Raw genomic sequence first — 72,089 nt, forward strand, 5'->3', positions numbered from 1 at the left:
TAATCTCTTCATTTTATTTTACCATACACAAAACCGCCATAACATTTTTACCTAACCCTCAATGTTTATGGCCCGACGTCTATTACATAGTTCATTTAAAAATATCAAGATAGAGAAAGGTTGAGTAGTTGACTCATTTAGGCTCTAGGTTTTGATATTAAGGTTACAATGAAAAAGATGCTTAAGGCCCAACAATAAGGGAACTAAAGGCACATAGCAAAAGGTAAGCTTATAGGCTTTAGGCTAGTTTAAACAATGCCTAAGGTTTTTCCCGAATTATTCACAACACTAATTCTATCAAGCATACATATATCTAAACGAATAGTTAACAATTCAAATAATTTATCTACAAGGATCCATATGCTTCATTCATCTTATGGTACACTTTATATATTTTCATTTAAGGTTATTACCTCTAATCTATTATACAAATTAACTAATCGAACAAACTAGTCCACAATTAAGAACATCAAATTATCTAGTATTAGTCAAAATTTACATGCTTGGCAATTCAACATACTTACAACCCATGGCCTATTGCCCAATTATTGTCTAAGAACCATGCAAAAACAACAAAATAAATAAAAAAGGAAAATGTTTTTGAAATATTTTGATTTTTTTTAAATTGTGCAAAAATAGAAAATATGCAAACAAAACACAAAAAGTGAAAATCTATATACACCCACCACACTTAAGTTACACATTGGAGACAATGTGTCCAAACTAAAGATAAAGTTTAAGGATACTCCTTTTATCCAATGTAAGTACTGCAAAATGGTGGAGTAGTCCTCAAACTTCGACTCTGAATGTTGTGTAACTCTCGATGGATAGACCTACATAGAAAAACAAAACAAAGACACCAAAAGTAAAATAATCAAAATATAAAATAAAAATAAATAAGAAAGAACACAAATAAAATTGTTGAAATCCTCAATAATTGGGGCAATCTGTATCACCATCATAAGAGAACTTCCATAAGGTAATTGACACTGAATCGACATTTGTTCTTTATCATCGAGAAAATGACCTCCCTCTTCGATTGAAGACATTGCTTTTGTCTTCTCTTTGATCGTCGAGAAATCCACATCACGAGCCACTTCTCTCCAAAGCCTAACCAACTCCAAAACTCGTTCTAGGGTACTATAGCCTAGAGCATTACAAACTCGATGTAGTAATAAGTTGTAGATATTGGTTTTACTTCTCATTTCGAACTGAAGTAGATATGCTTTTTATGTTTGCTGGTTGGTTCTTCTTTAACAATACTCGAAAAGTGTGTCGGCTCCTCCTTACCTTCACTTAATTCCCGATTTAGCTCTTCATCTACAGGTAACTCTACTCCTAGTCCTAATTCTACTCTTACATTAACCAGAGTGAAGACCCATTCTTCATTTCTCATGATCTCATCACAATCGCCAACTCCAAAATTTTGTTGAACATCCATGTTTAACTCATCATGCTTAATAATGGTGGAGTGGCCCTCATCCTCGAGCTCAGAAATATCATGCTCGACCTCTTCCATCGAGTTCTAATTGTGGCATGATGTTGGAAGACTTTTAATATTTGCTTCATCGTCTTGGATATAGAGGACATATCAGATTGAATCGAAGACATGATCTCATCCCACTTTACAACTCGTGTAGCAAGGGATGGGTCTTCCATGTACTCATCACTCTCCATATTACTTGCGAATAGTAATATGAAGAATATGAAACTTGTATCAGATAATTATTCGACCACCCTTGATTGTAGCTACCCATCTTGGTTGCATATCCATACAAACCATAAGACTGCTCGTATGAATATTGTTGCCATCCACAACCGCCATCATAAATCCAATGGTTTGTTGAATCTCCAGTTGTTTAACCCGATTGATCTTCATAATTGTATTGGTCTCCTGGCCACCTATATTCACTGTTATTTAAACATGATTAAACTAAATCTTCAACAAGGAAAATGAAAATAAAACAATATATGAAGAAATAAAACATAATATCTAATTTCCTTGTCTTTCGACTAATATTGCCTTAAAGGAAACTAACTTGACTACACACTTACACCGTTGCAATCCTTATCAATGGCGCCAATAAATTGACCGTGTTTGCATAAAACAAACAATTTTATAAAGCAAATTTAAACTATGGTTTTATAGCAAGTATATAGGTCAAATGTAATACTTATAGTTCTGATGGAACATGAAGTATAACAAGGGATCGAACCGAAAGGATTGCCAAGTGGGTAAATGTTCTTGTCAAGTTAATTACAAGTTAAGCAAGTACTAATCTAATCGAGTCAGAAACTATTAGTGGAAGTCCAAATAATATTTATAATCTAAAATAATTAAGTTAAACTTTCTTCTTATTTTTTTAGATAATGTAAATGATTAAATGATGGTCGATTGATTAGTTGAGTGCTAATTAGACTAATGAACCTATATCGACTATACTGGTTGCCACTTTTAGTTAGGAATCTCCTCTCAGTATCATCCTAGACTAAAAGATACTACCTAATATTACTGCTCAGTCTCACCTAGGCATATAAATCACCTCCCGGTCTCACTACTTGACACAATCATATCGAACTATCTAAGGAAAAACTCTACTCTTGGTCTCGTTTATATAGGTTTTTCACTAGAGGCGTCAATTCTAGCTTATTAAGCATTTCAGTATAATCGAACAACCAATTAATCAATAATAGACATTAACTTAAACTAACAAACAACTAATCAACAAACCATCTAACAATTTAGCACATCAAAAAGCTTAACATCCAAATAGACATTTCATCGAATAGTTAATAAGCAGAATATAGAGATAAGGATAATAAATGTTTATTTACATGGCAAACCAATGACACCTAAAAGCTTCATCAATATTCATTTACAAAGTCTTTTTCAAGAAAGAAGAAAGAAAACTACAAGAATAAAATCTACTCTAAAAAGAACAGAGAAAATCTAAACTAAAAATGGAAAGAGAAAGAAAAGAAAATCTAACCCTAAAACTATGGAAAATTAAAGGAAACTATCTGCTAACAAAATATGAAATGAAAGGCTTATAAATTTGTATTTATAGCCTACTAACATTTAACCTAAAAATGACCATTTTGCCCTTATGTGAAAAAGAGACTTAAGATTGTTTGGACATAAAATTGGCCTTGCAATTTTTTCACCTGTTAGGCAGCGGTATCGTGATACCCACAACAGTTTTAAGATTGGAAGTCTTAGGGGTCTCAGTATCGTGACACCTATGGTCTGATATCGCGGTACCACTATAGATGGACTTATTCTCCATTAGGGATATCACGACTTTCACATCTTCATAACTTATTTTAACCAATCTAACAAAATTACTAATATGTAGCATTACACTACCATTTCACATTCATTGGATCATCAAACTTTAATATCTTTTTTCATCTCAATTTATAATAATAATTTCTCAATTCTGCAACATAATTTCATCAACCAATCATCAATTCACATATGTGATAGTATATAACCCATCACAATTGAATTCAATTGCATAATTATAGCAATATATCATATTTTCAAAACTATTCAATTTAGTCCTTATCATAAACAACTAATGCAGATCAATTCAATTCAGCTCGTTCTATCATATCCAACCTACATTATGTTTTTACCATGTAGTGCAATCCGTAAATACAACAGTTGACAAGGTTTGGGTTATAGAAATACAAACAGTAATCTTTGAGCTATTTATCGATGACTTTATCTTTTCCTTTCCGTTTTGAGGAATCTGGATTGAAGTTAGCTACGAATTAACATAAATGAACCAAATCAACAATACGCAATCATTTTCACATCCAATTGCTAATTTAAGAAAAAAATTTCATTTTATTCAATTTCGTCCCTAAAATTGAGACTAACATAAATTTTAAATTTAACCTCCAATTTTATACTAATTTCACTCTAAGCCCAATTTGACTTCCTATTTCTAATTCCCTCTACAAATTTTGAAATTTGTGCAATATAGTCCCTATTGAACAAAATCATGAATTAACTTTACAATTTAGGTCTTTTTCAATACTAAACTCAAAATATATCAAATTAAAACTTCAACTATATAATAATGGTAACATCGTCAAAATTTAAGATTACCAAAAAATACGACATAGGTCAACTAACTTAAGCTTCTAAGATTCTAAAAGCTTAAAAAATACAAGAAAATGAGTAATTTGAGCATACCAATTGAAGCTTGAAATTTTGGAACCCCAAATCATTTGTGTCCTTTCTCCCTAATTTGTTTCGAAGCTTTGAAGATGAAAAAGGAAATAATACTTTTTCTTTCATTTTAGAATTTTTAATTACTTAAGTTTTATAGTATAAACATACATATATACTTTCTTAACCGACCATATATATAATCTAGGTAAAGTTAATTTTTAAGCCCTTTGCATTAAGTTCTAATTATATATCCTTAATAATTCACACTTTTATAACTAATGCGATTTAGCCCCTAAACCTTAATCAGTAACTAATTAGACAATATTACTCAATTGAAATTCAATTCACTTCTAATATAATTCTGTAAATATTTAATAAAAATATTTATGGTCTTGGTTTAAAAAAATTGGGTTCCAAAACCCGACTTTCCAACCCCACTAACTTTCGGGTCGTTACAATTCTCCCCATTTTTAAGATATTTCATCCTCAAAATTTATCTGGAAAGAGGTGGGGTACTAAGATTTCATTTCCGAATCAATTAATTTGTTGACCATCATTTCTTATCGGTCCTTAGACTTGTTTAACTAGATCACATAGTCTTTCACATTTTATCGATATTCATATATCGAAATTTACATTTGAGTTAACAATCACTATATCAACCTAATTCAAATTTTATTTAACCTATTCACAAGTTATAACTTTATTAATCTTGCTCGGACTCAAGCCAGATACCTAGATCAACCAACTTGTATGCCAACCTAGCATCGTAATGCATCATCGGGTAAAATCAAAACAATCATACTGACACATAAATGCATCTTCAGATGAATAAACACAATTATATTGGCTCATATAGTGCATCATTGGATATACCGAAGCAACTATATTGGCACACACAGTGCATCATCGGATATCAACAGGTCCAGATTTTAGGTGTTACTTCCCAAGTACTTAGAAAAATTTTCAAAGGAAGATAACTTGTACTGTTGACTGAAAACATATTTCGTAGTATTTTACCTAAGGTATTTGTTAATAAAGAAACAAAGAAAAGTATTTAAAAATAAGATAGATTAGACTTGTCATAAATTTTTTACAATGCATAAGTTTATTGAAAACAGTCACGATAAAGCGTAGACCTAGTATACGCCAAATCTTGAGACATTCCTTATTTACATAATATCCTAACTCGTCGTTTCTATGGCTTGGTCTCTCCTGGCGTACTCACCTTTAGCAACAACTTAAACTCAAACAAACATTTATAAGTTCATACTAAATTAGTGAGCTTTAATATAGAATACCTTGGAATCTACTTTGTTGTATTTCCCCTTTCAAAGATTTGATTCCATCACTGTTTGGGTGGATACGTTTAGAATCTCGAACTTGCACTTATATGCCAACTACTAAATTTAACGTATTGGTTCTCACTTAACTATTTGGCCGACTTTAGATCTTTCCTAACAATAGAATAGTATCTTTTTTCTCTTTGAACAAAAAAATTACATTTCGAAAGAATATCTCTTCAGAGCCCACTTCATATAGACCATCTCTTTACACAGACACTTATTCTAAAACGGTGGTTCACTGACATTATTCACTGGCAGATACTTACACATTTGGCGGATTCCCACGATGAGTTAAATACCATCAGTTTACCAAACAAATCATATTCTAGTTTAACCCAATACATGCTTAGACTGGCAATAAACTATCCAAATCAAAATAATTACACCCATCTTTGTTACAGATCACAAGAAAACCCAGGATGACTAACAACTCAGATTCTGTAAGGTTCCAGAAGGAAATATGATACTAGTCAAATATGAAGGATATTAGATACTCAGGTTTCAACACTATGTTACTCGAACGAAATCAGGTTGACAAATGCGTATATCTTTCATGACTACAAATACACCCATAATGTAGACTAACAAATTACCATGGCAGATACCCTCTTTCAACATGCAAATGCACACTTCTTTTCAAGAGACTTCTCTTAAGACTTATTTGATTACATCATGAAACTAATTTAACCAAATTAACTTTAGATGTATCATAATCTTATCATATACTTATCTATCAAAGAATTCTCAGAACTTATCCTGAATTTACCACAAGTGTGGATAACCACATTCTATCATATATCTATCACCGGATATGCCAATAAGATTATATAGAACTTACCAAAAAGCCTTAGCAAATCACACCACAATGAAAAACATACAAAATCATGTCTTTACTGTCCCGATGGACTTTCACAAAAGGTGCCATGGGTTTCTCCCCTACGGACTTATACATAACTTCATGACTTGATCTGCTAGTTTAATCCTATTACTGAAGGCATCACCATGAATATTCATACAATCATATATTGCCATGGGTGTCAGCCACGTGGACTTACACATTCTCATTTCGTGATCTGCCAGTCCAGCCTTCATCTTGCTAGAGGCTACACCATGAGTATTTTCATATCATACATTGCTATGGGTCACAACCACATAGTCCTACACTTATTTTCATATCATGATTTGCCATTATAGTTAGCAATATATTTGCCCTACCAGAGGCATCACAAGGGACGTTTTATCCTGAATTTACTTAACCAGATTTGTTCGCGCATAGCTGATCGACTTGTACATTCCTATATCAGACTTTACCTGCTTACTTACCAATCACTTTCTATTCATATAGTAGTTTCATAGTTCATACATAATATCAGCACACACACATAACATCTTTACTATGCTTCACTCACTTACTTGTTATTTGAAGTGTTATCATGATATATAAATCTTTAACTGAACAATTAACATGTAGGAGTTAGAATTGAGACTCACCTGACACTCACCTAAACTGTAGCTCGAACTTCAGACTTGAACATCTATCTAGATCCAACAGCAACAACTACTTAAAGAACACAGATTCACCATTAAAACCCATTTACATGCAAGGCCTTGTATTCATGACTTACTGTTCATATAACTCCTAACAACATTACTCTTCCAAAAATTTAACATGTAGAGCTATATTACTTACCATGAGGTGGACTAACCACTGATTAAATCAAGAACCTTAGCTTCTAGCTTGATGAGGAAATGATAACATTTAGATTTAAGAAAAAGAAGCAAAGAAATAATATTGAAGGAAGAATAAACTTTCTCATAAACCCTTCTCACCCACATATATATAATCAAATTCTATTGTTGGAACTAAACAAGTTTCACTTGAACCCAGATTTTTTTCCTTCTTAATGGCCTACAAATTTCCAGAAAAACATACATGAGGATCCTACATAATTGATATTTGACCAGTCAATCCAGTTGACCCCTAACAAGATCACTTGACAAAACCAAAATAACATAGTACTCAGGGAGCTGGGCATACTATGCATATTGCAGTAACTCACCCGACTATTGCAGTAACTCACCCGACTAATACTTCACTTGGTATATCCTTCTCTTATATAATAGAATAAGAATAACCTAAAACATTTATTCACCTCTACACCATATTCTGATTCGTCAGAAGATTGTAAAGTGGTGGATTTTACTATGCCAAACAAATAACTTCACAACTCTACGTCTTCAACTCAGATTCGCCAGACTCAGGGTGTGACATATCAAAACAACTTACTGGCATACACAGTGCATCATCAGATATACCGAAGTAACTATACTAGCACACGCAGTGCATCATCAAATATACCGAAACAACTATACTAGCACACACAGCGCACCATCGAATATATCAAAGGCACATAGTGTATCAACAGATATATTGAAGTAACTGTACTGGCACACATAGTGCATCATTAGATATACCGCAGTAACTATACTAGCACACACAGTGCATCATCAGATATACTAAAGTAACTATACTAGCACATACAGTGCATCATCGAATATACCAAAGTAACTATACTTGAACATACAATGTATTATCAGATATACGGAAGTAACTATATTGCCACTTGCAGTGCATTATCGAATATACTGTAACAGCCCATACTCAGTCCGATTGCCAAACCTGAGCTATGGAAAGCCACATTAGCCACCTAAACAACTCTCCTTTAAAACCAACCTATCCTCCAACATACCACAATTAAAAGTATGTAATATGTCTAGTTTGTAGCAGAATGTTATAAAGGTATTTACCATCAAAACTTAAAAAAAATAGCTCGCATACAAATAATAGTTAGCATACTTATGGGGTTTCACTTGCATAATGGTTTAAGGGTACACACATATATATATACATGTGAGTAAAATATGCACAAACTTATGAAAACCCATCTTACGAACTCACTTCACAAGCTTTAGGGTTCTTAACGGCAGAATTGTATGAACTTGTTTCGCTTAACAACTATTTTGTAGAAGCATAAAAATGTAGGGAAAGGAACTAATAGCACGTGAACTCTAATTTTTTGCAACATAATGCACTTTGTGGTGCACAACAGTACATCTATCTAACATATGGGTTTGCACCTCTGCATAGCTCGCAACTTCCAAGTCTCTTAAGGGGTAAGTTAGCTAAACGGGGAAGGTCTCATAAGCTACCTCTGAGAGCTAAGGTTTTGTAAACTTGGTTCGCAAGGTTTCTAAAACTCAAAGGCATTATGGATTCGCAGATAGCAGTTCGCCGATCATTGGGTTCACACTTTTGGTGAAGTTCAACTCCTTTCACTTCGCAGTAACCTTGGTGAACTCTATAAGTTTAAAATATTTGTGCTATACCTTTTGGAAAAGTCAAGATTTAGAAATTACTGATTAGTTGTGAGATCATCAATTGAGAAGGCATCAATCAAACTTGAATTAAAATTTTATGCTTGGAATACATAGGTATTTATAAAATAATATTGGTTCACAAATAAAATATATAAACAAATATAAGGAAACATTAAGGAAACTACAAAGTCCTAAGACAAGTAGAGAAGTCATTAGAGATTTCTCTAAGCCCAAATAGAAAACCTCATTACCTTAAATCTAGGGTTCTCTTGTATCACCTTAACAGTAGTTGTGCTTCACCTAGATCACTTGCCTCTTCGCCGCTCACTCTACGATCTATAATATGTAGTGTTTAGAAAAGAGTGTGTGAGTTCTTTCGAACTTAGTGAATACACAGGAAACAGTAACCACAATGCAGTACAAAACATAAGTTAAATAGAAACATAGGCATGGTTCTTGAATTGTGAATAGGGTTCGCAATACTTGTGTGAAGTCTATTTTGAATACACTTACCGGTAGAAAGCTGGTAAAATTTTAAAATTTCAAAGCACAATCAACATGTCCCATAAGGATAGCACAAGGTTAAACACTCTCTAAGACACCAACATGTCCCATTGAATGGAACCTAGCTCGACAGTCCTTTATCTCTCCAACTTGCCCCACAGCCTCAATGCCCAAAACATAAAACATAAAGGGGAGTACTCACAATCCTATTGCATGCCATTATATCCAAAAGATTCAGAAGGTTATCTTGTCAAAACATTTAATTAACACAAAGCTCAAAAATCACTAGGAGCTCGCAAAACATGAAATCATGTAGAGCTTACCATATAAAGCTCCCATAAAAACACATATAAAAATACACTCATTAAAAAATTTATATAAAAGACTTACTCTTGGAACTTAGGTGAAACCCCTAAGCTCCTGATTAACATTATGGTTTGCACATACAAGTGGCGATCCCTGAACACTCACCAGTTTCTCTGAAACTTTAGACATGCTTTGATTTTCCTTTATATCCGCCTGTAGACAATTTTGTTGGGTTTGAAATAGACATACATAAGTTACAAATAGTACATTCAAAACACACACACATAAACATAAGCGAAACTAGGTTCGTACATACTAGTCTTTTAGCGAACCTAGTTTCCTTTGTTGCAAACCTTTTTGAACATCAACAGCAAAACATAATCTTACCTTGAATTCCAAATAGGTAGTTCCTGGGTTCTTAGAACTTTGTAACAAAATAATAGATGATGAATTTGATAGAATTCAAAATGTTAGATTTTCTAATGGAAAGATTTATAGGCACTAAATGTTTTAGTGGTCTTAGGATACTCTAGTTCTAATAGAAGTAGGAAATAGGTACGTGCATAAATGGTGATATAATATATGTTGTCTTCCTAGTTCTAGTATAACTCTACTTTACACACATGGCCAAAATTGGTGACCCCAATTCGCCAACCTTCTGACAGACTCTAGTTTACCAGATCTACTGTCGAATCCAAGTTCACCAATCACAATGGAGATCTCAGCTTGCTCGGCCCAAACCAATATTTTCAATTTGTCTAACCCACTGGCAACCTATACTCACCAATCTTTTGGTGAACACGATCTCACCATGTCTCCTGGCAAACTCCAACTTTCCAAGCCTACTAGCGTACTTCAGCTAGCCTGACCTGCTAGCGTACACCAGCTCGCCAATTCTATTGGCTAACCCCAATTCACCAAGGTCAAACTTCTAGACCCTATTGTGGGATGCTACATATACTAAAGTAACTATACTTGAACATACAATGCATCATCAGATACACCGAAGTAACTATACTGGCACACACAATGCATCATTGGATATACCGAAGTAACTATACTAGAACATACAATGCATCATCGGATATACCAAAGTAACTATACCACCACACATAGTGCATCATCAGATATATTGAAGTAACTGTACTGGCACAAATAGTTCATCATCAGATATATTGATATAACTATATTGATACATACAGTGCATCATCGTATATACCGAAGTATAACCTGGATATTAATAGCATAACCAATTTCAAATTTTCTAATGAATTCAACCCACATTCTATAAATCTCAGATCATCATTCCAATACCACATATCAATTAAATTGTATTATTTTCAATTTTATTTATTTCAGTTTGATTCTCAATATTCATTGCTCATTATCACAATTTAATTTATACGCTGCTTATGAACTCATTTAATTCACCATCATGTGAATAACGTAATTTTTTAAACAAGTAAATTGAACTTAAATCTTTAAAATACGTACCAAATCCTCATTCTATGGATTCAACCATAATGTTTCCATGACCTATTTTTGTCGAAAAAGATATTTGGGTAGTAGCAAGAATATTACTAACATTTCTTGGACAATTTCGAGCAATATGCTTTAAAGGTTAGCATGGAAAACATGCTCCCATTTTCTTCCAACATCCACTTCTGTGTTTTCTACCACAAAGTTCACAGTTAGGAATAGTTATGTCCTTTTTCGACTTCTTAATATTACCAATAGATACTGATGGGTTTTTAATTTGATCTTTCTAATAGTCTATATCCAGTAGAATCGATTTCCCAGAACCTCGAGACTCCCTAGATCGTTTAAGCAAAGGTTGTGAGCCTATAGTCCCTACTCTCTTCCCAAATGCTCGAAGAGGTTCGTCTATCTTATCTATGCCCAAGGCTTGTTCAACCATTTTCACTCGTTCAACTAGATCGACAAACTCTTTTATTTTGTGCAAGACCAACTGAACTCGAAGCTCATCTCGTATTCCCCGGATAAATATCTTACAACTTTCTTCTTCAATCAGAACAAGTTCTAGAGTGTACTTACTGAGTCAAAAAAATTCGTGTTCATAATCAATTATTGCCATCTCACCATGCTTCAGAAATAGGAACTCTTGATTTCTATCTACAAGGTACAATTCACCAACATACTTTTTTTCTAGAATTCAGACTGAAATAAATCTCAATCAATCTGATGAGCGAGCACATGTCGAATAACTGTTTTCCACCAAGTATATGCTTCTCGTTTTAGAAGAGAAATGACACATAACACATTCGCGAGGCGTTCATTATAACTAACCGCCTTCAGACGTACTAACGTCCAGAGTGTGAATACTACAATAAAATATAGAAAGACAAGACAGTATTGGCAAGTATACGAGTTGAGTTGTAATATAGTTTTACAACGAAGTAGGTGAATACTCTAAGGATCATATCCAGGGGAGGTGAGTGCCAGATCAATTCTAACCTAAACACTAAAATATCTAATTAATACTTTTAAATAAATTATAGTACAAAAAATATGAAATAAAGGATTTTTGGGGTTTTATAATAATAGTAATAAAAATAAATTAACATAAAAAGATAAAACTTAAGAGATTAAAAAGAGAGAATAAATCAAATCTGATTATGGTTGATTAGCTCGTTTTGGTAACCACCATCAACTGTTGTTTTAGGTTCCTCATTAATCAACTAGTCACTACCCTAATAGGATCTTCCAACCTTCCACTAACATCACGACTCAGCAAAAGCTACTTATATTTCAACCTCACAGTTCAGACTAGTTTGGGGTTAAGGTGTTCAAGGATGGGCAATACAAATTTTGGGTTAATTCCAACCTTGATGACTTCTCGGGGTTGTCAGGCATAGGGTTTCTTTCACATTCTTCCTTTCCCTAACAATTGATTTGTTGACTAACCTTATAAAACAGTTAACAGATCATATACTCGCTAATCCCTCATAGAGGGATTATTCCTCATGGCTTCCATAGACAATATATAATCGATGTAAAGAGAAAGCATGCTAATTAAATCGACAAGATAGAGTAAATAAAAGAGCCTGATTGGATTTTAATTAAGCACGAATCCACAGATTTTGAATGCTTTGATAATTCAAATATATTGAAATCAACAAGAACAACGGAAAGGAATCTAAAACCTAATAACGAAAGAAAACTAAACTAAATTTTATACAGAGAATTTAGGCTAAATGGAATGATGTCCATAACAGGTGACAAATGAATTTATAGCCTTCAGGTGGTCGTCGTCCTTAACCCTGGGTTAGCTGACATTCTTGAGCTTAAATTTTAATTGTGCAAACCAAAACTCCCTTGCTTCGTGTGTTCTTTCTGTCACAAAGTCGTTGTCGCAACACACCAGGACCTGTGTTGCGACATAGCAATCAATATACTCCTCTACAACTTTCTTTAGGGGTAGGTCACTAGACCCTTAGTTTGTTTCACGACATCGAAGGTAGTCTTAAGTTTTCTCGATTATGTTCCCTATGTTGCAACATTGAGTCAACCATGTTTCGACATAGTGACCAATATCTGTTCAGTGCACCTTCTAATGGTCTCCTGCACACTCACAAAGTGCGTTAGCTCACCCTTAGGCCTCATTCAGCCACTAAGGTCAATAAAAGACTCAATTTGCACATTTTATTGAATGTAAATAAAAATATGAAAACTTAACTAAAACATAACAAAAATGCTTGTATTCAAGCTACTTAAATGCGAAAACTAGTTTAATCTGCTACACCAAATTATGGTAGATCAAACTCCTTCACATTTAAGTCGTTACTTGTCCTTAAGCAACATAAAAAAATGACAAATAAGATGACGACCCTTGAGAAAATATGATACAAGTATTGACTTCAGAGCATATGACTTAGACATTTTATGGTTACTAACAATTTCAGCATGATGAACAGTTGATTTACCACCTTTGATTTCAAACATCTAAGTTCAGTATGTTACACAATATACGAGTATTAAGGGTCTTACCTATAGGAATCCATTAAAAAATCATACAAGTACTTTGATTATCCGAGCAGAATATAAATAGTCATTTATGCATATGTTTAGTATGATATCGATTCATTTATTAGGGTATTTAGGTCACATAGTAATTTTGTCTTGTAACATTTTACGGCTTAGGATAGGCATGTAAATAAAAAAAAGTAAGCATAAAAAGGGTTACAACCACGAAAATAGTTTGGCACATTGTATTAATCCCCATTCTTCCCCCCTTAGTGACCCTTACCTGCTCACCGCCTTATTTCTCCTATTCCATGTATAGGAAATCATAGCATGACATAGTAACTATAGCTAGCCTACGAGTTTTTGTAAACTAATGAATGAGTTTCTCTATATTTTATGACTTTTTGAATTTTTCTTTTTCAACTCATCTCACTCATGAATACCTTTTTTTTCAAGAACTTTTTCTATTCAATACTTTTGCTTTTCAGATTTTTGTTTTTTTTTTCCACTTTCAGGCTAACCTATAATTCTCGTATCACACTAATCTTTCCTATTTCACTCTATTTTTGCAAACTCTGCCTTAATGCATCTACTTAACCCACAATACATATGGCTAGATATCTATAATCGTGCGGTGTATGACTAAAAAAAAGGCAAATACAAATTAACATTTTTAGGCTTGAGGTTTGTAATGAGGTTCATCAAGAAGTGTCAAAAGGCTCAAAAATCGGTACAAAAGGTGAATATTAATAGGCTAGCTTTTTGGCTCGGGATGTGTTCCAAACAATGCCTTAGGTCATCCCTAGATACCTCAATATGCACAAAATTAACCAACCAAACAAACTCAAATTCAACCATTTATCATTCATACTAGCATGGTCATTTCCTTGTATTTTCAATATCATTTGGTATAGGTGATTGCTTAATACGTATTTACAGTGTAACATATAAAAATTTAGTAGTCTAATGCTCAAAAATCTAAAACCACCTACCATCATGCAAAATTTATTCATAAACATAAGCAACCAGTGTACATGCTTCTAACTAATCACTTCTACAAGCTCAAGCACACCAAAAGATAAGAAAAATAAAAAAATAAAAAACAAATTTCCTATGTTACCCCCTACACATTTTAGTTAACACATTTTCTTCAATGTGTAACCCATAAGAAGATAAGGAAAGAAGTTACTTGATTAATCGTGATCGCTCTAATTGATAATGGTGGGTGTTTCCTCCTTTAATCATGTATAGGTCAAATTGTTTGTGTCTTTTTTGTGTTGGGTTCCTTCATAGAAAATCAAATGCAAGACAAACACTAAAAAATTTACTTCTATCCTACTCTTTCAAAGTTAAGTTTAAAATAATTCAAGAATTAATATGAGTCTTTTAAAAAAGAAAAATTAAAAAATTCAATCCTCCTAGGAATCATCGAGGGGATGAAAACGTCTCTAGTCCATAGGGGATTTCCCCTTTCCTTTGACATAAGTTCGGTGGGAGCTCCAACCTATTAAAAGTGCATAGTGAGTTGGGCTTTGTATGACAGGCCCTTTTGGTGTAGAAAATTATGGCTAAAATGCCACTTCGTATTCGTCCTTCATTCCAGGGTACTCTTGAGCGACACCTTTCTCCTTAAGATTAACCCTATCATCCTAATGATTCAAAGTCAGCCTGAACATATCTTAGGGATAATTTGGAGGGCATAACCTATTGATTCCTTTGAATTATTGAAGTATTGGTCCTATCTCCTGCATCCATTTAATCAATCTGTCAAGATTTGCATCTATGTCTCCAAGAGCTCCCTTTCTAACATTTGATTGATCTTTCTGTATGATTGATCTTTCTAATATTTTATAACATCTTCCATGTCAGTATTTTAAAATTTCTCTAGATCCATATTATCAATAAAATCTTTTTCATAGAATGGGATGTTATAAAATTCACAGATATCACTAGGGGAGATTGGAACGTCCTCCCATCGTAATTAACATAATTTATTATCACATTATAGACTTGCTTAATCGCCTGATCCTTAAGTGACGCGTAAAATTCTTGGACCACAGGTAGGTTTGCATTATTCATGGGAACAACACAAAATTGCACCCATTTATGGTAACAGACCAAAGCCCGTATTTCTTTATTGTGAATCACTGAGGCTTCAAACCCTCATTCCTAAATTAGTGGTCTCTCTTGTAACTCAAGGAAATATTTTTCCATATTAGTATTATGAAATCGCGAAGAGTCTTAAACATTTAATGTTTTTTAGACCATAGCTCGCTTGTTCTTTCTAGGAGGCATCCTTACTAATATTTATAAGCAAGATAATCAAGATATTTAATATAAAAGTAAGAGAGGATTGAGAATACTTAAACTTCAACTATTGTAAAACTCAGTTATGCTTTCTCTTGTTATTGTGGATGACAACTCCCTCAAATGTAGCTTCTCTGAATCTGGAATAAAGTATTGAGATTTAGGGGTTTTGAGGAGAAAATATATTTTGAGGGGCGTTTAGAGGGGGTTTGATATCAGAATGAAGTTAGATTGTATTAGAATGGTATTTTTATGTTTAGAAGGATGTTTTTCAGGGTTAAAAATTAGGTATAATAGAGGTTATTTTGTCGAGTTGCATAACCGGGTTGGTTGACCCTACAAAAATTTGCAACGATGTTGCAACACGGGGGTTCGATGCCACAACATCCCAACAGATTCTCATATCGCAACATCGGGGTTTGATGTCGTGACACACCCTGAAGTTTTGAAATTCTGAGAAAGTATCTTCTTTGTCACAACATTAGTGATGTCGTGACATTAGGTTGATTTTTGAACTTCTTTATTAATGCCCACGATGTTGCGACATAGAATTTTCTGTGCCACATCGTTGACCTTGTTTCCCAAATTTTTTATCTTCAGAGTGTTTCAAACGTTTGTTAGACCTGTCTGTGACCTTCCTATAGTACATTAACAACTTAGTTATAGAAGTATACCATTAGTATAGTTAGTAATAATCAAACGGTGGTAAAATGTTAGGTCTTGATGGTGGACTCATCCGTCAACTAAGTCGATAGGCACCGGGGTGATCCTTGTGAATTGTCTCTATCTGTATTAGTCCAACACCCATCATGTCATTCTATTAGTTTGCGGTTGTCTCTTCCTCTAAATTTACCTTTTCGACCTACTTTAATGACCTGAAACTCTTTTCGCAAGTCATAACTATTAGTGATTTTCAAAGCCACATACCCACACAGCTGCTTTAATTTGTGTTTAGCATTCGTGCTCTGGAAAGAAGTTGAGGGTTGTGGTTCACAATTGTTGTCTATAGTGTTTATATCCTTTTCATTGATCAAGTATGGCTTTTCAAAAGTACTATTTGAAGTGATTCGAAGAGGGACAGGGAAAAAATATTGTATTACGCTACTGAAGTTCTACTTCAGTGGGCTATTAAATCCATCCATCGGCTTACAAATAATTCCCTTTGATGATTGTCGTAAAACTCAAACACTCCTTAACGACCTAAGCTCGATGCTTATATACATCGATCGTTGAATTTGATTAAACCCTGATATATGATCGTAAGTTCTGTCAATATTTATTTTCCCACTCTTTTCAACATCTGGAAAATTCATGGATCTATAAGCTTCTATGGTGCTTGATTTAGAACTAAGAATATGAATAGGATGTTCAATTCAGGCTTATCCTTTAGGGCTGCTGGTTTGTCTTTTTTTTTTCTATGCACTTTTGAATTCACAGACATTCATTTATTAACTCAGTCCTAGCTATTATTGTCTCTGTTGGTGGGTCTATATTATACTATTCTTGTAGTTCAACTTTGTCAACATTACCCGAGATTTCTGGGGCGATGAGTTCCATGTTTATTTGATTCTTCTTTTCACTATCCAGTTCTTCCACTACCTCTACATCTGCTCTTCCTAAAAGTGCATTTCATTCATCTAAATATTCTTTTGATTTCTAAAATATATATGATGGTCACTAAACTAACTATAAATACGATAAAGATAGGTGCACCTATCAAACAATAGTATAGTTATGGTGAGTAAGGAACATCGTATCCACGAGGACTAAAAGTACTAGTAATTAACGTCTACTTATTACTTAGCTGACAAATTGGAGTGATTATGTTTTAATCTAAAATTACTAAACTAATTTAACTAAGAACACAACAGAGAATGAAATAGGAAAATAATCGAAGATAACCTATGAGATAGTCAATACCTAAGAAAGAATCCACCTAGACTTCACCTATTATTATGAATCTGAATTAAATAATTTATTCACTTGTTACTTGATCCGTAGAAATCCCTAAATTATTTTAATATCTCTTTCAAAAGTAAGAACAATTGACTCTAGGTTGATTAATTGAAATCTCTTTCTAATTAAAACCCCTATCATCGCATTAAATAAATCTATGGATTCCCCTATTAGATTTGACTCTAATCCGGTAGATTTATGTCATCATGTTTCTAGGATTGCATGCAACTCCACTCAATTATGCTAGATCTACTCTTAAACAGTGCCTTTGGCTCCATTGAATTAAGCACATTAAACATGAATTAATATCTCAAAAATATTAAAACAAGAAATAAGCATACATAATTGAGAATAAGAATCAAGTATTTATTGCGAAAAACATAAATGAAATAATAGGATTCATCATAGGTTTCATCTCCACTAGGTATCTACGGGATTAGTTCATAATCCTGAATGAAAACATCTCAAAGTTAGAAAAACCACAAGACATAATGAAACTCAATAAAACTTTGAAAGAAATTAAAATGAGATCTTCAATCTTAATGGAGATCTGCTTCCAAGTTGACTCTGATAGTGTTCTTCGAGTGTTTTCTTCGATCTTCTCTAATTACCCCCTTATGTCTTCTTCTAATGGGTATTTATAGACCTTAGAATGCTCAAAAAGCCTAAAAATTGGGTTTTTCTATGTATTTGGGAAGTAGGGTGTGAAATCGACACGGGCTGGCCATGGTGTGTGGTCAGCACGTGTGGAAATGCCCAGGCCATGTGGATCCTAAAAATAACTCTATTTGTCTGTTTTTGGCTCGTTTTTTGCTCCTTTTGCTCCCATATGCTCTCCTAACTATAGAAACATGAATTGAAAGGATTAGAAATATCAAATTCACTAATTTGCATAATTAATCATCCAAAAATGCTTTAAGAATGAGATTAAAATATGTTACTTTTATAGCTTATCAAATATCCCCACACTTAAGCGTTTGCTTGTCTTAAAGCAAAATCCTCAACTCACTTTAAAGTTAATCTTTCTCATCTTATAATTCTAATCAATAATGTTTCAAAATAATTCGTAAATAATCATACATTGACAATTCAACTAAAAGAGCATTAAAAATTCAAACAATCCAAGTTGAAAATTTTTAAAGCACGAAAACATAGGTATTTCTCCTTATCTAAGTGATTACCTTTAATTCAAAATTGACAACAGTCAACATCCTCACTAAAGATTTACTCAAATCACTCAAAGTGTTTAAGGTTGAAGAATAAGCACTCAATGGTCAAACAAGAAAAGTCATTACCATAGGCTTGCATGAAAATCAAATCTCCACCACTATAAAATGATATGATAAACAAATCAAAAGGTATTTAAGAGGTTGTAATGGGTCTTAGGTTAAGGTTGTGGAGAAAGACCAAAATATTTGTTTAAAATAAAGATCGAATCGATATATTACCAAACTATAAAAAATAAAAGAAATGTTGAATTAAAGACAGTTACATCGAGAACTATTCAAGAATGGAAACGAGCTTATTTTCAAAATATGAATTTAATTGTTCAAGTTCAATCAATAAGACTAATTAATAATCAATATTTTTTTTGATCTCTTATTTTTTTTCTTTTTTTTAGCAATAATAAATAATTCAACAAATCAAACAAAAGAGCATAGTTAGGCAACTAACCAAATCAAATCTTGACAAAAAGGGAGTCAATAAGAGGAGAAAAATTCTCAATGAACCAAAATGAGTTATGGGTTAACAGTAATGCAAAAATTAAGAAATGGTGTGTTAAGGGCAATAGGGTTTACTAATGGTTAATTACAAAGGTAGGCTTTTTATTGCATAAGTGGGTTAAAAACTAAGTGCCTTTATCATCTCAGTAGATCAAATCAAAGGTGTGGTCTCGACATGTATAATCGAAGCAAGTTCTACAATAACAAATCAAATTGACATACTCATAACCAATAATAAAATGAGCAATAAAAATGTATGCTCTAAAGGCTCAAAATCTTACAAAAAATCATGGTTTTTGATGTCAAACTTGTAAATTTAAAACTTCAAGATAATACCTTAATTCAGGTAAACAACCTAAAATTTTTAATTCTGAAAATAAAGTTATCATGCTTTATTCTCTAATGTCTTAAAGTTTAAACCAACCAATGCACAAATATCTACAAATTAATCAAAAACACATCAACAAAAATCCCAAATTGAAATAAATTCATTCTAATGGAAGTAGGAGAAAATTACTTAAGCACGAGAATAATTCAGGGATTTTCTAATAGTCATATAAATAACCTCCCCACACTTAATATGTACATTGTCCTCAATGTACAAACAAATATAATCACAGTGTATGTAGAATATCATAAGAGAGGGAGAAAACTAAAATTGCTTTGAATATTGGATGAAATCGCCAGAATGGTGAAAAGTGGAAATGTAGACAATTGAAAGTGAAGTGTAAGACTCTGTGCAAACTAAGAAGAAAATAAACACAAATAATGAAGAAGATTAAAAGATTACAACTAAATTAGAAACAACCATACAAATAAAAATAAAAACATAGTTCAAAAGATAATAAATTAAATAAGTCTAAGAAAATAAATAAAGCAACTAAAAAAAATAAAATGAAAATGAAAATGAAGAAAAAAATAAACTAAATGATACCAATAAAATTAAAGGTAATTATAAGAATAATAGTAAAAGATAATACTAAAAATAATAGAAATAGAAGAAATATTAAAAAAATTAAAATTTAAGTATAAGAATAATAATAAAATAATAAAAAAGAAAATAGATCAGTAAAATAAAAATAAATAATATAACAAATCATAATAAATAAAAAAAATAAAATAAAGAAAAGGGTAAAAGGGGAAGACTGACGGAAGACAGTGGCCGGAGTTACAGGGAGGCGATGTCGTGCGTGGGTGAGGGCGGGGTTGGTTGACTATGGAGAGAAGGGATAAGAGATGGGTGATGGGGGAAAGGGGGTGTCTTGTTTGGGGAAGAAGAAAAAGACAAATTGAGAAAGAAATTTTAGGGTTTGGCCGACATGGCCGTGTGACACGAGCGTGCGGAGTATTTTCAGCCCCTATGCAATTAAAATTAAGCCTAGTCTTCACACAGCCTCGGACACGCCTGTGTGTCCAAGCCATGTGGCACATACGGTCGTGTGTCAAGCCGTGTGTGATTTCCTTCGCTTCTCTCATGCCCGTATGGCTCAGTCGTGTGTGATTTTCTTCACTTTTCCAACACCCATGTGAGATCCCACATGCCTGTGTGGCTCGGCTGTGTCTCCTACACATGTAACTTTCTAACTTGGAATAAAATTGAAAAATTAACTCCACGATTCACACGGCCTAGGACATGCCCGTGTGGTCAGGCCGTGTAGACCATTTTAGGCGATGTAACCGTCGAATTTTTGAAAATTTATGTCCCAGTATCCACACGGCCAAGGACACGCCCATGTGTCCAGGTCGTGTGGGTCATATGGCCATGCTGCCAGGCTGTGTAACTCACTATCAAACCCCTTATTGTGCACACAGCCTGGGACACGCCCATGTGTCTAGGTCATGTGGGTCAAAAAACACATTTTTTTTAGATTTTAAATTAGCATGCAATGGAATTAAAAGAATTAGAAAAATTTAAACATTCGGGTTTCCTCCCGAGAAGCACTTATTTAAAGCCTAAGCTTGACTTACCTTATATTCGCATGGTTACGGTGGTTCGCAGAGCCGGGGCTTCTCTTTCTCGTTATTAATTATATGATCAAAATAAGGCTTAAGTCGAGTAATATTTACCTTAAATGTGCTAAATTCAAAATGAGTTACCTTGACTGTACTGTATGGGAAGACGTTCAGTACTGTAAAAGGGTTTGATACGTTTGTATCAAGCTCCAAAGTGGCAATTCATGAGATCTATTTTGTCTAGCAGTACCTTGTACCCAACCTTAAATCGGTTCATCACATTCATATGCTCATCATCGCGTTGCTTTGGCTCTTCATCATGTATTCTCGGTTTCTCCTTGACATGTGTTTGCCATTCATCTAGTTCATCTATTTGTAACATCCATTCATCATAAATCAATATGTTTCTGTTGCATGGACTAAAATGTGGCTCCATTATGTTTTTTTGAGAGGTTTCTTGCAAAGAAGGTTGAGTCATATGGTTACTAACATTAACAGTACTTGAAAAATCATCTCGATCACTAGATGTTCTAACAGAATCACGAGCTTGAAGAGTAATCGTTTCGTCACCTACACGAAGTACTAATTCACTCATACCAACATTCATAATAGTTCTAGCAGTTGCTAAAAAAGGCCGACCTAGAATCAGATGTACGTCACTATCCTCATCCATGTCTAAAACAACAAAATCAACTAGGAATATGAATTTATCAATTTTTACAAGTACATATTCAATAATACCCCTAGGAAATCTAATGGTTCTATCCGCTAATTGAATACTCATCCTAGTTTGTTTGGGTTTCCCAAGACCTAATTGCTTAAATGTTTTAAATGTCATGACATTAATACTAGCCTCTAAATCAGCTGATACGAACTCACTTACGGAATGTAATTGAGTCGTTTGTTTGCCCAATCGTAAATTAAGTACTTTTCATTTTGGTTTAACAAAAGGCTAAATTTAAATAAAATAGTTAAATAAGCAACATATAAAAATAAAGATAGTTTGATGGAAAGGTGGATAAAAAGACTTAAAACAAGAATGAACCCTTAATAGCGATTAAGGACACGAATCTTATAAGTTTTAAGGTGAAAATGGTTTGATGAAAACGGACCGTGGCCCACTATCTAATGAGATAGGAACCAAACGGTATCAAGATGAACGCCACACTCGAATGAGTGATAAGTTTAGAAAAGAAACAAGTTTGACACCACTAGCTTAGCTAGATAAGTCAAGTTGAATCCTAAAGAAAAACGAGAGTGAATAATTCACAAAGTTATATTTCATATATGTCAAAAAATCTGTCCACAATGTTTTGTACAAGCTGTTTATATAGGCATCAAAATGACTACTCAAATTCGGCACCTAAGTGTTCACATAACAATTAAAATATTCACACTTGAAGCATTAAAATTGGTCCTTGAATTTGGCAGATTCATACTCAAACCGACTGGTCACTTTCGTCCCCCTTGGTGAGGTTCATGCACTAGTTGAATAGTTGTTTCTTCCCCCTTGGTACGTTCATGCATGCTCAGCCAAAGATATTTAATAGCTAAAATAAATTCTACCTTAAGGCATGAATCAGCAAATGAATTAAGATGGGACGCCGAATGGTCATAGGAGCTGGTTCATCAGCTTACAATTGTTGGCTCTTTGTTTCATGAAGAGTCAGCTGAATGATGCACCAAGCAGCTCCTAAGTTACATGCATAATCGAGTGCATGGTCCTTCATTAACTAGCTTTAATGTATCAGCTGGATGCATGAATTTCTAGCTGAAAAAAAATAGTTCCCTTTGTTCATGCACATTCGGGTACATTGCTCTTCATTAAATAGCTTTAATGTATAAGCTAAATACATGAATTTCCAGCCACAAAAAAGCTCCCTTTGTTCATGCACATGTGGGTGCATGCTTCCACAATAATAAGCTTCATTAATTCAGCTAAATACATGTATGTTCAGCCACATGAATGTTTAGCCATCCATTCCACCAATCTGTAAAGGCAAATTAAACACACGGTTTAAAGCAACTTGAAGAAAAAAATAAATATGTCATTAAAGCTATAAGAAACGTAAAAAAATTTAATATAATTATTAAATAAATTGTAAATGTCTTAGCAGCTGAATTAGCTAGCTAAGTTAAACTAGCTAAATTTAATTCAGCTTCAAATAAGTTAAAAATGTCCCTTGCTGAACCATCTAGGTCATGTTTAATGAATCCACTAGTAGTTTCCTTCCAAAATCGATTAATTGAAGTCAAAATTGACTCTTTAAAACATTTAGCTTGTGATTGAGTGATTGGACCAATAGGCAGCTCAATGGGATCTCGTTTGGTGTCAGCTAAGTCCACAGGCGAGTTCATATCATCAGTCAAAATATTATCAATATTTAAACTAACAATTAAACAAGAAATAGTGAAACTCCCTGGATCTTTCAATTTTTTGGGTAGTTTATTTTGTAATATGGCCAAGAAAACTGCATTTAACTCCACAGTCAACGAATCATGTAACTTCCTTTTGTTTGCCAAAAGCTCTTTTAAAAATTTGACATAGTTCGGCATCTACGAAAGAGTGTCAAAAAACAGTAAGTTAATATGTATTTTTTAGGAGTTTAAGAAATTTACCAAATTAGTCGTTCGTGTGGTCTCCTTTTGTCACATTAGGATATGGCACTTGAGGTTTATGTTCCTTAACAACCAACTTTTGCTCTTTCTGGCTTACCTCAACCTCATCGTTATTTACCAAAATTTCTTGCCTTGGTTCTGGTTCAGATTCAACTAACCCTTCTTCACCTCGCACAATAATTGTATGAAGCTGCTCCCTTGGGTTAGTTTCAGTTTTGCTAGGCAAACTACCTTGTGGTATTTCTGAAAATAGTTTAGCAAGTTGACCGATTTGATTATCGAGTCCTTGAATTGATGCTTGCTGATTTTTAAGTGTTGCTTCAGTGTTTTGAAAGCAGGTTTCTGACACTGAGATAAACTTCATCAACACCTCTTCAAGATTCAGCTTTTTCTCTTGCTGGTAAGGTTGGTGTTGGAAGCCTGGAGGGGGTTGTGATCTCTAATTTCCTTGACCACCCTAAGGGAAATTGGGATAGTTCCTCCAACTTGCATTATAGTGGTTACTATAAGGGTTATTTTGAGGCTTGGAATTATTTTGTTCGTTCACTGTGCTAGGAGCGAAGGGTAAACATTCTGGATTATTCATTCATCATCCATTCATATCGCATTGCATCACCGAATGTACCTATGTATCAACATATAAACCATAAAATTTTTTTATTTATTGTTCTACCTGATTTAATAACATGGTGATTGCATCTAAGTTGAAAACACAGGCTGCTTTCATCGTCTTCATCCTCATGACTTGCCATTGATAATTATTCAGTTCCATCTCCTTAATAAATTCATAAGTCGCTTCGGGTGTTTTATTATTCAGAGTTCCACCAGCTGCTTTATCAATTAATTGCCTCGTTGAAGGCTTCAAACAATTGTAGAAGATTTCAACTTGTAGCCATAGAGGTAACCCATGGTGAGGGCACCTTCTTAATAAATCCTTATACCTCTCCCATGCATCATATAACATCCCTAAATCGATATGTACAATGGAAGAGATATCGTTCCTTAACTTGGCTGTCTTAGCCGGTGGGAAGTACTTTAGACGGAACTTCTCGGTCATTTGAACCCATGTGGTAATGGAACCTTGTGGTAAAGAGTTCAACCACTGCTTAGCTTTGTTTCTCAAAGAGAAAGGGAATAACCATAAATGAATGGCTTCGTCAGTGATACCATTAATCTTGAAAGTATCACAAATTTCTAGGAAATCAGCCAAATGAGTATTTGGATCTTCGTCTTGCAAACCATCGCACTAAACAAATTGTTGTATCATTTGAATAGTGTTCGGCTTTAGTTCAAAATTGTTAGCAGCAATGGTGGGTCACACAATGCTCGATTCAGCCCCAGTCAGAGTGGGCTTGGCATAATCGTACATAGTACGAGAAACAAGATCTGGATTTGCAGCAACTGCAGGAGGTAGCTGATTGTTTTGGTTATCACTCATCTCCTCAGTAATAATAATTTCTCTTGTTCGTCTACTATATTCTGTCTACTTTGCCTTGCTTCTCTACGGTTTTTGTGAGCAGTACTTTCAATTTCATTGTCAAATAACAATGGTCCTGGCTGGTTTCTTCTAGTCATAAACTAAAGGAACTTGCCAGAAGAAAATAGAATAAAAATAATTGGAATGTAAAAACTAAAATAAAAACAAAACTTTAATAAAAATAAAATGGCTAAATTAATAAAAATAAAGTGTTCCTAATATTTTAGTCCCCAGCAATGGTGCAAAAAACTTGATTGTCACTAAACTAACTATAAATACGAAAAAGGTAAGCGTACCTATCGAACAATAGTATAGCTATGGTGAGTAGGGAATATCATATCCACGAAGACTAAAAGTACTAGTAATTATCGTCTTCTTATTATTTAGCCGACATATTGGAGTGGTTCTGTTTTAATCTAAAATTACTAAACTAATTTAACTAAGTACACAACAGAGAATGAAATAGGAAAATAATCGAAGGTAACCAATGAGATAGACAATACCCAAGAAAGAATCCACCTAGACTTCACCTATTATTATGAATCTGAGTTAAAGGATTTACTCACTTGTTACTTGATCCGTAGAAATACCTAAATTATGTTAATATCTCTTTCGAAAGTAAGAACAACTGACTCTAGGTTGATTAATTGAAATATCTTTCTAATTAAAACCTCTATCATCGCATTAACTCGACCTATGGATTCCCCTATTAGATTTTGCTCTAATCTAGTAGATTTATGTCATCTATTTCTAGGATAGCATGCAATTCCACTCAATTATGCTAGATCTACTCTTAAATAGGGTCTTTTGCTCCACTAAATTAAGCACATTAAACATGAATTAATATCTCGAAAATATTAAAACAAGAAATAAACATACATAATTAAGAACAAGTATCAAGTATTTATTGAGTAAAACATAAATGAAATAATAAGATTCATCTCCCATAGGTATTTAAGGGATTAGTTCATAATTCTGAATGAAAATATCTCAAAGTCAGAAAAACCACAAGGTATAAAGAAACTCAATAAAACTTTGAAAGAAATTAAAAGAAGATCTTCAATCTTGATGGAGATCTGCTTCTGAGTTGACTCTGATGGTGTTCTTCGAGTGTTCTCTTCGATCTTCTCTGATTGCCCCCTTATGTCTTCTTCTAATGGGTATTTATAGACTTTAGAATGCTTAGAAAGCCTAAAAATTGGGTTTTTTTTGCGTATTTGGGAAGTAGGGTGCAAAATCGACACGGGCTAGCACATGGGTGTGTGTCCACCCCGTGTGGCTCACTTGGGCATGTGCCCATATCGTGTGGAAATGCCCAGGCGATGTGGATCATGAAAACAACTATATTTGTCCATTTTGGCTCGTTTTTCGCTCCTTTCGCTCCCAAATGCTCTCCTAAGTATAGAAACATGAATTTAACAGATTAGGAGCATGAAATTCACTAATTTGCATAATTAATCATCCAAAAATGCATTTAGAATGAGATTAAAATATGTTACTTTTATAGCTTATCAAGATAATAGTTTGAGAGTTCTTTTTCTTAACAAAAGTCTATGATAACATTCTCCTCTCTGCTCACTTATGGACTTAAAACCTCCTGGTACCTTTTTGATGGAATATCATCATGGTCATTCTCATGTTGGCGCAGAACTGGGGTTTCTCCTTGGAGTTGACTTAACTCAAGCATTCGTAATCGTTGGTTTTCCTAGATCTCCAAATATTCATAGACTCCTTCTTCGTAAATATATTCGTCATAATCAAAGTCTTCATCGGGCCATATATAATAAAATTCATCCATGACTTTGTGCTGACTAATTATTTGGTTAACAGCATCTAGGATTCCTAGAAACAAATGTTAGAAGTGTTAGTTAACAAAATAAATTGAAAGTCGTAACTATAACCTACAAATTTCTTAATTGTTCTTTTAAAATGAAAAAATTAAAATCAATCTAGTGACATTGCCTCTCCGACAATGGCGCCAACAATTTGACCGCCTCCAGACGTACTAACGTCTAGAGTATGAATACTGTAATAAAATATAGAAAGGCAAGGTAGTATCCGCAAGCATACGGTTCGAGTTGTAACATAGTTTTACAACGAAGTAGGGGAGTATTCCGAGGATTGTACCTAAGGGAGGCTAGTGCCAGATCAATTCTAACCTAAACATTAAAATATATTATTAATACTTTTAAATCAGTTATAGTACGAAAAATATGAAATAAAAGATTTTTGGGGTTTCATAGTAATAGTAATAAAAACAAAATAACATTAAAAAAATTCAGGAGATGAAAAAGGGAGAATAAATCAAATCTGATTACGGGTGATTAGCTTGCTTCAGTAATCTCGATCAACTACCATTTCGGGTTTCTTGTCAATCAACTAGTCGCTACTCTAGCAAGATCTTCTAATCTTACACTAACATAGCAAGTCAGCAAGAACTACTTATCTTCCAACCTCATAGTTCAGACTGGTTTGGGGTTAAGGTGTTCACAGATGGGCAATACCAATTTTGGGTTAATTCCCACCTTGATAACTTTTCGGGGTTGTCAGGCCTAGGGTTTTTTTCACGTTCTTCCTTTCCCAAACAGCTGATCCATTGAGTAACCTTACAAACAGTTAACAGGTTATACCTCCACTCCCTAATCCCCCATAGAAGGATTAGTTCTTCATGGCTTCTATAGACAATAAATAATAGATGTAAAGGGAAAGCATGGTAATTAAACCGACAAGATAGAGTAAATAAAAGAGCTTGATTATATTGAAATTAAGCACAAATCCACAGAATTTGAATGCTTCCACAATTTAGTTCTCTTAAAATCAACAAGAACAATAGAAAGAAATCTAAAACCTAAGAAAGAAAAAAAACTAAAATAAATTTTCCAAAGAATTTAGGGTAAAAGGAATGGTGTTTATAACAGGTGACAAATGAGCCTATTTATAGCCTTCAGGTGGTCGTCGTCCTTAACCCTAGGTTAGTTGACGATTCTGAGGTTAAAGTTTGATTGTGTAGACCAAAATGCCCCTGCTTCGTTACAGAGTTGGTGTCGTGACACACTAGGACCTGTGTCGTGACATAACAATCAGTATACTCCTCTGCATCTATCTTCAAGGGTATGTCGCAACACCCTCAGTCTGTGTTGCGACATCGAAGGCAGTCTTAAGTTTTCTCTATTTTTCTCCCTCTGTTGCGACATCAAGTCATCCATATTGTGATATAGCAACCAATATGCATTTAGTACACCTTCTATTGGTCTCCTGCACGCTCATAAAGTGCGTTAGCTCACCTTTAGGCCTTATTCGGCCCCTAAGGTCAATAAAAAACTCAATTTGCACATTTTATTAAATGTAAATAAAATTGTGAAAACTTAAGTAAAACATAGAAAAATTTCTTGTATTAAAGCTCTTTAAATGTGAAAACTAGTTTAATTTGCTACACTGAATTACGACAGATCATCTACCAGTTTTACTCCCATAAACACTAGAACACCGTACTTTCGTAGTTCTTTTATTGTGGCTTGTCTAGTTGTAGTTGTTGAAGTAGTTTGTGGTGCAGTTCTCTTTATTTTATAAAATATGTTTGCTAACTTATGGGATAATCCCTCATTACCTCAATCTTCTTGTCGAGGTTTCACAATTCTATTTTTTCGAGCAATGGCTAAATCTTCACTAGGCGCTTCGTCCCCAATCATATTTTCGTTCTCAACAGAGTGACCACTATTATTCATGTCATCATTATCAACTTTTCTTGGTTACCCTAACATTTTCAACTATAAAAATAATAATTTACTCATCAGCATCCAAATCTCGACTCAAATTCGACTCGATAATGGCTTGTACCCTTAGACTCAATTCTGAGCTCGATTTAGTCCGAGAATCGGCTAAACCTATAGCTTTAATAACACTAAATGTAACACAACATACCCGGCCTGGTTGTCGGACCTAAGCCATAAAGTGCTACAAGCAAAATACAAAGCATTTGATTTTATTTCATAGTCCAAAATATTATTTCAATATCCATTAACCACATTCAATCATGCATACTATGCAATTAAATCAGTTTTGGGTTAATATCGAGCTTATGAAAGCTTAAAACCAACCTGGTAGCAAACATGGATCATTTTGAAACTAAAACAAAATGTTGGGAAAAATCTAAAATTGTTACATGGTCGTGTCCCCTAACCATATGGAAAGGTCGAGGCCATGTGGGTGGATCACATGGCCGTGTGGTGTTGGAGTCACATGGCCGTGCGAACAACCATGTACCCGCATTATGGCCATGTGGGTTAAAAGTGTAAATATTAAAAAATATGTCACACGACCCTGTCATTAGGTCGTGTAACAGACAGTGTTTATGTGCACTAAAATCGCCTAAAATCTTGTAGACCGCACGACCTTGTCATATGCGTGTGTAGGGCACACAATCGTGTTCCAGGCCGTGTCAACCTGTAGGTACCTGCCAAAGCAAGACTTTTAAACCTAATTCACTTATACTACAAGCAACACTTTAAACCAAGTTCAACCAATTCAAAATGCATCAATATAACACCAAAACAATACTTATCTCAACCAACCTATGTGCCTAACGAATATGCCACAATTGGCACCTCAATCCAACAATTCAAACTCAAAATAGATTCATATTTCAACAAGTCCATTATGCCTTCCGAGGCACCTTATAACAAGTAGCATAGCATACATGTTTTGACCATTTCTAGCACCATATAACCATGATTGAAAATTAAGTATATAAACAAGCACAAAGCTATATCAAAACCATTCAACCTAGCACTAACATATCATTATTTTACTACATCACCTTATCAATTTGTAAGCAAAACACCAACCAAATCAACAAGACAACATTGTCATCAATTACATATATAAGCATATATATACAAAGTTCTCAAAATTCCAACAAGATCAAAGTTAAGCATTGTTTAGCCAAAGACTCCTAAGGTACATGTCATGGCCCAAATAAAACTATCACCAATTCTTGAGTTCAGGATTGCTGCTGGATGCTGATTCGATGACCAAACCGTAAAGTACCTAACCTACACACGAAAAATAAAACCGTACGCTAAGTAAACTCAGTGGTATTTCTATAATCCGAACATTAAAACATAATAGAGTACATTCAAATGCATGAGTTAGAAGTAATGGATGATATGCAAATTACCATGTAAATTTCCACTACTTCATAGCTTATTTTAACCAATCTAACAAAAGTACTAATATGAAGCATTACACTACCATTTCATATTCATTGAACCATCAAACTTTAATATCTTTTTCATCTTAATTTATAATAATCAATTTCTCAATTGCACAACACAATTTCATCAACTAATCATCAATTCACATATGCAACAAGATAACTCATTACAATTGAATTCAATTGTATAATTATAACAATATATCATATTTTCAAAACTATTCAATTTAATCCTTATCACAAAAAAACTAATTCAGATCGATTCAATTCAACTCATTCTATCATTTCAAGCTTACCTTATGTTATTACCATGCAACGCAGTTTGTAAATGCAACAATTGAAAATGTTTGGGTTATAGAAATACAAACTGTAAATTCTGAGCTATTGGTCGATGACTTTATCTTTTCCTTTCTATTTTGAGGAATTCGGGTCGAAAATAGCTATGGATTAACATAAATACACCAAATCATCGATAAACAATCATTTTTACGTTCAATTGTTAATTTATGAAACTTTTGCATTTTATTCATTTTAGACCAAAAAACCGAGACTAACATAACATTTAAGTTTAACGTGCAACTTTATACAAATTCACTCTAAGCTCAATCTGACTTCCTATTTCGCATTTCAACCATAACTTTTGAAATTTGTGCAATTTAGTCCCTATTACACAAAATCATCAATTGACTTTATAATTTAGTCCTTTTTCAATACTAAACTCAAAATCTATCAAATTGGTCCTTAAACTTCAACTATATAACACTAGTAACATCCTCAAAATTTAACAGTATCGAAAAATACAACATGGGTCAACTAGCTTAAGCTCTCAGGATTTCGAAAACATAAAAATTAGAAGAAAATGATTATTTTGAGCATACCAATTGAAGCTTGAAATCTTGGAACTGTAACACCCATAACTGCTTCCATCACCAGATTAGGGTTACAGAGTATTACCATACAATTTAGAACAAGCAATAACAAATAGCATCAAGTTTACCAAATTAATTAACAAATTTTCATAAATAATTAAGATCGAAGTAAAACATACTCTTATGGGTCTTAAATCGAGCCTTCAAGGCCCAAAAAATAGTTTAGGAACAATCAAGGACCAATTCAAAGCAAATCAAAAAATTGAGAAAAACTAAAAATTTTCAAAATAGGGGTCACACGACTGTGTGACATAACCCAAGCCATGTAGCATTTGAAATACCATCACATGGACTTGTCGTAGATCGTGTTCAATTTTTGATGTTCGGTCACACGACCGTGTCACAGGCCATGTGTCAGCCTGTCTAAAATCTGCACTTAACACGTTCATGGCACACACCCGTGTCCCAGGCTGTGTATGCCCAAAAATGACCTAAAACTTACTCATTTCATATCTAAATGCTTTGGTACCTAAACCAACTTTCAACAAATGAGTATAAATCCTAAAAAATGTATTTCAATGGCACTCAAAGCATTCCAAGACAATCAACCTAAAGCCTAATCAATGTGTCATCAATGACACCACAATTCAACACTTACACAATTCATTTCCTTAACTACATAAACAAACTACAATCATGCTTCTAATAACCTATAATGAATCTCAAAATGTCATACTTAGCTCAAGCCAATATTATTATATCATATTCATCCATTATGCTTAAGCTTATAATTAAGCATACATACCAAACAAAGTTGCTCAAACCACAACATCATATGTACACAACTATACAATATAAGTATATACAAACTATTATAGACCACAACCAAATTCCCCTATTACATGCCACATAAACAAAATTTAATTCAAAATCTACCAAAAGATCACTGAATAATGTGAATTCTTCGAGTTAGCTGGACCATGAATGGCATAATCCATAATCTTTAACCATTTTGAAAACAGAGATACGGGTTAGCTGGACCTAGTTGCAACGATCTCAAAAACATAAAAATTACAAGAAACCGGTTAAAATAGACATACCAAATTGGAGGACAAGATTGCCCGAAGCTTCCCAAACCTTAACAATGGTGTTTCGGCCTTTTTTTCCAGAAGATTCACGAAGATGATGTATTTTAACCTTTATTATCTTTTATTTATTTAGTTAATTTTGTAATTTACTAATTTAACCTTTCAATATAACTTTTAAAATGACTAATTCATTCTATAAGTGTCCAATATTTATGAATATGGTATAATTACCATCTAAGGAAGGTTTAATTACCCAATTGGTCCTTTAATTATTTTAAATTTTTAACTAAACAAATTTAATTTCAATTTAATCCTAAATTAATAAGGACTTAATAGGCAAATAGCCCAAAGGCTAGTTGATTAACCATATCCACCACCACTTGGACATTTGACAATGGTTTAATCACCATTTTGGTCCCTCTACAATTTTAAATCTATAGCAATTAACTTTTACCTATTTTACAATTTAATCATTTTACCTTAATTAAGCAACCAATCGTCAAAATTATCAGACCAGACCTCAATTCACATATAATACAACTCTATAAATATTTACTAAAATATTTATGGCCTTAAATTACAGAAATGGGGTCCTAATAACTCATTTACAAAAACCACTTGACCTTTGGACTAAACCACTTATACTAACCATCAATCTAATTAATTAAAATTAATCAACTCAAAATTCAATATAAAAATTATTATTGACTTGTATAACTAACTTTACGAACTTATTCGTCAGATTTGTGATTCCGAAACTACTGTTTCTGACACCATTGAAAAATAGGTTGTTATAGGAATCCTAAACCATTCGTCTCCTTTTCTCCCTAATTTGTTTAGAAGCTTTGAAGATGAAAAGAGAAAGAATACTTTCTCTTTCATTCCACCAAGCCTTTATCTTTTCTTTAATTTAATACATTTTCATTTTATAATTTTTAATTACTTAAGTTTTATAATATAAACATACATACATACTTCCTTATATATTTTAGGTATAAATACTTTTTAATCCCTCTGCATTAAGTTCTAATTATAAATTCCTAACAATTCACACTTTTATCACTTATGGGATTTAGTCCCTAAACCTTAATCAAGCAATAATTCAATAAAATTACTCAACTGAAATTAAGTTCACTTATTATATAATTCCATAAATATTTACGGTCCTGATTTACAGAAACGGGGTTCGAAAACCACACTTTCTGACCCACTGGCTTTTGGGTCGTTACAACTTTCTACTAAACGACCTTCTCTGTTATTCTCGAACCATAAATTACCTCGAGTGTGGGCTTGAGTAACACAAACCGAATCACAGATTGAAAGCTTTAATTTAACTTTCAGGGTGTAAGCGTAGACTTATTAGAAGGGATAAAACTCATAATGGATTTACAAGAAGAAAAGATATGTGGAATGAAAAGTTGAAACTTATAAGGTAAGACTTGTGGCAAAAGAGTATACTAAAAAAAAGGTATAGATTACGAGGAAATCTTCTCTTCAATTGCCATGCTCAAGTTGATCCATATACTATTATCCATTACAGCGGCTCTCAATTACGAGATCTAACATGGAAGTTAAGACAATGTTCTTGAACGTCTATCTTGAAGAAATCATCTACATTATGAAACTTATTGGATATATAACTAAAGGAAACAAGTATACAATTTCCAAACTACTTAGATCCATATATACACTTAAGCAAACATACTGATCATGGAAACAAAGATTTAATCAAGTGATCAAAGGTTGATGAACTTTGTGTTTATGAATGTGCTACGGATGGAAAGGTGGTTTGTCTTGTTCTATATGTCAGTGACATTCTACTCATTGGGAATGATGTAGGGACATTCTCATCGGTTAAACTATGGTTAACCCTACCAAGAAAGTTAACATGTCCTTCATATTTGTATGCTTGTACTCCGAGGGCCACCCAATTCCCAACTTTCTTTAAATTTGACCTATAATGTCACAATCCTACACCATATGGAAGGCATTTTTAGTTATGTCTTAATAGCGTGGGTATTTAAGATAAAAAACAATATGTTTAATACATAAATTTTGCTTAGTATTAACATAGTTATGTATAAATTTCTAAATAGTAATGTGTATTTTTGCCAGTACTATAATATTCCATATTATTTTATAAAGGGTGTTGAGTGTATCTTATAAAATACGATAAACATTTCTCATAGTAGATGAATTTTCCTTTAAGTAAGAATTTCTACCCATTGCATACTATATATTTGTCGGTGTGTTCGTGCTCCATACCAATTGATCTTCTTAAGGTCATGTTTGGTAAAGTGAAAAGAAAATTGGAAAGATGGAAAATATAATTTTTCTTTCCATATGTGTTTGGTAGGAGAGATAGAAAAATTGAAAAAAAAATAATTTTTTTCCATCCATTGATTGGTAGAGTTGAAAAATGAGAAGAAAAAAAAAAATCTTCTTAAAAAGAACATAATTTTAAATTAACATATCCTCCCCTCTCATTTTCTCTCCTCTCAACAGTCCAGTTTAGAACAATTGGCTTTTTATATGTTAGGGCGAAAATTATATCTCTTCTATTTTCATTCTTCTCATTTTTATTCCCTATCAACTATCCTCCAATTTTTATTTGTACTCCCTCTTTCTATACTTCCACTTTCCTTGCAGTGGAAATGTCAATAATGCTAATAATTTACTGTTATTTATTAATGCATTCCCATATTTGTGTCCATGTTATATTTCTCATATTGTTTTTAATATTTTACTACATTTTTTTCATAGCATATCTGCATTCCTTTCAAATTATTATTTTGACTTCAACGCTAAAAAAGCCTCGTTATATTAATTTCATTTGGCTCTAGCGATTGCAGACAAAGATAAGGGATGATTTCAATGCCGCCTTGAGTGATAATTGAGATGCTTGGTTTTTATGTGGATGAGGAAGGTTTTATATTTTAATATTATAAAATATGTTTATTTCCTGCATTGTTCGTTAATAATGACAACTTTATTTAATATTTCCAAAATGCAAATTATCTTCTTTTTACTTTATAATTATCTTCAGGGTTGAAGGACTAAACTATGATGACCTTAGTAGTTCTCTGTCTCAAATTATCCAGCTTATCCAAGTATGAGTAACCTTGTCGTTGGCTTTGGCTCATGTGAGTAATCACCATTCATCACCGAATCTTAATTGAACCTTGTCGTGATTTGAATTAAATTTATATATACTAAAAACATTGTAATCCGAACTATAAACCTCTATACTAATTAGATTATGCCTATATAACAATGTCAGCTTAAATAAGTTGTTTTATCAATCATAATTATGAGAGCAATTTGGAAGGTTTGTGGCAATATTTTTTAGTTTAAAAGTACACAAATAATATATATTCCAATAATTATAAATAAAATTAAGTAGATATAAAACTCAAACTAGAAAATGAGATATACCTGGTCTGAGGATAGAATAAATACAGACGAAACATAAACATAACGACACTTTCCGGAATAATTATAAGAGAAAACATATATAGGCTTAGTGAGGCAGTGTTATAAGAACAATGGAAACGGTTGCTTTGGTAAGCTCATACGATAAAGAAGATATGGCTTCCGCAAAAGTTCTTCATAGCTGCACCATTCTTACACACCGTATCATCACCAACAGGCTTCACATTCTCTTCCACTTCACAGTCACACTGTTGTTGCTGTACTACCGGATATCACATTTCTTCAATGGAAATAGCTTGCCAGCTTTATCATGGGCTCTCATCACTATTTCTGAAATCATTTTCACTTTCATTTGGTGCCTCACTCAGGCCTTTCGTTGGCGGCCTCTGTCGCGTACTGTCTCGATCGATGAAATTCCTGCTAACATGAATTTGGAGGGGCTTGATGTGTTTGTTTGCACTGCTGATCCGCGAAAGGAGCCGACCATGGAGGTTATGAACACTATTATATCGGCCTTAGCACTCGATTATCCGCCAGAGAAGTTAGCGGTGTATCTTTCCGATGACGGGGGATCTTATATTACCTTGTATGCTCTAAAGGAAGCTTTTGCATTTAGTAAACGTTGGCTTCCATTTTGTATGAAGTATAGAATCAAAACTAGGTGCCCAGAGGCTTTTTTCTCTTTAGCCAAGTATGAAGAACTTTCAATTACTGATGAATTTAGTGCCAAGAAAGATGAACTTGAAGTAAGTTGATTAACTGGTTGAACTAAAACAGTTATTTGTTTTTATTTTATTTGAGAGAGTCCTTTGAATAATTTCTTATATGTAACTCCATGATCATTTCTGCAGATGAAGTACAATTTGTTTAAGAGAAATGTGGAGAAAATTTGTGAAGATGCAAGCAATTATGTTGTATTTGACAGGCCTGCTCATGCTGAGGTATGTAATCGATATATCCAGTTCGGTTTTCACATTTGTTTGATTAGTAGATCAAGCCTGAGAGCATCAGTGAAACTACTAATGTTCTTGATTATGGCTATCCTGTTGCAGATCATACATGGAGACACCTATATGGATGATAATGAGAACGATGAAGAAAGTACTAAGATGCCTCTCCTTGTATATGTCTCACGCGAAAGACGACCTTCTAAACCTCATCGTTTCAAAGCCGGCGCTCTCAACGCCCTTGTAAGTTATTGATTCTTTGTACTTCTTGCACTATACAATACTTGAACTTGATTGCTAATATACCAATGTTATTGCTAGCTTCGAGTTTCGGAGAAGTTTAGTAATGGCCCTTACCTCTTAGTATTGGACTGTGACATGTACTGCAATGACCCTACTTCTGCTAGACAAGCGATGTGCTTTCATCTTGATCCTCAGATGTCCCCATCTCTAGCTTTCGTTCAATTCCCGCAAATGTTCTACAATATTAGCAAGAATGACATATACGATAACCAAGCCCGATCGGCTTACAGGGTAAATTCTTTCACTGTTTTAAATCCAATATAGCAATAGTTAGTAGTTAATAGGAAGTTGCAAACAGTTTTTTATGCTCTCTAAAATCAGATAAAATGGCAAGGAATGGATGGAATTCGAGGGCCATCTCTTTCGGGTACCAGCTTCTACCTAAAGAGGAAGGCATTATATGGAAGTCCTAATTGTGAAGGTACGCAGCGGTTTCTTTATTCAAGTTCACAAACATGAGTACATACTAAAATTTTACTGTTAATGCTAGACAAGCATCCCTCTGAGGCTCAAAGGACTTCTGGTGAGTTGATGAAGTTTAGCAGTGAAGAAGAAATTGCCATCTTAAAAGAGGCCAAGCTTTTGGCCTCGTGTAACTACGAAAGAAACACAAAATGGGGTGAAGAGGCAAGTATATACCCTCCATTAATATAAAGTTTCTTTGTAGAGCTTGGTTTTTAGGTACCAAATAAATGAATATATGATGGTGAAAGAAATGACTGTTCGGTATACAGATAGGATTCTCCTATGAAAGCCTGTTGGAGAGCACATTTACAGGTTACCTGCTGCACTGCAGAGGGTGGACTTCAGTGTATCTTTGTCCGACCAGGCCATGTTTCTTGGGTTGCACCACTATTGATATGAAGGATGCCTTGGTTCAACTTGTGAAATGGAGCTCTGGTTTGTTGCAAATCGGTCTGTCAAGGTTCAGTCCTCTCTCGTACGGTGTCTCGAGGATGTCAATCCTACAAAGCATGTGTTACGGATATTTCATTTACCAACCCCTGTATGCCATTGCATTCCTCATATATGGCATAATTCCTCAATTATGCTTCCTGAATGGCATTCCCTTGTACCCCAAGGTAAACTCAAAAATGAAAAACCTTTTAGTTTTCGTTAGTATGAATTGCCATAATGAGTTTTAACATGTACTCTTGGTCTTAATCTCAGGTTTTAAGCCCGTGGTTTGTGGTTTTTTCGACAGTTTATCTATCCGCAATAGGACAGCAACTGCATGAGGTCTTATCTGATGGAGGCACAACATTGACATGGTGGAATGAACAGAGAATTTGGGTGATAAAGTCAGTTTCAGGTAGCTGTTTTGGATGCTTAGACGTATTCATGAAATGGTCGGGAATAGAGAAAACAACTTTCAGGTTAACAAATAAAGCAGTGGACAAAGACAAACTGGAAAAATATGAAAAGGGTGAATTTGATTTCCAAGGGGCAACAATGTTCATGATTCCTTTGTCAGCTCTGGCTATTTTGAATATGGCGTGTTTCATTGGTGGATTAGGAGGAATTATCTTAAGAAGAAATTATGAAGAGATGTTTGGGCAGATTTTTCTCTCCTTATTTATCATGGCTCTTAGCTATCCCATGATTCAAGGTTTATTGAAAAGGAGCAAAAAGGAGAAGCAGTAAACAACTTCGGCAACCAACAGCAGATTTTAAAGTAAATATGCAATGAATTTCAAGGAGTTATGCTATATATATCTTCTTCTTCTTTTGTTTTTTTCCTATTTATGGCTTGAATGCTTAAATCACTTGAGATATTACCCATTTAAATTATGCCAAATCTTTAATTTCATGAATTTATCCGACATGTATGCCATATGAATTAATATTCATTAGTTTATCATCTATGTACACTTGGTTATGAAGTAAATATGTGGAGCAGAATTTGGTTGCACGGTGGAAAAATATTTGGTTTAATTCAAAAATTAATCTCTCAACTTTAAAAAAATTGAAATCTTAGTTTTGCCATTTTAATTAATAAAAATATGATCATTCTGCTTTTACCAAAACTCGAAAAATTTGTCCCTAAACTATTTAGTTTTGGTGATTGGCTTAAATGAAAAATGCCCTAAAGCTATAGCCTTTTTTCCATTTAAGTATTATTATTTTAAATGGTCCTAAACTATTATTCCATTATTATTTTTAGTTCAACCATTAACTAATATTAAAAAGACTTTCAAAATTAGTCAGATTATAACATGTATTATTTTTAATTAAATAAAAAATAAAAAATATTATATCTTTCCCTCCCCTTCCTCATCCATCTTCCTTATCTCCATCTTCTCGGGAAAAAAATCAGTAAATGTTGATTGCTAACCTCTGCCTACTGTATGACTATTAAAGTAGACGAAGATGAGAAAAGATAAGGCTTTTTTTGGTAAAAAAATAAATAATGACGAACAGTGGTTAACTCTGAATTTGACCCCTTAAACATTGAACCTATAAACTCTTAATTAAAATGAAAAATTAGTGAATTGAAATTAAATGTTGTTGATGCAATGAAGATGCCGATGGTGGTTGGGAACCGGGTAAGGTGATTGGTGGCGTTGCGCGATGAGTGGTGCTGGGTTGGATCGATTGTGTTTTGCGAGTGATGAACATTGAGGTATTTGCTGAGGATACTGGAGGTGGAGCTTGGTTCAAGAGATTAGTGGCAGTGATGAAAATGGTAATGGCGTTAGATGATGATGGAGAGATGACAGTTGAAGGTGAAGGAAAAATTGCGGTAACAACGGTGATGAACGATAAATGTGGGTTAGCTATTGGGAGTTATTGAATTTGCAAGTTTTTGCTTTTTCAAATTCTTAATGTATTTTAATGTATTTTATAAATTTTAACTTGATTCTTTTATAGTCATGACGTCAATCTGGTTCAACATGAAAAATTTTACATTTTAATCTATTTATGGTCTCAGGTTATTGAAAGAGCTTTCGTAAGCTTATTTAAACTTAGAATTGATACATATCATGCCATGACTACATATTGTGCATAATAGCTCATATAAATTGTAGAATTATATGGAATTGAGTTTATAGTTGCTCTGACAACAAATGTAGCATTCTATAGCATAGACTCAGCAATCGGGTCAGGTATGAGGTGTTATAGGTACCTTTCGGGAAAAGTTTATTACTATAAATATCACAAACCAGCTCGGTTGTCACACTCATACTCGACCAGATCATCGGGTTTGAGCTATGAGATGTCACATTTGTTGCCGAAACAACTATGATCGAATTATGTTTCAATATAATAGTTAATACATATTTTTTAAGTTCAAAACATCATTATTACATGTTATACAATCATATACGAGCCTTATAAGAGCTTACAAAAGCTCTTTAGATAACTCAAGGTCAAATAAAGAACAAATTGTAAAATTTTCAAACTATCTGGTTGACGTTGCATGTCACACTCAATTTTCATTAAGGACCTGATGATAAAGGATTTGGGAATGAATTGAATTAGATAATGAGTTGGCGAACCACCCTATTGAGAGATTTAGGAATTTTAGCAGCTGAAGAGCAATTAGTTAAATTTCAATTCTGGTTTGGTTAAGATGGAACCTACCAGTTCCATACATGGGAGACATAATGATTACCGATGATAGGCTAATAGAGGTTGGAAGACCATGTAGGGGAGTGTCACAATTTCTTCTCATTTGCATTGTCTTTTTCGATTATTCCGAAGAATAGGAGTGTCACACCCAGTTCTCCTCATGACTCGAATTTAAAGAAGAGTTGGGGAGCTGGTTGCATAAAAATAGAAATTTGTTGGCTCTATTGAGATATTTATAAATTTAAGTGGTTGGTTAAGAATGGTTAGATTTCAATTCTGGTTTAGTTAGATTGGAACCGACTAGTTCCATAGTGGGAGACAAATTGAGTAAGGATGAATGGTTGAGATGGTCATTGAAGATCGTGCCAAAAAAGTATTTATATAGGTCTGTGGAGACAGAATTTTCTCAATTCTATTTACAAATTTTTCTCTGCAAAGCATCATCTTCTTCAGTCGCTCCGAAGAAGAAGAGAATGTAGTTGAAGGAAGCTTTGCATGTCACAACAGTCGTGTGAATTGAAGTCTAGTAGTTGAGAAATTGTGGAATTGGTAAGTTGGCTCACCTTTCTATAGGCGTGGATTGAAGAAACAAGTAGAGTAAGAACTCTTAAAGGTTTCTATATAATTATGAATTATGGGTTCTTAAGGTTTGAACACGTTTAGTTTAATTGGTAAATGATTGTCATGCTTATCTGTTAGGATGAATGAGGCTTTAGCGTTTGGACAAGTTAAGCTATGAAGATAAAGGAATTTAGGTAAGATTTTGTAACCTATTTTGGGTGGTTTATGGTGTTGTGTTTCTAGACCTAAATACATTTTTTTTTGTTATGCATTGTGCTTAAAAACTTGATTGTGAATGGAAAGTGATGTATGGGTATGATATGAGTGTGTAACACCCAAATTTCTAAAAAGCGAAATTAAGAATGATTAAGGGACTAAATTGAAAAAGACTGCAAGCTGGTGGCCTATATTGGAAGAAACGGGAAAGCTGAAAACTAAAGTGGATAAGGTTGAGAAACAAGCCTGGTTCAGTTAGAATGGAACCAGCCGGTTCCTTAGTGGGAGACATCATAATTAACAATAGACAGTTATCATAAGGTTGGTGAGAGCACATGAAGAGCTATAAATAGTTGGGAGATGGCTCCTAGGGATGATTTTTCTTCACGTCCTTTTCCAATTTCTCTTGTTCTTTATCTTATTTGATAGCTCGAAAAAGGAATAGTCGTGGAAGGTTCAACATGGAGCAAACATTATGAGGATGAAGCTGGAAAAGCAGGAAACATAGTAGCAAGCGGGTAGGGTTCTTAACCATTCTGTGTGCGTAAAAGTTAAGAAATGAAGCTACAAAGCTTGAAGATCTGGTTTAAGGGTTCTGCGTGCTATAAAAGCTTAATCTTTTAAGATGTAGCCTAAGTTTAACTAGTAGATTTTTTTTTGTAAGTTGCTACCAAGAGAATGGACGCTCTAGCGTACGAGAGAAAGAATAAGTTATGAAAACGACGATGCTTCAAGTGAGTTCCAAACTCCAAACTTGTCAGTAGGTTTTATGTTGTTTAAGTATATCATGTTTGCATGAGCATGATAACATGATGAGATGAGCATGCATTGCATGTTTGTGGGATAAACCTTAAGGGGATAGATGAAGTTAGGATGAAAAAATGGGGAGCAAACCTATTAGTTACTGCCTCAGGTGAAGCTCCGAGCCTTGCAAAAGGAACATTGCAGTGTTCGAGTATCAAGGTTATGTGGAGTAAAGGAGGTAATGAGAGGAGTGTAACCCCCAAAACCCAGCCTAGATGTTATGGCCAAATTTCGAATATCACATTGGTCGAGTTGTTAGCGTAGAAAATCATTTTCACTTTTTCCTTAATAATCGTCTTTATTGTTTAAACATCATTTCGTTTCACTTAAAGAAAAGCCAAATATTGTCTATAATTTCCTTTTGAAAGATTTTGTCAAATCGTCTAAATTAGAAAACTCTAGTATTGATAGTTTCTATGCAAACAATGATAATTTGGAGCGAGATAGAGCTAGACAAGCGGAAGCTGCAGAGGTAACAAGTGAGCAGCACCACGGCTCGTTGGCTATAGTGGTCTACACCAGACCATTCAAGGTGACCCCTCCTACACAAGAAGCAGCTGATGATGCTGGGGCAGAGCTGAAACCTGCGGAGCGATCTGAGGATCGTGCAAAGCCCAAAGAAAAGAAGACAAAGTGCTCCAAAGATAAAAAGCTCAAGAAAGAGGAGAAAAAAATGAGGAAGAAGAAACATCGTACAGCCACATTGATGGCCGAGGAAAACCGAGTTAGTTTATTTTAAGTTTTAGCTATATTATTCATGCATTGCATGTAGCTGTAATTTTTATTTTATTTGTTAACATTGTCGTTGCATTGTTATTGTCACTGCACTTTAATCTTTGTGCATTGGGGACAATGCGAACTATAAGTTTGGAGGAATACATATGGGGATTGGAAATACACCGAAATTCCAATTTTTTAATAAGCATGCAAGGTTTATTTGTGGTTAACGCAAATGTGTTGAAAATATTTTTTGTTACATTTGATGCTTAATTCTTGAATCATGTGAACTATCAATGAATGAGTTCGAAAAATTTGATTGAATTTTGTATCTTCAATTCTTGGATGAATGATTTATGATTTAGGCTGCATTAGTAATGGATGACTAGTAGCATTCCTTGAATCTTGAATGAATCTGCCTTTTACAGCTACTCATATGTATATATAGTTATGAATAAGTGACACTCGAAAGTGGGTGTATTGTGAAATGTTAAAAAGGGAACACTCCAATGCAAGCGTTAGAAAAATGAATCTAGCCAAAGGCTACCGCTGCATGAGTGTATGTTGACGCAATTATGTACTTCCTTGGGTTTTGTTCCACTACATCATTACTTCTCAAGAACAAGGGTACAGTAATTCAAGGATATCCCTTATTTACAAAAAAATGCAATAAATGTTGTATTGGTAGATAGAATTTAAAATTTGAAGCATTATGCTGGTTTTGATGAAGATGCAATCTTAGCCATTCATACTTATGTCTTGTCGATTCAATATTTTGTCATCTGAATGTAAATCATTCATTGGGATTTTAGGTGACTCAAGTTGCTAGAATGATTATTTAACTTAATGAATTCTTGTATAGACTTGCCAATTTCTGTTTTACTTAAGAACAAGTAAAAACTCAAGTTTTGGGGTGTGATAGTACTAGAAAGAACATATGTTTTCTCCCTACTTATTGGTTAATTTGTTCCCATTTAGTTATCTTTAGCACATTTTTTAGCATTTTTAGTTTAGGAATTTACATATTATAACTCAGTGGATCTTAACTTAGTTATCCTTAATTTTGTCATGTTCTGGTACTGATGTCACTACATGAGTATTTTCAGATTGTGCCTAGAATTTTCACTGCACCTGACAACTATCCGGATAAGAACAAAAATGCCTGAGCTGTCTAGTCTGGTACAACTAACTTGTACGTACAGAGGTAGCATGATTCTGATGAAAGGACACTTGGGCTATTTGGAAACGAAAACAAAAATATTCACAAAAAAAAGAAAAAAAAGGAAGCTTTTAGATTATCACCTTTAAAAACCTATCCCTTAAAGCTTTCGGCTATGGCGGTTTAAGCTTTGATGAGTGAAATGATGTGAAAAGGATGCAGACCATCTTTTGACGAGGAGCCCTGAGTACGACACAAAAGGGAATAGAGAGATTCAAGTCGAGTTGTCTAGGAATACTCTTCTCCACTTGCTTCTTTTATTTTTCTTTTCTAAATGCTGGTGATTACTTTCTATTTCATGTTAGTATGGAAGTACACATGATTTCTGCGTTAAATTTTCTTTTATTCAATCTTGCTTCTACTATTTAATCCTTGGGTTTGAATGTTTTTAGCATGGAAATGTTATTGCAGTCACTCACACTGGCCCTATTATTGACACAGTCGTGTGTCCTTCTTTTGAATGCCCACATGGCCTGAGTCACGGGCGTGTCATTGGCCGTGTGAGCCACACGGTCTGGCCACACGGCCATATGACCCCTGCAGCTTTGAAAGTTTTCAATGTTTTTCAAAAAATTCTCAGCGTTTCTGATTTAGTCCCGACTTATTTCTAATGCATATTTAGGGCCTCGAGGTCTCGTATAAGGGACAATATATATGATTTTGATTGGTTTTGATGTGATTATTATTATGTTATGAAATATTTTAAATTTTTGTCCATTTTATTTGTAATCTCGGGTAATGCTCCGTGACCTTATTCCGGCGACGAATTCAGACTAGGAGTGTTACTTCTGACCTCACAGTAGACTAGCTTGGGGTAAAGGTGTTCACGGATGGGCCATGCAAATTTTGGGCTAATTCCCACCTTGATGAATTCCCAGGGTAATCAGGCCTAGGGTTTGTTTCACATTCTTCCTTTCCCAAATAGCTGATCTGTTGAGTAACATTACAAAACAGTCAATAGATCACACCTCCACTTGCTAATCCCCCATAGAGGAATTAGTTCCTCATGGTTTTCATAGACAATATAGAATCAATATAAAGAGAAAAAAATGCTAATTGAAATGATAGTATAGAGTATATGAAAGACCCTGATTTTATTGAGATTAATCTAATATCCAAAAAGTTTGAATGTTTTCCACAATTCAAATCTCTTGAGAACAACTAAAATAAATTCTAAAACCTAAAAATGAAAGAAAAACTAAATTAAATTTATTAAAGAAAATCTAGGCTAAGTGAATGATGTATATAACATGTACCAAATGAGCTTATTTATAGAGTTCAGGTGGCCGTCATCCTCAACCCTAGGTTAGCTGACGTTCCCAAGCTTTGAGTTTGATTGTGCAGACCAAAAAGCCCCTATTTTGTATTTGATTTTTGTCCTAGAGTCGATGTCGCGACACATAGCAGTTAGTATACTCCTTTCGGGATATCTTTAGGGATATGTCGCGACACCCTCAGGCTGTGTCATGACATTGAAGGTAGTCTTGAGGTTTCTCCATTCTTCTCCCTATGTTGCGGCATCAGTCATCCCATGTTTTGACGTAGCGACCAATATCAATTTAATATGCCTTTTAAATGTATTCTGTACAGTCACAAAGTGCTTTATCTCACCCTAGGCCTTATTCGTCCCCTAAGGTCAATCAAAGACTAAATTTGCATATTTTATTTAATATAAATAAAACTAAGAAAACATAACTCAAACATAACAAAAATGCTTGTATTTAGGATCCTTAAATGCGAAACCAAGTTTAATCTGCCCCACTGAATTACGGAAGATCAACATGTCACGCATGTAAGGAAATCAAACATCAATAGTTTTAACAAAAAAATCACACAAACCCATATTTCATCATAGATTTGAAGTTCTGGAAACACTTACCTGAAATCCTCCTTTAACAAATTTTTACCAATCCGTACGAACACTTAAAGTATTCGCCCAATATCACTTTTTAGATAATTATTTAAATATTAATTAATTATTGGAAATAATATCTTTATCTTGATTAAATATGATATCAACCATGGTTAACAAAAATAAATCCCCACACCTTTGCAATTCTGTTCGTAATGATCCCGATTCCAACTTTTAACGAAAGAGTTTAATTCTCAAGCCTCTAAGGTTAAAACCATTCACACATATTAGAATGCGTCACTAAATTAAATAATCCTTCAATTATTTGATTCAGTGAGATACTTACGTAGTCCTTCGACTTGTTCGAACACTTCTGCAAGTAGGGATACGAATACAAGACTTTTTTTTGTACTTCAGTGAAACCCATAAATCAAAATGGTTAGTGTTGTCTTAATCGAGTATGTATGTATATAATGTATGAGACTGTAACAAGAATAGAGGGTCGACTATACTTACATAGTACCAGAGGAAAATGACTCAACTCTTCCCATGAAATATTGATTAGAGAGGAGGTTTCATCACTAAATGGAGAAAATCATATTATAAAAATAAAAGTTAGAAAGAAGAAAAGGAAAATAGAATGTGGGATAATCTTTTTATGAACAAAAATAAGAATTGAAAGGTTAAAGAAATCAATTATGAAAAGAAGAGGAGCAAGGAAAAAATCAAGAATTTTTTGGTGATTGACAATGGCGGTGCAGCGACGACGGAGGAGAGATTGTGGTGAGGTGGAGGTGGAGTAGTCTTATGTGCTGGTGGAGTGGAGGAGAAATGAAAAGAAAAGAGTTACTTAGGTGGTGAAATGGAATGGAAAAAAAAAAGGGGGAGGAGCAAGGTGGTGGACGACAAAGAGATGGGAGGAGAGAAAAATGAAAAAAAGAAGTGAAATGGATATGTCTAGGTGCATGACCGGCCAAGGTAAGGTAAGTGAGGAAAGTTGGTATGTCTGGGGCATAAAGGCATGGAAAAGGGATTATGGAGTGAAAAGGGGAGAAAAAGGGGAATGTTGACCTTGTAATCAAGGAATGAATCTTCCCAAGTATGGCAAGATGTGGGTTGGATGGCAAGGGTGTTCACACTAGCCTAAGTAGTTAAAAATTTAATAAAAAGGGAGAGGTTATAGGGGCTTGTACTTGGGACCACTTGGAATAAATTAACACATTTAATCACTAGGCTATTTAGTCCCTTGTGTCATGAACTAGCACAAATAAATAAAATATAGGGCTTGACAACTCTACCCCCTTAAAATAAATTTCGTCCAAGAAATTTAGTTGGTCCAAACAAGTGAGGGTAGTGGCAATGCAATGATTCCTCGGGTTCCAAAGTGGCTTCACTAACACCATGATTCTGCCATAAAACTTTCAAAAGAGGAATATGCTTTTTCCTTAATCTCTTGACCTCGAAACCTAAAATCTAATTTGGCTCTTCCTCATATGACAAATCATGTCTCACCTCGACCTCATTGATGAGAATTACGTTAGATGGATCAGAATAGCATCTCCTTAACATAGAAACATGGAACACATCATGAACATGGTTCAGTTCTAGAGGTAACTATAATTGGTAAGCCACTATTCTAACCATCTTAAAAACTTTATAAGGTCCAATGAATCTCGGGTTCAGCTTGCCCTTGTGTCCAAACCTCAGTAATTTCTTTCACAGCGAAACCTTAAAGGAGACTTGATCCCTAACATTGAACTCAATATCTCTCCACCTCAAGTCACCTTAAGATTTCTGTCGATCAGATGCTCCTCTCAATCTATCTTGAAACAATTTTACCGTATTCTTATTTTCTTGCACCAAATCTAGACCCAATACTTTATTTTCTTCCAACTCAGTCCAAGACAGAGGTGTACGACATTTGCGACCATACAGTGCTTCATAAGGAGACATCTAGATGTTTGACTGAAAACTTTTGTTGTACATAAACTCGACTAACAACAACTGGTCCTCCTAATTTCCACTAAAGTCAAAAACACAACCTCTTAACATGTCCTCCAAAATCTATATATCTTGTTCAGATTTCCCATCAAACTGTGGGTGGAAAGCTATACTAAAGTTTAATCAAGTTCTCAAAGCCTCGTGTAGCTTTTTCCAAAATCAAGATGTAAACTAAGGGTCTCGATCGAAAATGATGGACAACGGTACACCATGAAGTCTCACAATCTCTGAAATGTACAACCTTGCCAAGTTATGTAACGAATAGTCAATACGGATAAGCAGAAAATGCACTGACTTGGTCAATCAATCTATTATAACCCAGTCTGAATCTTTCTTTGTAGGTGTTAAAGGTAACGCACTAACAAAATCCAAAGTCACACATTCCCAGTTCAACTAAGGAATCTGGATAAGCGGTAACAAACCAGAGGGGAACTGATGCTCAGCCTTAACTTGGTGGCATGTCAGATACTTATTCAATTACACAGTTACATCACGCTTTAGCCCTGTCCACCAATACAGTTCTCTCAAGTCTCGATACATCTTATTCCCTCTAGGATGCATAGCGTAAGGGCTACTATACGCTTCTCGAAGTATAGACTACCTCAACTCTCAATCATCGGACATAGAGTATCTTCCACGAAAGCATAGAACTCCAATAGAATTAAGGCTAAAGTTAGTTGTCTTACCTTCCTCAACCTGTTTGAAACGAAATGCAAGAGTTGCAACAATAGATTGCTTCGATCGAATCTCATCCACTAGAGTAGGCCTCACTTGCAACTCTACAAGTAAACCTCCATCATCAGTCAAGCTCAACTTTGCGAACATCACCATCAAATCAGTCATCGACTTTCTACTTAGTGCATTGATAGCAACATTCACCTTTCCTAGATGGCACTCAATGATACAATTGTAATCCTTGAGCAACTCAATCCATCTCATTTGCCTCAAGTTTAACTCCTTCTAGGTAAGGAGATACTTAAGGCTCTTGTGATCCGTGTAGATGATACACTTCTCACCATAAAGATAACGCCTTCAAATCTTGAGGGTAAAAACAATAGCAGTAAGTTCGAGATCATGGTTTGGATAGTTACGCTCGTGAGGTTTAAGCTATCTAGAGGCGTAGGCTACAACCTTACCATCTTGCATTAAAACACAACCCAGACCGATATGAGACGCATTATTGTATACCACATAATGCTTCCAAAAATCTGGCATAATTAGAATAGGTGCTTGGATCAACACAAAATTAAGCTTTTGAAAACTCTCTTGCTGCTCTACAATAAGGGGAACTATTCCTCAACAGCTTGGTGATTGGAGCTGCAATTAAGGAAAATCCTTCCACAAACTTCTTATAATAGCCGACCAATCATAGGAAACTTTGAATCTCACTAATGTTCTTAGGTTGTTTCCAGTCTAAGATTACATCGAACTTCTTTGGGTTGACATGGATACCCTCAGCTGATAGCATGTGTCCCAGTAACATCACCTTGTGGAGCCAGAACTCACACTTACTCAATTTGGCATATAACTGTTTCTCTCGGAGAATCTGCAAAACCACTCTCAAATGTTCATCATGTTCCTCTTTAGACTTGGAATAGATCAAGATGTCATTGATGAAGACCACAATAAACTGATCAAGGTAGGACTGAAAAACCCAATTCATTTGATCCATAAAGGTTGTCGGAGAATTCGTGAGACCAAAGGGCATCATAAAGAACTTGTAATGACCATATCAAGTCCTGAAAGTAGCCTTAGGAATATCTGTCTCTTTCACTTTCAATTGATAGTATCTGGACCTTAAATCGATCTTAGAGAACACCTTAGCACCCCTAAACTGATCGAATAAATCATCGATCCTCAGTAAAGTGTATCGGCTCTTTATGTTCAACTTGTTCAGTTTTTAATAATCAATGCATAACCTCATGGATCGATCCTTCTTCTTAACAAACAAAATAGGAGCTCCCCATGGTGACACACTTGATCTAACGAATCCATATTCTAGAAGTTCTTGCAATTGCGCATTATGTTCTGCTAGCTCTTTAGGAGCCATGTGATATGGAGCAATGGAAAACAGAGCTGTGCCTGGCAACAAATCAATGCCAAATTTGACCTCGAGCTCCGGAGGTAACCCAGGTAACTCCTTTGGAAAGAGATTGGGATAGTCCCTCACTATACGGATGTTCTTAATAGATGATTCATTGCCACTCGTATACAGAATGTAAGCTAGAAATGCTTCACATCCCTTGCGCACCAATTTTTCAGCCATTAGAGTTAAGATCACATTAGAAAAGTAACCCCTACACTCCCCAACCATCATTATCTCCTTTCCATCGAAAGTATTCAATGTGACCCTCTTTGTAGTATAATAAAAATTGACTTGGTGTTCTACTAGCTAGTCTATTCCCAAAATGAGATTGAATTCACTAAAAGGTATTTCCATCAAGTCTGCCGAAAATACCTCACCTTGAATCTCTAACGGGCACCGCTTATAAACTTTGTTAACATAAACAAATTATCATGATGGAATAAGTATAGTCACACTACTAACAGTATCCTCTACTTCAACTCCCAGTTTATCAGTCATAAAGTATGAAACATAAGAATGGGTTGATCCAATGTCAATTATTGCAAAATATGGTGGAAAATTAACAATAAAGGTACATGTTATGACGACAACGGCATCACAGTCTTCTCTGTGTCTAGCTGCATAGACCAATACAGGTTGTCTAGCATCAGCTCGGTTAGCACCTTGACCCTGACCTCTCTGTTGCTGTCCAACTCTCTGGTTGTGAACACGATTCTTATCCAGTGCTTGAATCTGTTCATTCAGAAGTGGACAATCCTTGATTTTGTGATCCAAGCATCCACATCTAAGGCAAGCACCCAACCTCCTCCAGCATTCACCTGGATGCCTCTTGCCACAAGTAGCACAATATTGGGCTCTCCCACTATCACTAGTGGTAGCAACATTCTACCTAGTTCAATCGTCTCTGGCTTGCTTATTAGGTCGTGGAGCTTGTACAGTAGGACCGACATCTCTTTTTGTAAAGACTCTAGCTCTGTCCCTCTTTTCGCATTCTGAACGCTTCACTTCCTTGACTATCTTGGTTTTCTCCACTAACGATTCAAAGATCCTTTACTGATGAGGGGCCACTAGCACCACCAGATCATATTGCAGCCCATTCTCAAATCAGACACACCTATCTTGCTCAGTTGCAACCATTCACTAGGCATAGCGACTCAACTGAAAAAATTCAGCCTCATACTCAGCCACAAATCTGTCCCCCTATTTCAGCTCAATGAACTCTAGTCTACAGGCCTCAACGTAATGCTTATCCACTTATTTGTTATGGAAAGTCTTTAGAAAATATTCCGAGGTTAGTCTCTCAGTCTAGGTGCCCCTCTTAACAGCTTACCACCAGCGATAAGCCTCATCCCTTAATAGTGACACTGTACCCTTCAATTTCTTCTTTAGGGTACATTCCATGTCATCCAGAATTCTTTTCGAAGCCTCTAACCAGTATTCTACTATGGTAGGGGTCATCCCAGCAATGCCCTTAAATAATTTGGCTTGATTAGATCGGAGCCTCTCTATAATAGTCCCATGATTTCCAAATCCACTTTGGGCCCCAGCAACACTCTGTAGCACCCTAAGCATGCCCTGTGACAGAACATCGTCAGTAGGCTCGTAATGATCCTCCTTAATAGTATGTGTATTTTCAACCTGGCCAGCCATTAGCTTCAGTTTGGTCACAGGCTCGAGTGTACACACTCGCGACGTAGACAAATCAATTTTGGTTCCCAAACCCTACTCTCCATGAACTCTGATGTGAACCGGCTCGGTGATGTTGAGTCGAGTCACCTAAGTTGCCCGATCATCTTGAGAAAGTATCATTTGATTTTTTTAAGATATTTGTAGATTTGGCTAAGTCTATGATATATGATGGAATAAGGCTCAAAATAGATATAGAACAATAAGGTATGGACGGCTATAAAAAATGAGAATAGGGATGATAAGTGGATGGCTCGGTTTAACAAACAAGATATTGAGATAGAAATAGTAAATGGAAATTGAAACAACCGAACTTAAACGTCAAGAACGATTCAACACTATAATGATTGTCACCCTGATTCTTATATTGTTTAAGGTGGAAAGATGGTTCGGTAGAAGGTAGTTGAATGCCACACCAAAGGCTGGTGCTAAGTTCAGAAACAAGTTCGGGTTAATGCCACTAGCACGCTAGATAAGTCACTTGAGACTCGTATGAAATTGGAGAGGAAGTTAACCTTACACAAACAAAGTTTCGTTTAACAAATTTGGCAAAAAAGTTCCTAAAACAAGCTGATTACAAAGTATTTATAGCCTAGGAAGAACCTAGTAGAATGGTCAAAATTGTTCAGCTTAAATAAGCTAATAATGAGCTGAAATAGACTTAATTACTAAGTACAAGCCTTTGAAATCTTCTAAGCCTAGGGGACGACACTGGACAGCAACTTAATGTTCCAATTTAGCTGAATAAATGAGTTGATTACTTAGGCTAGAAGAGTTCAATGTTTGAGCAGGAAAATGACTTCAATTAACTTTATTAAATCACCCTTAGGCAGCTAAATGAGCAACAACAGCATTTAGTGATATTTTGGGCACACAAACAGCCCTTGAATAAGAACATGTATAACCGAATGGACACAAATGTGAATGGAATCTTCCAACAAATGTGAATGCTTTCACGGTTGTTGAAGAGCTAGACGGTCAGCTTGGAAGTAGAAAGCACCAGCTCTTTCGGCCCTTGGTGTCCACAAAAAAGTGCATAGAGAAGCTAAAGGCAGCTGTTGGATTTAATTCAACTCATAGTCCATTGAGCTCCACGAATAGTCACATGAAAGAATGAAACAGTAGCTCTCTTCAATGCCGATTCATGCATGTACCTGGAAATAATTAATTCAGCAAATTAAGTCATATTAAGATACATTTAAATCGGTAGCAGCAAGACACATTAAAATGATGCATTTTGGCTAGGACACATTAAAGCTAGTCATAACCAAGGCATATTAAACATAAAGACACATTTAAAAACCTGCACTTAAAATGTTAGCTTAAGACACATTAAAATGTTGTACTAATTAATATGCATTAAAATTAACACAAAATTAATTAAGTTCAAATTAAAACATATTAATAAGTTGAAATTAAATTAACTAAATTTATTCCAGCAACTTAAAATGCATGAAATTAAATAAAAGAGAATCAAGCCCAATGAGCTAGCATCTAGCCGAATTGAGCTCCATTGAGCTGGAACGAGCAAGATCATCTTGCAAAAGATTGCAAATGACGCTTGATGAGCTGAACCAAGGGCTTTCCCGGGGCGTGGCCATATCAAACTCTCATACCCCTAGTAAAAACGCCTTGAGTACTCATCTTTTGTTATTAGATTCTTAAATTTATACAGTTTTATCTAACAATTAGAAATGAGCTTTTATTATCAATTCAGAATGTTTTCAATTGTAAACGTTTCGTCACTATAGTATCAGTATCTATAGTTTTCAGAATCTAAAGTTTCACAGTATAGTTTTCAGAATCTAGAGTTTCATAATCTATAGTATTCTATACTTTCACAATAAGGATTGAATAAGGTGTAGGTACTTATCTGGGCCAGCTTCGGAGTCTCAAATTTTTAGAACAGAATCAAAACTTTTTTTAAAATAAGTTTCAACTAAGGCATGGATTTTTCCCCAAAATACCCTTTTTTCACAAACATGCATGCATATTCAAAAATAAACCACAGTCCAAGTTTTTAAACCGGATTCTAATACCACTAAATGTAACCCAAAAACCTGACCTAGACGTTATGGCCAAATCTCAAAGATCACATTGGTCGAGTTTTTCGCGTAGAAAATGATTTTCACTTTTTCCTTAATAATCGCATATATTTTTAAAACGTTATTTCATTTCGCTTAAAGAAAAGCCAAATATCGTCTACAATTTCCATTTGAAAGATTTTGTCAAATCGTCTAAATTAGAAAACTCTAGTATTGATAGTTTCTAGAAAACATCATTTTCAAGTAAACGCCATAGCAAAAATTAACATACTAAACTTGTTTTGGACATTTTGAAAACATAGGTTTCATATATATATATATGTATATCGTAAAATACTAGGTTGTTGGGTAAGTAGCGTCTAGTTTTGAGATCGAAGTATTGTGTTTAAAAACATTATCGTCGAGATGAATTTAACATAAATCATGCAAAAACCATCCAAAAACCAAAATCCAAAATCCAAAGTCCAAAAGAAAGTTCCAAACCAAAGTCCACAGAAATGAAAACACATCCCAACATCAAGTACCAAATAAATAAGTTTCTACTGAAGACGTCTGAGAGCACCTCTGAAAGCCGAGCCCATCCTAACCTCGATTATTATCTGAAAGGTCAGAACAAAAAGAAGTGAGCTTAAAAAAACCCAGTGTGGGTTGCAATTCATAATAACAGAAATTAACATACGACAAAATTAGATTAAACAGATCATATTCATACAATATTCAGTTCACAGAATCACATTTATGAAAATGCATAATGATGATGTTCATACAACTTTTTTTTTTCAAAATCAATGTAGATATTTTGGAAAACAGATCCAACTCATCTCCGCTACACACTATAATGAGTTCCCTAGAACTCGTCCTTCAAATAACTCACCAATATTGTGGACAAGCCATCAGATAGTACAATCAAGCTACCAGAACAGTATATTGTGGTCAAGCCACCAGATAATTGCAGATATACTACTAGATACTTCCTCCATACACATTATCCCAACCCTATACATGTGATATGGCATACTATAAAAGATTTTACAATAGGCATGTTTTACATGTGAATCAAATTTATTTTCAGTTTAACACAGTGGCATCCTTAACATGCGAATAATAGGCAGAACGGTAGCATAGTTAACATGTGAATCATAATCATAATATTTATAATCACATACGAATCAAAATATCAATGTAGCAATATCATGTTTACAATACATGTATTATCCAAATCGCGATATAGCACTTGTCATGTGTAAGGAAATCACACATCAATATTTTTAACGAAAATATCACACAAACCCATATTTCATCATAGATCTGAATGTTTTAGAAACACTTACTTGAAATCCTCCTTTATCAAATTTTTACCAATCCATATGAACACTTAAAGTGTTCGCCCAAAATTACTTTTTAGATAACTATTTGTTAAGTTCAATTTCGAGCTTAATTTATTCAATTAAAATATTTAAATTGTTAATTAATTTTTGGTTAATTAGGTTATAATTCAGCTTAAATTGATTTAATACATTCTATGCCGTAATAATTTAATTGCACTCCAATTCAACAATTTAATTTTAATTTTATTTCATGTGCAGGTACGGTACATTATGATGTCCGTATGAGCTCAAATTCATGAATAAGAAACTGCTGGATGAAGGTTGATGACATGCTGGTTTTGAAGAATTAAATTGGCATGATTAAAATATAAAATTGAAGTGACCAAAATTACCACAAAAGTCATTGGGACAAAGAGGAAAAATCGGTCCAATTGGATGTACAGCAGGCCGAACATGCGACAAAATCAGCAAGGAAATTATTTTTAATTCCCCAAATTCCCTTCTTGCTAGCGGTGGCTGACTTCAATTAATTCAAGGAAATCAAATCAGCCTTGAAGAGTTCAATTAAAGTATAACTCTATTAGGCTGAAGTTGTTTTTATGCAACGGGTTCAGCTAGGATAAAGGGGGATAAGATCGAATTATTTTTATTTTGCTGGAGGCTGTTAATTTTTCCATATAAGGGGTGGTCAACAGCTTTTAAAGGAGAGTCAAAAAAACAGAGAAAAACACACAGCAGTAGAGAGGCGTGGCACTCGAGCAAAGGAAAATCTGAAATTGAATCAGCAGAAGCCGAATCAGAAATTGAAGTAGCAGTCCAGAATTTCAACTAATCGAGAGAAGGGAAGCTCGACGATTTGAGGAATTTTCTTCTCCAAGATTCAGTCTGCAACTTATGTTATTTACAATTGATTTTTGTTTCGTTTCGATTGCTATGAGTGGCTAAATTAATTAAGCTCAGTTAGACACTTATGAAACTTAGCACAGGAAATTTGAAGGTTTATTTGTTTAAATTCGGATTTAGCATTCTTGAGTTGCTAAATTTTATTGTTCAAGGAGTTTTGTCTCTAAATTAATTAGATTGATCGCCTACCTAATTTAGGATATTTCTTATAATTATCTAAGTGTAATTAAGTAATCGAATTTCTTAATTAAACTTAGAATCAGTGATAATAAATTAGCATGCTGCTAATTAACGCAACTTCGAATTTAATTTTGGAAGCCGCTGGAGGATTTTCTTTAATTAACGCAAGGTGAAATCCCTAAATACTTAGCGCACTTTTAATTGGAAATTAAGGGTAGGTATTCAAGTATGAATGTTCTCTATTTGAATTTGAATTTATTTGGGATAAGAATTCATTTCATAAGTGATTTTCTTCAGCCTTGTTGCTAGATTAGATTATTAAAATAATTAAATGACGATAAGGACTTGTGCTAGGTGGATTAAGGAGTTACTAACTGACCATTCTTCCTCTTAATTCGACAATCTTTCAGCATTTACAATTTACGCTACTTTTTATTTGTTACCAAAGAGCATTATTAGAAAAAAAACCCCCATTTTTCCTTTGTCACATACATTTATATTAACTTGACTTCAATTCTTTTCAAATAGGTTTAACACGAGCTTCTTCGTGGGACGATTCTGTACTTACTCTATATTACCAGTTAATATTGGTTGAGTAGGGGATTAAATTCGGTGGACGTAACGACAGCTACAAAATTTTGGCGCCGTTGCCGGGGAAGCGACATAGTCAAATCTATTTGATTTTCAGGAGTTACTTTGTGTTCTTTGTTTTTGTCTTTGCAGGTAGATTAGTCCATTTAGTAGATGTTATTAAGGAGCGTACGACGAACATCGACAGACTCTGTTAACATCACTGATCGGCAAGCCGAATATCCCAACTTCCACGAGCCTAACGTTTCAGAGGATATCAACATAGCCAGCCAGACCTTGAAGCAATTGGTCGCTCCTAACTTGGCTGCGCAACCACCATCTATCACGTATCCCGCCCTTGATAGGCCATTAAAGCTTAATTCGGGATTTCTGAATTTATTGCCAAAATTCAATGGGTTACCAGGTGAGGACCCTTACCGTCATATTAATGAATTTCTAATTACTTATTCAACTATGCAACCAGATGGCATTGAAGAGGAACAAATCAAACTTCGAGCCTTCCCTTTCTCATTACAAGGTTTGGCGAAGGACTGGCTATATTATATGCCGCCAGGCTCATTCCCAACTTGGACAGGGTTACATAAAGCTTTCCTAGAGAAGTATTTTTCGGCATCAAGAATAGGGTCAATCAGGAAGGAAATTTGTGGAATTAAGCAACCGGTAGGTGAGTCACTATACGAGTACTAGGAAAGATTTAAACGGCTATGTGCGAGTTGTCCACAGCATCAGATTAGTGAGCAGCTCTTAGTGCAATATTTTTATGAAGGGTTGACACCACAAGATCGAGGAATGATCGATGCAGTGAGTGGAGGTGCATTGGTTGATAAAACTCCTGAGCAAGCCCGAAATTTGATCGCTAATATGGCGCAAAATACATAGCAATTCGATTTCAGGAGGTCTGACTTGGGTAAACGAATGGATGAAGGCCAGTCGAGCATGATGGAGGCTCAATTAGCTAATTTAACGGCTATGGTAAGTAAGTTGATGACTGGAGGTACTGCGAAAGCTTCACTATGTGGCATTTGTTGTTTAGAAGGACATACCACAGATATGTGTCCGACATTACAGGAAGGGGAAAGCTAACGTCGTCTTTCCAAATCAGATGAGGTATGATCCATATTCGGCTACTTATAATGAGGGATGGAGAGATCACCCTAATTTTAGATATCAAAACCGAGCTACGCCTCCAGGATTTGAGCAGTAAAATTCCCGACCATATAATATGTCACAACCAACCTATCAAAACCCGAGTGCCGAAACCAAGACCCATTCCATGCTTGAACAAATGATGAAGATGATGGCTAACCAAAAGAAGGAAACCGATGGAAGATTTCAGTCTTTGGAATCGGCAATAAAGCAATTGCAAACCAGAGCCTCGTCGACCGATGTTAATCTTGGTAACTTACAAGCACAGGTAAATAATCGATTACCATCACAGCCCATGGCAAATCCGAGGGATAATGTCAGTGCAATAACCTTGCGAAGTGGGAAGGAGTTGAGATCGATACTAAAGAAGGTCCAAAATAGCAATGAGGAAGACGAAACTGAGGTAAAAAAGGCCATTTTCCTTCTTCTTTCGGTTATCTATACATTCTTGTTTGTGTTGATTATTTGTCGAACTGGGTAGAAGCATTTCCAACTAGGGTCGATGATGGTAAAACTGTGGTCTAGTGTCTTAAGACCAACATTTTAAATAGATATGGGATACAAAGGGCTATAATCAGCGACAAGGGAACACATTTCTGTAATAGAACCTTGAAAGCCTTATTTGCACAATTTGGTGTCACCCACAAAGTATCGATAGCTTATCACCCTCAAACCAATGGGCAAGCTGAGAGTAGTAACAAAGAAATTAAGGGAATTTTAGAGAAAATTGTTAAGCCCAATAGGAAAGATTGGAGTCAAAGCTTAGATGAAGCATTGTTGGCTGTTCGAACGGCTTACAAAACGCCAATTGGGATGTCGCCTTACAGGGTTGTTTTTGGGAAGGCATGTCATCTTCCCGTGGAGCTTGAGAATAGGTCATTTTGGGTTGTTAAACAATGCAATTTGGATTATAGTTTGGCAGGTGAAGAACGCAAATTGAAGCTACAGGAGTTGGAGGAGCTACGTTTGGAGGCATATGACAATTCGGTCATCTACAAGGGTAAGTCGAAGGCATTTCGTGACTCAAAGCTGATTCGCAGAGAATTTAAGGTAGGGGAAAAGGTACTATTATTTAATTCTAAGCTTAAATTGTTTCCCGGTAAGTTAAAATCAAGGTGGCTTGGACCGTTTATAATAACCGAGGTGCATCATCATGGGGCAATTGAAATTAGGAGCCTCGAAACTAATAAAATTTTTAAGGTGAATGGTCACAAGTTGAAACATTTTCATGAAGGGGAGCAAGCAGCTTGGTTGGAGGAGATCAATCTTGAGGATCCATAAGAAAGTGTGATGTCGAGCCAACGACTTATAACAAAGGCGCTTGTGGGAGGCAACCCACGTTTTCAGGGAAGTTTCCTTTCATCTTTTTCATTAATATTGTTCTTTACATTAGTAATTTTAAATTTTCTTTTGCATTAGGGGCAATGCAAACATTAAGTATGGGGGAGAATCAATTCATTGATTTCTACGTATTTGATGTTTGTTCTGTTTTTAGCAACTTTCATGAATAAGTTTTGTTAAAATTCCTTTAGGAGAATATTTAAATAAAAGAATAAAGATGTATTTTATGAATTCAAGTTGATTGGGGTGGTTGTATGTCGATTGGTTGGGTTAAATTTTGTTTTCAATTGATTGATTTTGGTTTAAAAAATCTAACAAATTTTTCTGCTTAGTTGATCAATTATGTGGTCCTTGTGAGGAATTTGAGCCTAGAGCGTAAGTTGGGACATCTATGCCAACTTGAGAGGTTATTATTCATTCATGTGTGATTATTGTATCAACTATCAATTACTCCAGAACTTGCTTTAGATCTTATTAAGTCTAGTAATACATTTGATTTCCATTAATATGATTTAAGAGGCAATAGGAATTAAGCCAGGATTACTTATAAAAGCCAACCTTGACATTAATCCAATTAGTCAGCTACTTTGAAGCCTTAATTTCCCAATGTTTATGTACGTCCAGAAATTGAGCCAAAAGCCTGAATCAACCCACCATTTTTAGGCTAGTTAATTCAGTTTGGAAGTTCATCATAATTTCGACATATGTTGGCCAATTTGGGGTGATGTTTAGTTGGAAATTAAAGGCTGATTTTTGTTAGAAAGAAGCAGCAAGTTGCAGCCTTTCGAGTGAATTTAATGAATGAAGCGTTATGTGATCACAAGGAGATGGATCGGTTGAATCAAGGGATATGGAAACGATGAAAGGCTGATTGATTTAGTTATCTTCTTGTATTGTTTAAAAAGAAAAAGAAAAAGAAGAAAAGAGAAATAAGAGAATTGATGACTTCCGGACGATTAACTAGTCTAAGAAAATTAGCTCCACCATCCAAATAAATTCCTCCCGTCCACTGCACATTACCTCGGCCTCATTACAACCTTTATTTAGCCTCAATTATATTTATGGAATTTTATGTGTTATGTTATAGGTAAGATGGACAAGCAAGCTTATGGTGGTTAATTACAGTCGATTTCAATTTGAGAGCATTATACTAGCCTAAACACAATGAGTGAAGAGTGTTAATAGTTTTATTCTTTCCGGTGAGAATTGATCAAAGAAGCATGATTAATTTCCTTTTTTTTTTCTCTATTGAATAAACCAAAATCTAGATTGATTGATTTCAAAATTCATCGCAAGGATGAGCGATGCAACAATTCTTGATTAGACTTGATATTTCTGAAATTCTTCTTGATTCTTTTTGACTTGATTGCTCAGGGACGATCAATAACTTAAGTATGGGGGAGTTTGTTAAGTTCAATTTCGAGCTTAATTTATTCAATTAAAATATTTAAATTGTTGATTAATTTTAGTTAATTAAGTTATAATTCAGCTTAAATTGATTTAATACATTTTATGCCGTAATAATTTAATTGCACTCCAATTCAACAATTTAATTTTCATTTTATTTCATGTGCAGGTAAAGTACATTATGATGTCCGTATAAACTCAAATTCATGAATAAGAAACTGCTGGATGAAGGTTGATGACATGTTGGTTTTGAAGAATTAAATTGACATGATTAAAATATAAAATTGAAGTGACCAAAGTTACCACAAAAGTCATTGGGACAAAGAGGAAAAATCGGTCCAATTGGATGTACAGCAGGCCGAACATGCGACAAAATCAGCAAGGAAATTATTTTTAATTCCCCAAATTCCCTTCTTGCTAGCGGTGGCCAACTTCAATTAATTCAAGGAAATCAAATCAGCCTTGAAGAGTTCAATTAAAGTAGAACTCTATTAGGCTGAAGTTGTTTTTATGCAACGGGTTATTTTTTATTTTGCTGGAGGCTGTTAATTTTTCCATAAAAGGGGCGGTCAGCAGCTTTTAAAGGAGAGTCGAAAAAACAGAGAAAAACACACAGCAGTAGAGAGGCGTGGCACTCGAGTAAAGGAAAATCTGAAATTGAATCAGCAGAATCCGAATCAGAAATTGAAGTAGCAGTCCAGAATTTCAGCTAATCGAGAGAAGGGAAGCTCGACGATTTGAGAAATTTTCTTCTCCAAGATCAGTCTGCAACTTATGTTATTTACAATTGATTTTTATTTCGTTTCGATTGCTATGAGTGGCTAAATTAATTAAGCTCAGTTAGACACTTATGAAACTTAGTACAGGAAATTTGAAGGTTTATTTGTTTAAATTCGAATTTAGCATTCTTGCTAAATTTTATTGTTCAAGGAGTTTTCTCTCTAAATTAATTAGATTGATCGCCTACCTAATTTAGGACATTTCTGATAATTATCTAAGTGTAATTAAGTAATCGAATTTCTTAATTAAACTTAGAATCAGTGATAATAAATTAGCATGCTGCTAATTAACGCAACTTCGAATTTAATTTTGGAAGCCGCTGGAGGATTTTCTTTAATTAACGCAAGGTGAAATCCTTAAATACTTGGCGCACTTTTAATTGGAAATTAAGGGTAGGTATTCAAGTATGAATGTTCTCTATTTGAATTTGAATTTATTTGGGATAAGAATTCATTTCGTAAGTGATTTTCTTCAGCCTTGTTGCTAGATTAGATTATTAAAATAATTAAATGACGATAAGGACTTGTGCTAGGTGGATTAAGGAGTTACTAACTGAGCATTCTTCCTCTTAATTCGACAATCTTTCAGCATTTACAATTTACGCTACATTTTATTTGTTACCAAAGAGCATTATTAGAAAAAACCCCCCATTTTTCCTTTGTCGCATACATTTATATTAACTTGACTTCAATTCTTTTCAAATAGGTTTAACACGAGCTTCTTCGTGGGACGATTCCGTACTTACTCTATATTACCAGTTAATATTGGTTGAGGGGATTAAATTCGGTGGACGTAACGACAGCTACCACTATTTAAACATTAATTAATTATTTGAAATAATATATTTATCTTGATTCAATATGATAATAACCATTTTTAACAAAAATAAATCCCCACACCTTTGCAATTTCGTTCGCAATGATCCCAATTCCAACTTCTAACGAGAGAGTTTGATTCTCAAACCTCTAAGGTTAAAACCATTCACACTTATTAGAATTGGTTACTAAAATAAATAATCCTTCAGTTATTCGATTCAGTGAGATACTTACGTAATCCTTCAACTTGTTCGCACATTTCTACAAGTGGGGGTACGAATCCAAGATTTTTTATTTGCATTTCAAAGAAACCCATAAATTGAAATGGTTAGCCTTGTTTTAATTGAGTATGTATGAATATAATATGCGAAAGTGTAACAAGAACAGAGGGTTGACTATACTTACATAGTAATGGAGGAAAATGACTCAACTCTTCTCATGAAATATTGATTACAGAGGAGGATTCGCCACTAAATGGGAAAAATCATATTGTAAAAATAAAAGTTAGACAGAAGAAGAAAAAAGTAGAATGTGGGATAATATTTTTATGAAAAAAATCAAAATTAAGAGGTTAAAGAAATCAATTACGAAAAGAGGAGGTTAAAGAAAATTGGAAGTTTTCAGTGCTAATCGAAGTTGGCAGTGTGATGGTGCCGAAAGAGAGAGGTGGTGAGTTGGAGGTGTGACAGCTTTATGTGGTGGTGGGGTGGAGAAGAAATTAGAAGAAAATAGTGGCTTTGATGGTGAAATGGAAGAAAAAAGAGAGAAAAGGAGAGGAACAATATGGTGGATGGAAAAGAGAGGGGAGGAGAGAAAAATGAAAAGAAAAGTGAAATGGATATGTCTATGTGCATGGCCGACCAAGGTAAGGTAAGGGAGGAAATTTGGTATGTTTGGGGGACAAAGGAATGGAAAGGGGATAATTAAGTGAAAATGGGAGAAAAAAGGGAATGTTGACCTTGTAATCATGGAAAGAATCTTCCCAAGTATGGAAAGATGTGGGTTGGACAGCAAGGGTGTTCACACTAGCATAAGTTGTCAAAAATTTAATTAAAAAGGTGATGTTATGGGGGCTTGAACTTGGGAGCACTTGGAATAAATTCCCGCACTTAACCACTAGGCTATTTAGTCCCTAGTGTCATGAACTAGCGCAAATAAATAAATAAAACATAAAGTGTGACAAGGAGGATTCATGAATTGAAACATTGGAATGGTATTTACCGCGATGACGGTATTGACAAGTCCTTTGGGTGACAACGTGACGATGGTATATGGTATAAGACCACAGATGAAAGATGCTATGGCAGTCCAACATGTGGTACGTAGCGAAAGACCATGGATGAAAGATATCATGGCAGCATTGTACATGATAAAGGGAAACAGTGTAAGACAATAAATGAAAGATTCTTTGTGACCGTCTCTGGACGAACTAACGTATAGAGTGTGAAAACTGTTATAAAATATAGAATTATGAGGTAATATCTGCAAGTATACAGATTTAGTTGTAATATAGTTTTATAACGAAGTGGGTGAGTACTCTGAGGATTGTACCCAATTCTAGCCTAAGCTTTAAAAGATCTAATTAATACTTTAAATTTAGTTATAGTACGAAGAATATGGAATAAAATATTTTTGGGGTTTTGATAATAATAAAAATAAAAACAACATAAAAAGATAAGATCCAAGAGATTAAAAACGAAGAATAAATCAAATCTGATTATGGATGATTAGCTCGCTTTAGTAGTCTCCATCAATTGTCGTCTCGGGTTTCTCGTCAATTAACTAGTCGCTACCCTAGCAGGATCTTCCGATTTTCCACTAACATAATGAGTTAGCAATAACTACTTATCTTCTAACCTCACAGTCCAAACTGGTTTGGGGTTAAGGTGTTCACGGATGGGCAATACCAATTTTGGGTTAATTCCCATCTTGATGACTTCCCGGGGTTGTCAGGCCTGGGGTTTGTTTCACGTTCTGCCTTTTCCAAACAACTGATCCGTTGAGTAACCCTACAAAATAGTTAAAAGATTATACCTCCACTCACTAATCCTCCTAGAAGGATTAGTTTCTCATGACGTTCATAAACAATATATAATCGATGTAAAGAGAAAGCATGCTAATGAAAACGACAAGATAGAGTAAATGAAATAGCCTAATTGTATTGATATTATGTGTAAATCCACAGAGTTGAATGATTCCCCAATCCCAATCTCTTGAAAGAAAATAACAAACAAATAAACTAAACTCTAGAAACCTGAAACGATGGAAATGTACAAGTGTACACAATAACAACAAGTAATAAAGTGACAAGTAAATGTCGAGTTACCGTACCCATAGGGACTATGAAAAAACTATTTATGAATGCAATTAAAAACACTTTGGTGAAGAAAAATATTTTGATTTTGAAGAAGTGATTAAAAACTAAATTAAACTAAGTAAAATAAATAAAATAAAATAAAAGTTCCAATGCAGGATATCAAAAGATGATTTTAATCAAGATAACATAATTGTGTTAGATTAATTACATTTCTTAACTTAGAATTACTAAACTCATGTTCATGTTGTTACGAATAAATTCACGGCAATTCGGTAATTTGCTAACTACTACTCATACATACTTATTATATTAACTAATCTCTTGAACTTTTCCCAATGTCAATTCAAACAATTAATCAATCTTTATAAGCACATAAAATAATAAGTGAGGTAAGAATGTATTCCTACCTTGAAATAGTTTAATCACAAAAATCCTACAAGTTATGTAAAGTTAATGTATCTTCTAATACCGTCGCTACCTTAGAAGATTAAACATACACCGATTAAGTATTGTGTCAATTAATTACAATTTCAACATGATTAAATAATTAATTTCTTAGTTACCTTACAATTATAATGCAAGAATAACTTAATCATGATTTAACTTCATCAAACAACTTACCAAGGCCTATAACAACACAAACACAATTTTTATAACTTAAGTGGATGACATGCAATCAACCTAACACGAATTAAATATAAGCCATATTAATTAAATTAAACATATCAGAATCACAAGTATTCATAGGCATGTTCATAACAACAACAATAAAAATTAAAGGATAGGGAACTAGAATCAAATCTAGTGTTTCTCCAAAGCTTGACTAGTTTGCTCCGCTCCTCCTTCTCCGCTTGTTCTTGTTGAATCGAGGCTTCTACGAGCACTTGAATGCTACTTCCAACGGTGGTTGAAAAGCTCTTTTCCAAGAGGGGAAATCGGCAAGGGAATGGAAGGGAAAAAGAAAAACAAATGAAAAGTTTTGAAGAGAGAAAGTGAGAGAGAAGTGAAGAAATTAAAGGATGAGAGGTGTGTTTGAAATGAGTAGCCAATGGGTGGTATTTATAGGTTGGAGAGGCTGCTAAGAATAGAAAAAATCAGTAGCCATAGACTCCCCCCATGGCCAGCCACACATGTGGCAAGTTTGAAGCTTTCAAACTTGCTAAATTTAGCTAGGGGCAAATCTATAAAGCCTTGAATAGTGGAGGGGTTTGAATGCAATTTTAAGGAAGCTTCAAGGGCTGCAAGCCAAATTATCAGCTAAACAAGCTGATTGGGTCAGGATGTGGGACGGTTCTGGGTAGCCCATTGCTCGGTTGGATCAATCTTCTCGGTTTAGCAAAACTGGGCCTCCTTTAATAATTAATTAATAATTATAATTTAACCCAAAATAAATTGGATTAAAATTAAAATTAATTACATTATGAATTAATATTCATAATTTGGACCGTATTAGGCTGAAAAATTAATTTGCCTCAATGCTTCAAAATCTCTTCTTGGTTTTGTGCTTCCAGTTGTAACACCTCGTACCAGTATTCATCTTTGAAACAAGGTAAGAAGTGTTATCAAACGATCAATTCTCTCTTTTTTACAAAAATTTTGACATAGTTTCTTTTCATAAATATTTAATTCCTCCTGGAAATTTTCGACACACAATCTCAAGCAACATCAATATTTCAACCAAATACAATCATATATTCAGACACGATTAATCCATTCATAACATCCTAAACTATATGGACAATAGATTTAGGAAAATAATTAAATCAATTATAGATACTAACATTTTAAACCAAACCACATTTTATACATTTATATATTAGTTTATACTTCATTGCATTAAGTCATCTATACATGCCATTTTTCAAAAGGATTGGTTACAAAATACCCAAAAGTTGATGATCATAATGAGGATAATGTTCTGACACCGTCCAATTCCGAGCTGATTAATATCACTATAAAACAAAGGAAAAATAAGAGGAGTAAGCTTATAGCTTAGTAAGTATGTATGTAATTGATAAATAAATTTCTAAAATAATATCATATATTATATAATTTATACCACACATAAATCTATCATTTAGTCAACTTCCAGAAAACTATTTTTCTGCATTACAGTCGTTAAATTATTTTTATCCAGAGCTACAGAACTCTAAATTAAGATCCGTAAATTTTCCTTGAAACTAGACTCATATACATTCTTACCATAAAAATTTCAGAATTTTTAGTTCAGCCAATTAGTACAGTTTATTCTCTAAATATTCCCCTATTTCACTGTTTGACACTTCTGACCTCTCTTCACTAAAATTTATTTAACTCTTTGTACAAAATTCAAAAATGTTATTGTTTATTTCTCTTAAAAATAGACTCATTAAGGAATTCAAGAATGTAAATTTCAAGTCATAATTATTTTTTTACAATTTTTTGGTGATTTTCCAAAGCTGGAACAGGGGATTTCGAAATCAATCCAACCCTGTCTCAATAAAGTTTAAATATCCCCAAATATACAACTCCTTTGCTTACTTTGTTTATTCCATATGAAAATAGACTCATTCAGCTTCAATTTAATATATTATTTACCTCTAACTCAATTTCTATAGTTTTTGGTGATTTTTCAAACTAACATCACCGTCACTGTCCAAATCTGTTCTATTCCAATATTCCTTATTCACATAGCACTATAACCATTTATTTTATAACACAACACAAACTTCATCACTTCAATCACTTTTCACAACTTATTACATTCCGATCGCATACTCATATTTCATCATCATGACGGTTTAAAAACAATATTCGGAGCTTTTCACACAGTACTACTCATATTATTTTTATCATTCGATACACGTAGTAGCCTTCACATAGTACTACACACGTGATCAGTTTTACAGTTCACGTAGTAGCCTTCACATAGTACTACACACGTGATCAAGTTTTACGGCTCACGTAGTAGCCTTCACATAGTACTACATACGTGACCAAAGCTTTTCGGTACCCATTGTAGCCTTCACTTAGTACTACACATGTAACCATAGTTTACCGATACACGTAGTAGCATTCACGCAGTACTACACACGTGCTCAAAGCTTTTCGGTACACATAGTAGCCTTCATTTAGTACTACACATGTGACCATTATTTATCGATACACGTAGTAGCCTCCACACAGTACTACGCACGTGTTCGTCGACACCTTATTCAAATCTTTACTCAAATAAATTTATAATTTGTCCAAAACAATAATATTAACCCTTTCACGTATATTGTTACGAAACATAACAAAAATAATTATAACAATATAATAATTACATACAACTTACCTCGATACAAAATGTAAAGATTTTGCAATTTAATCCTCAATCTTCTCTTTTCCCTGATTAAGGTTGATTTCTTGTCTTTCTTGATCTATAACAGCAAATTGAGCTTGTTTAATATTCACATTTATTAAAACAAGCTTCGACTCAACTTTTATAAAATTACAATTTTGTCCCTAAACTTTTGCATAATTGCATCTTTGTCCCCAAGCTCGAAAATTAAATTTCACACATTATTCTTATGTTTTACAACATGCTGAACACTTTTCCCTTCTATGGCAACATCAAATTCTCACTCTAACATACACTTATGAACAATAAATATTTTTACCGATTATGTCGATTTACTTGTTTTTGTTTAAAATCACTTAGCAAAAGTTGTTTAACATAATTTCTAGCTTCATATTCCACCATAAAACAGCAAAATAAACACATTTCACCTATGGGTATTTTTCCAAATATAAACCCTAACATAAATTATTGATAGAATAAGATAAACTAAGCTACGAGGATTTCAAAAATGCGAAGAACATTAAAAACGGGGCTAAGATGCACTTACTATGAGCTTGAAAAATCAAAGAAACCCTAGCTATGGTGTCTTCCAAGTTTTGGCAGCAACTTATGGAGAAGATAATGATTTTTTCCATCTTTTTCCCTTTTTATTCTTTTTATTACCAAATGACTAAAATGCCCCCATTTAAAAAAAACTATTTCACCCATTTCTTATTTCTATCTTTGTCCATCAATTTACTAATGGTCTAATTACCACATAAGGACCTCCAATTTAAAATTTCATAACAATTAGACACCTCTAAGATGTAGAACTCAACTTTTGCACTTTTTACAATTTAGTCCTTTTGACTAAATTAAATGCCCAAACGTCAAAATTTTCGAACGAAATTTTTACGAAATTTTTCGTGAAATTATAGACCCTAAAAATATAATGATAATAATATTTTCCCTCGTCGGATTTGCGGTCCTGAAACCACTGTTCCGACTAGACCCAGAATCGGGCTGTTACAACTCTCCCCCCTTAGGGATTTTCGTCCTCGAAAATCTTACCAGAAAAGAGGTTTGGGTACTGTTTCCTCATAACTTCCTCCGGTTCCCACGTAGCCTCTTCCATTCCATGTTTTTTCCACAACACTTTCACTAAGGCTACACTTTTATTTCTTAACTGTTTGATCTCTCGGGGCAAAATCTTTATCGGTTCCTCCTCATAAGTCATATCTGGCCGAATTTCAATCTCAGTAAGAGAAACTATATTGAAGGATTTGAACGATAGCGTCGCAACATCGATACATGAAATACATTATGATTCTTTCCAACCCTGCCGGCAAAGCTAACCGATAAGCTACGGGTCCAATCCTTTCAATAACTTCATACGGTCCAATAAAACGTGGACTTAATTTTCCTTTATGGCTAAATTTCAAAATCTTCTTCCACGGAGATACTTTTAAGAATACTTTATCACCCACTTGAAACTCAATTTCTTTTCTCTTTAAATCCGCATATGACTTTTGTCGATCTGAAGCAGCCTTTAAGCAGTCACGAATTACTTTTACCTTTTCTTCAGTTTCTTTCACCAAATCAACTCTGTGAATCTGATTCTTACTGAGCTCAGTCCAATACAAAGTTGTTCTACACTTATGTCCATATAATGCTTCGTACGGTGCCATTCATATACTCGTCTGATAACTATTGTTGTAAGCAAATTCAACCAATGATAGATATTTCTCCCAACTACCTTCAAATTCCAAAATACAGCACCAGAGCATGTCTTCAAGAACTTGAATCACTCTTTCAGATTGTCCGTCGGTTTGCAAATGGAATGCAGTACTAAAATTCAATTTTGTACCCAGGGCCTCTTGCAACTTTATCCAAAACCTCGAAGTAAACCTCGGATCTGTATCCGATATAATGGACTTAGGCACCCCGTGCAATCTCACAATTTTAGCAACATATAGCTCCGCCAACCTATCAAGTGAGTAATCTATGCGTACCGGTATAAAATGAGCCAACTTTGTCAATCTATCAACGATCACCCAAATAACATCCTTCTTCCCTAGAGTCAGAGGTAATCCTGTCACAAAATCCATCGTGATGCTATCCCATTTCCACTCTGGAATCATTACTGGTTGGAGTAAACCCGATGGTACTTGATGTTCAGCTTTCACTTGTTGACAAATTAAACACTTTGATACGAATTCCGAGATATCCTTTTTCATGCTCGGCCACCAATACAATTTCTTCAAATCATTATACATTTTTACACTACCTGGGTGAACTGACAAATCACCACTGTGTGCCTCACATAAAATGGTCCGAATTAATTCATTATTTTTCGGTACACATACGCTATTCCGGAACATCAGGCAATCATCTGAACTAATTCAAAAATCTGAGTCAACACCTGCTTCGCATTGAGCTCTCCTAGCTTGCAATTCACTATCATTCTTTTGAGCTTCCCGAATTTACTGAAGGGATAATGTTCTAGCCCTCAATTCAGCCAAAATTGAACCATCATCAGATAAGGTTAATCTCGTACTCATAGCTCTCAAAGAAAATAAAGATTTTCTGCTCAAAGCATCAGCAACCACATTAGCTTTTCCGGGATGATAATCAATCACTAGCTCATAGTCTCTTATTAGCTCAAGCCATCTTCGTTTTCGCAAATTCAAGTCTTTTTTATTCATTAAATACTTCAAGCTCTTATGATCAGTGAAGATTCGGCACTTCTCACCATACAAATAATGGCGCCAAATCTTTAAAGCAAAAACAATGGCATCCAACTCTAAATCATGCGTTGGATAATTCTTCTCATGCGGTTTCAGCTGTCTCGAAGCATAAGCTATTACTTTGCCTTCTTGCATTAACACACATCCAAGACCATTCAATGATGCATCACTGTAAACTACAAACTCCTTCCCTGACTCAGGTTGTACCAACACTGGTGCCTCCGTCAATAATACCTTCAATTTCTTGAAACTTTGTTGACATTTATCGGTCCACTCAAACTTAACACTCTTTTGTAGCAACTTAGTCATAGGAGAAGCAATCATTGAGAATCCCTTGACAAAGCGTCGGTAATACCCGGCTAAACCCAGAAAGCTTCTAACCTCAGACACATTCTTTGGTGGTTCCCAATCCACAATTGCTGAAATTTTTCTCGGATCAACCCAAATACCGTCACTTGAAACTATATGTCCCAAGAATCCAACTTCACGAAGCCAAAACTCACTTTTGCTGAATTTAGCATACAATTTCTTCTCCCTCAGAATCTGCAACACAGTTCTCAAATGTTCTACATGCTCGGATTCATCTCGAGAATAAATTAAAATATCATCTATGAACACCACCACAAACTTATCCAGATACGGCCGGAAATTTCGATTCATCAAATCCATAAAAATAGTCGGAGCATTAGTTAAACCAAAAGGCATTACCAGAAATTCATAGTGTTCATACCTCGTTCTGAAAGCGGTCTTTGGCACATCGGACTCCTTAACTCTCAACTTATAGTAACCAGATCTCAGATTAATCTTTGAAAACACTGTTGCTCCTTTTAGTTAGTCAAACAAATCATCAATTCTCGGCCAAGGATACTTGTTATTTATAGTCAC

General features: G+C 34.5%; 1 protein-coding gene and 1 non-coding gene across 2 annotated transcripts; both read left to right on the plus strand.

Moving 5' to 3' along the window:
- Nucleotides 1-25,162: 25,162 nt before the first annotated feature.
- LOC128034293 (small nucleolar RNA R71) lies at nt 25,163-25,269 on the plus strand. Its single transcript, XR_008190423.1, has one exon. It is a non-coding gene; the product is annotated as a small nucleolar RNA R71 (small nucleolar RNA).
- Nucleotides 25,270-36,493: 11,224 nt separating this feature from the next.
- LOC105775938 (cellulose synthase-like protein G2) lies at nt 36,494-39,241 on the plus strand. The gene is made up of 8 exons (XM_012598425.2): nt 36,494-37,084; nt 37,190-37,279; nt 37,391-37,528; nt 37,607-37,819; nt 37,910-38,009; nt 38,079-38,215; nt 38,323-38,670; nt 38,759-39,241. Exons 1-8 carry the CDS (start codon nt 36,494-36,496, stop codon nt 39,230-39,232), a joined length of 2,091 nt encoding a protein of 696 aa, XP_012453879.2. The 3' UTR covers nt 39,233-39,241.
- The last annotated feature ends 32,848 nt before the right edge of the window (nt 39,242-72,089 follow it).

The sequence above is a fragment of the Gossypium raimondii genome, chromosome 10 (genome assembly GCF_025698545.1).
Source record: "Gossypium raimondii isolate GPD5lz chromosome 10, ASM2569854v1, whole genome shotgun sequence".
NCBI classification, from domain to species: domain Eukaryota; kingdom Viridiplantae; phylum Streptophyta; class Magnoliopsida; order Malvales; family Malvaceae; genus Gossypium; species Gossypium raimondii.

Excerpts from the sequence above, each read along its gene's own strand:
- LOC105775938 (XM_012598425.2), top strand. The coding sequence starts at position 36,494 with ATGGCTTCCGCAAAAGTTCTTCATAGCTGCACCATTCTTACACACCGT. Across the intron at positions 37,529-37,606 it reads CCGGCGCTCTCAACGCCCTT|CTTCGAGTTTCGGAGAAGTT; the intron begins GTAAGTTATTGA and ends TGTTATTGCTAG. Across the intron at positions 38,216-38,322 it reads ACACAAAATGGGGTGAAGAG|ATAGGATTCTCCTATGAAAG; the intron begins GCAAGTATATAC and ends TTCGGTATACAG.